Below are 70074 nucleotides of genomic sequence, written 5' to 3' on the forward strand. Positions count from 1 at the left end.
CTTATCCTTGCAAGCATCATGTCACATGTCAATTTTAATACAGATTTTCTTAAAAATAATTATTATTTCACAACTCAACTCAACTCTACTCAATAGATCTTCCCAGATTCTACCCTTTTCATATTATCACATCGAGCATGTGATTTATAATCTCGACAGTACAATTTTGTTATTTCATAGCATGCTAGAACTACAAAGCGACAAATAGAAGTTGGATTTTGTTAGAGAGAGAGATTCATGAAGATTTTAGGCTCCTCATTCTTGAATGGGGCTCAAAAATAATTAGAGTGATGATTCATAAAAACAAAAAATAAATCTTGAAAGCTGTAAACTAATTTGGAATTATACATACAAGTCTTGCTCATGCTAGTTTTGAAAAGTGAGAGATCCTGTTCGTAAATCCAATCAAGTTCCCTCAGGTGATGTGGACATGGACATGTCACCAACTGGACATGGGACTCAATGCACATGTACATGCACATGCCTGCCAAACACTGTCACATACTTGTGCCTTGTGTTTGTATTTGCATCAACTTATTTTCATACCTCATCTGTGAAATTTAATCTTTATGGATTCTTTTGAATGTTTTGTATTTAATTTACTAAAGCTTGTGAAATTTAATCTTTATGGTCCACCAATTGAAAGTTGACTTTGTTTTTTTGTTTTTTGGTTAAGGCAGCATCAGATTATAGTTGCAATAAATCATGTAGTATGATAATGCACAGGCAGTTCATTTTTTTTTTTTTTTTTTTTTTTTTTTTTCAGGCAAAATGGGTTGGTCATGGGATTTTTTATTTTATTTTTAAATATACTCTATGTATTGTATTATTATTTTTTAATATAAACCTCCATATCTTTGTAATATTGACCCTCCAACCGCAGGGTCATCAGTTTAGCATCCGTAGGTTTCATATTGTTAATTAATGCAAATGGGGCCTATGATTTGGATTAGATATTGTTGGGTAAGTAGATCTGCTCCTTTTTGGAGAGCTCCTTGCACCAAATCGCTTCGTTTTGGTGCATATATATAAAGCTCAACGAGAGTTTAAGACTTTTCGCATCTTGCTTTGAACTAGTGCTGAGTTTTAAGATGACGTTATTTGGGTGTATAAAATCCTCCAAACATGGAAGAAATCGTACCAGTGAATCTTGTATGGCCTAGGTTAATTAGTGCCATTTGTATTGAATGGCCTATCTATTGAAGTGGTAGCTTCAACTTGATATTGACAACACTAGCTCGCATCAAATTGAAATTCACTTGGATCCATGTCTAGCATATACCAATTTGCATATATATATATATATATATATATATCTGTAATTTTGTTGTTGAAATCAAACTAGCATTAGAAGACTATGCTCAAAATGACAAAAATGTTAGGTTATACAGTATTTAAATAAGTAGCACATTGCATTTAATTACATTATATAAATCACTAAACAAGATCGGATTCACCAAAATGAAAAACTTATTTTCTCCATCTACTATATAGTTATATATGTATATATATGTATACAATTTCAATTAGATATTATATAAAAATGACACAGGTTTAGCCAGAGCTGCTGATCACATGGGACGTTTTTGTAGTTGGACAGTAGTAGTCTCACATGTGGCGCCCAAACAGCTAATTGAGACCAGAGAACGTTGTTGAGACCTCATCATATGTATCTAATGCATGGTCGCTAGGGTACATTTCCATCCAACCCCATAATCTGATAGCCCCATTTGTTTTCTAGCTTTCATTTTACTGGGAAAATGACCACTGTTTTGTCCATCTATGTATTTCATTGCAAGCCTTTTGTTTCTTTCTGTCGGTGAATTAGTACTTTCCATTTCTCTCTTTAATATGGACAAATTCAGTACTATTTTATATGTGAAAATATACTTATCATAAATTTCTTTTCACAGTCTTAAGGCACATAGCAGCGTCGTCAGATATTCGGAAGGCAAGTTCTTGAGATATCGCTATCAAGTCGCATAGTGTGTGTATTATGAGACTGATATACGTACTTTAAAAAAAAATTCATTTTCATGATACGCATCTTAAAACACATGACATGTTTTCCTTTTATTATTTTAACTCCTAAAAATTTAGTTTCAATTATACTGTCAAATTCCTTGCCATATCATTCATTATATATAATATATCATGAAAATCATCATTCATGATACACATTCATAAATTTTTCCAAGATGTGTATCACTACTCTTTATATATATTTAAAAAGAACATTAACTTTGTGCTTGTAAATTTGATTTCGGTTCGAATTATTCACTTGAGGCCACTTTTTTTAAAAAAATTCAACTAATTGTCAAGCGCATATAAGACAAAAGATTGCATATGCCTTGAAGTAAATTATGGGATGTCTTAAGAGGCCCAAGTGGACACAAAAAAATAAAAATAAAAATAAAAATAAAAATAAAAAATAGAGTAAATTCGATTTTGGTGACTTATATATTGGATGTAAAACATTTTTTTTGAAAAATCTTTATAGCACTTTCAGTTATGTAGTTGACCATAAAAATCTTTTACAAAATTTTGAAGACAAAATAAACTGCAAAACTGAAATTCGAAGATCTTTATACTTTTTTTCTTTTTTATATTTCGAATTTAGACTCGAAACTCATATGACAAACAATAATCATGTGTATACATAGACAACATATAAACAAGTAAAGTGTGCATACATGCACATATACAGATGAATAATATAAATTTATATGCATATATATGTACATAACAAACTATACGTGTATAGATTGATATACATAGTGCTATATATACACTCTCACTTGTGCCATTACTACCAAACTAAATGTAGGGACAAAATAAAATGAAGTCATGCACGTTCTAACTAGCAAACAGTATGTAGGTGCCAGTTGGATACAAAATTAATATCTTTGTTCACATTTGTTCAAACTTGTATAAGTTTCTGTCATGCATTTTTTAAAGATGAATCAATTATTGGAAAGCTTAATTCAGTCTCATACGTTACAATACACACATAATGAATGTTTTTAAATAAACATTTTCAGCGAATCAAAGGGATTATAATATAACTAGAAGAACTTAATTATGTGATTTGCAATGCAATATAATATGATGAAAAGCCAAATGCAGAAGGGATGTACATATATTGTTATGCGAGGATAAAGGTTGTGCACATCTCATTTTTTTAAGACTTCGTAATGACAGGAGACTTGTCTATATATAAGTAAAAGCTACGTACATTTAATTCTTCTTAGACTTTGCAATGACGGAAGGCTTGCTCATATATAAGTTAAAGACTACATACATCTAATTCTCTTTATACGATTCCTCCCTTGAATTTATATATATATATATATATATATATATATATATATATATGAACCAAATCTGATGCATTGAAGTCAATCTGAACCAATTCTGAGAATCAAGTTCTTTAATTTTAAGGGCTAACTGAAGACTATAAAATCAAATGAAAATATTAGAAAAGTTTAATAAAGAACAAGCGATATGATTGGTTCACAATCAAAATTTGGGGCGTAACACAACAAGAGCTAGCTTTCTAGTTTATATAATTGGATCATATACAACTCAATTTTATTCAGATTTGATTATTAATTAATCAATGGGACAAACCATTTATTTGAGGAAAAATGGATTGACACTTCGACAGATCTAATCTGATTTTTCCACATGCAGATCACAGAAGAGTAATTTAGCATGCATGTACTCATGTGAGCAGGGCGTTCATACTTGGAAGGATGCAATTATGGTGTCAACAAATGAATGATCAAAAAGAACCTCAACGTGGCTTGTATGCTCCATCATATCTGATATATATATATATATATATATATATATATATATATATATATATATATATGTGAGTGGACCACCCAATTAGAATGGTTTTGGGTTCGGGTATTATTGGGTGCTTTGGGTCATGGAATAATGATTTTATCTTACATTTTTAATTAAAAATACTCATAGTATGGTTGAGGTAAGTTCTATTAATTTTGAGTTCTCTATAATTATGTGTCAATTTTATTTATTTATTATTATAGTAAAATTCGTACAACTTTGGGCGTAGTCACAATCTTTATTAATCTCGTAATATACAAAAACAGAGTGTGTATTTTTTCTTATTCTGTCAAATTAAAAAAAATAAAGGTTCCAACAAAATGCGTAATTGGTAAAATTGATTATTAAAATTTTAATTGATTGTTTTTGTCTTAAGTCAAAACCCAAAAATGTAAAAAATAAATAAATTAAAAACATCATGGTAAGTGTGTGAGAAAGAAAGTGATCTGATTTGGGCACACTGTTTTTGATAAAAAGCAACCCTCTGTCGTCACAAGGAATGGAATAGTCCAGGTCAGCAGACAACAAGTGTTCTCTGTGGGGGCAATATCTGTAATTTGGCTGGAATTGGCTGTCACTTCTTGATTCTCATCTTGTCATCAAATGATACTAAATCAAAACAATAAGGAATAATTTCCCTGACACTCCTAATAGTTTGATCAAATATTAATTTAAAATATTTTTAAAAAATAACTATCACTTAGATTTAATTTTACTTTTTCGTTATAATTTTTGTTAAAAATATATAAAAGACAATTTTACCCTTAATTTTTTTAATCTCATTTATTTCTAAATTTCATATTATGTAAAATATACCCTTTATCATTACACGTACCAACTACCACACTCGACATCAGAAACTATCTCTCTCCACCAAGCCATTGGTTCATGGGAGAGCATCATTGCCAGTATATATTTGCTATCGAATGATTTCGGGCCTTATTAATTTGCAATTGAAACTAATTGAATTCATATGCTAATTTTGATTTTGATTTGTTATAGTTGTGTATGTGTGTATATATATTTATATATAATATTTTATATTAGAGAAATGAAAAAGGAGAGAGGGTGGGAAGGAGCCACAGTGGCGGTGGTTAGCGGGCAGTGATTTGTGAACTGAAGTATTGCGTCAAAGGGACGACACAGGTTGATCCCACAGCTTCGTTGACGCGGAAATGTTGAAAATGATCTGTTTAACTCGGAGCGAACCCACTTCGAATCTCAGTTCCGAGCTCTCACCGGCACCGATGCAGACATCCTCGCAGTACACAGCGTGTTGTATGTGTATATATGCACGCATATATATATATATGTCTGTTTGTGTTGGTTATGGGTTTAGAGATGGAAGCGTCGGTTTAGGGTGAAGATGAAAAAAATAAAAAATAAAAAATAAAAATCAAATATAAATATAAAATGACAGAAATATACTTCAATTTATATGCAAAAAGATAAAAAGTAAGGCCTTTTTTTGTCCAAAAAATACGAGGACAAGCATATATATATATATATATCTATCTGAAATAATGGAATATATGAATGGGTGATTGATCATGGAACCAGACACTTGTAAATTTTTATTTTTATTTTTCTCTTTCTCTTTTTAAATTTCATTAATTTCCTTAAAAAAATAAATTTTTCTTACTTAAAATTTCACTAATTTCTTTAAAAATATATATTAATGGGTGATTTTTCTTATTTTATTTTTCTATTTTAGTTTTTAAAATTTTTCTCTTTTTAAATTTCATTAATTTCCTTATATGAATGGGTGATTTTTCTTATTTTATTTTTCTATTTTAGTTTTTAAAATTTTTCTTATTTTTCTCTTTCTCTTCTTAAATTTCATTAATTTCCTTAAAAAAAATATAGAACCGAACACTTGTATGGCGTATAATAGTCCTCAATATCAAACTGTATGATGTTGATCACTTACTTTATTTGTTCTTGTATATGGAAAAGGAAGGGTAAACATGTCATTTGAATAGTCAAACTAAAATCAAATGAGGGTAAATATGTCATTTCAATCATTAAAGAAATAATTAAATGGGTCAAACCAAAGTCAAGGGGTAAGAATGTCTTTTTACATAAAAAAAAGTGGTCTGACACACCTGTCAACTAACTTTTGAGGTGTGAGTGAAAAACGGAGCGAACGTTTGTGATGTGAATGATAGTTATTTTCGAAAGATATTTTAGATTGATATTTGGCCAAACTACTGGGGGTGCGTCAGTGAAATTATCCCAAACAATAATTGTGGAGCTTAGTATATGTATCAATCTTTATTGGTTAATAATTTATAGACTAAATTCTATCAACTTTGACTCATTGATTTCCACCGACTAATTTTCCCTAGATTAATGAGTCTAAAAAACATCTGATCCTCTTATTATGACACAAAATTGAATATCTTTTGGAGTAATAAACTTTGGAACCTTTTTGTAATTTTATAATAGAACTGAACCTTCCATTTGCCTCCTCCATAAATCACCTTCTCTGTTAGTTGCTCAAAAAAAGCATATTCTTTCTCTCTCTCTCTCTCACACACACACACACACACATTGATACAGGGGCATCCTGCCTTGACTTTAAATATCTCTCCTTGCACAACTTTCATCTGAATATCTGTTCACATTCGTTCAGTTTTAAGATCCAAAATTTAAATGAGAAAAGTATAGTATATATCTCTGTCATGGGTTTTCTTATTTTTTTCTCATATACGATGCTGTGTAAATCTTGTAATTGAATTCTAAGTCCAACCCATTGTTATTTTCCCAAAATTCTGATCTGGGTTGCCATTGATTTCTTGGTTGATTGGCTTCCTGGAAAATAAAAATGGCCCCAAATTCGGTTGTAGTCACAATTGAGGAGTCTTTATTAGAACCCAATGGTTTGAATTCACCAGTGTTTCCTGATAAACAGAAGGCTGCAAGTCCCAAGCAATTCACATGGGTTCTTCTTCTGAAAGCATACAGAGTTCTCACATTCATTCCTTGGCTTGCAATGGGGTTGTTTGGTGTGTTTGCTTCAGTTAAGAAACGCATTGCATTGTCCAACACAAGTGAAGAAGAGCCCCAAAACAAAGGGAAGTTGTATAGATTTCTAAGGGCATGTTTGGCTATATCCATTGTGGCTTTGGTTGTTGAAGTGGTTGCCCATTTCAAGAAGTGGAATTTAGATCTGATTCATCCTTGGGAGGTTCAGGGTCTTATGCAATGGTCTTACATGGCTTGGTTGTCTTTTAGAGTTGATTATGTTGCTCCCTTGCTTATGATGCTTTCTAAGTTCTGCATTGTGCTTTTCATGATTCAATCGCTCGATCGGCTCGTGCTATGTGTTGGGTGTTTTTGGATCAAGTACAAGAAGTTGAAGCCAGTGGTTGAAGGTGAAGCATATGACATTGAAGATTGTTCAACTTTCCCAATGGTTCTTGTTCAGATTCCAATGTGCAATGAAAGAGAGGTAATTCCTCTTATGCTCATTTTTCTTATCTGGTTTTGGTCGGACCACGATATATCTTGTATTAGTATGTAATTGCTTTACTGTCTTTCATTGGATCTCGATGTTCGTGCATTTCCTGTGGCCCAAACGATGAAGTTAAAGTCACTTAAAAAGTAGTGCAAAATAAGCTCTTTCAAACTTTAGTAATTAGTGATGTTTCTTTTAAGTTAGGAGATGATGAGGAAAACAAAAGTTTGAAACAACACTATTTCATGTTTTCTAGTGTTCATTGTGCAAAAAGAAAAAAGAAACCATATTTTTTGAGTCAAATTGTGCAGGGCCTATTTTGCTGTTGCTTTAGGGTAGAGTGATCTTATTTTAATAATTCTACATGGATGTCTTTATTTTTTTATTGGGCAAACTATACAATTTTTCATTGGTTTTTCTTGAATACTAGACATACTTATTTCACCATCATCTAGTTGATTCTTTTCACTCATGATTTCTTAGTTGTATGCCTGTGTTTGATAGAATTTTGCTGTGGCTTCAGGGTATATTTACTTTATTTTCAGAATAGAATTATAGATGTCCTTATTTGGTGATTGTGAAACTACACAATTTTTCATTTTTTTGGTTAAATGCTAGGCATACTTGTTTTACAATCGTCGAGTTGATCTTTTTTACTCAGGATTAATTAGGTGTGTGCTTGTGTTTGTAATCTGTGTGTCTGTAATTGATCTGATGTGAAACAATTTGATGGAATTAAGGTATATGCACAATCAATCTCTGCTGCTTGCCTGTTGGATTGGCCAAAGGACCGCCTTCTAATTCAAGTCCTAGATGATTCAGATGATGAAAATGTACAGCTTCTAATAAGAAATGAAGTCTTCTCATGGAGACAGAAAGGTGTGAACATAATCTACAGACATCGATTCATCAGAACCGGATACAAAGCTGGCAATCTTAAGTCAGCCATGGCCTGTGAATATGTCAAAGACTATGAGTTTGTTGCAATATTTGATGCAGACTTCCAACCAAGTCCTGATTTTCTTAAACATACAATGCCTCACTTTAAGGTAACGAACTCTACGCTTATGAAGAACATTACACACTTGATAATGTCTATGCCAACCTTAAGTTTCTTATGAATTGTCTCAGGGAAATCCGGAGTTAGGCCTGGTTCAGGCTCGCTGGTCCTATACAAACAAGGACGAAAATTTGCTTACAAGGCTTCAAAACATCAATCTGTGCTTCCATTTTGAGGTGGAGCAGCAAGTCAATGGCATGTTTCTCAGCTTCTTCGGGTTTAATGGAACTGCTGGTGTCTGGAGGATTAAGACTTTAGAGGAGTCCGGAGGCTGGCTTGATAGAACAACGGTAGAGGATATGGACATTGCAGTTCGAGCCCATTTGAAAGGGTGGAAATTCATCTACCTCAATGATGTCCGAGTGCTTTGTGAATTACCGGAGACATATGGAGCGTACAAGAAACAACAGCACCGCTGGCATTCAGGTCCAATGCAGCTCTTCAGATTATGCCTTCCTGCCATTATAACTTCCAAGGTTTCTGCAATGTCCCTCTCTTTTACATTAATCTTCTGAAGCTAGAAAATTTAGTACAATTGTCTAATTTTTGATTTATTTTTGTGCAGATATCGATATGGAAGAAGGCTAACCTGATATTTCTTTTCTTTCTCCTACGAAAACTGATACTACCCTTTTACTCATTTACATTATTTTGTATCATACTTCCATTAACCATGTTCATACCCGAGGCTGAATTGCCCATTTGGGTGATCTGTTATGTCCCCGTGTTCATGTCCTTTTTAAACATTCTCCCAACGCCAAAATCCTTCCCATTCTTGATGCCATACCTACTGTTTGAGAACACAATGTCGGTGACAAAGTTCAATGCCATGATATCAGGCCTATTTCAGCTCGGAAGTGCTTACGAATGGGTAGTGACAAAGAAGACCGGCAGGGCATCTGAATCTGATTTATTAGCCCTTGCTGAGAGGGAATCAAAAAGTGCAAATCAAGAGAAAATCCAGAGGAGGCTTTCTGAATCCGGTCTAGAAATGTTCGGTAAACTAAAACAAGAAGAGGTTGTTGTTCCACTTGTAAAGAAGAGAAACAGGCTCTATAGAAAGGAACTTGCACTTGCTTTTCTTCTACTCACTGCATCAGCAAGAAGCTTGTTGTCAGCACATGGAGTTCATTTCTATTTCTTGTTGTTCCAGGGATTGTCTTTCCTTGTGGTTGGCTTGGACTTGATTGGCGAGCAGATTAGCTGAGACAAGACTTAAAATTATCCCAATTCAAGCTCTATGTTTAAGCAAATTATACTGCAATCAAAGTACAGCAGTATAAACTTGAGTTGGTACAGGAGTTCATCATAGATTAGGGACATTTGGTGTTGAATTAGCCCGGTGAGAGATAACATATTAGAATTACTATTATTTTTTGTTGTACAATTACATGTATTACTTATTACCAGTGTTTCAAATAATGTACCCAATATAACAGAAGCAATTAAAAAATCTTTGTTTGAGTGTACCCTTTTAGGTTTGGTGTGGTTACAACTTGCTAACTCAAATCTTTTTAATTATATTTTCTTATATATCTTCTATATAGAGAAAAAATGATATCCAAGTTTGGGCAGAAACTAGAAAATCTTTATTCAAATGGAAATTACATCATTGATATCCCACTTGACTTTTTCAAAGGACTTCCAATTTCAGATCACCCATACTAATAGTCAAAGAGTTTGTGTTTGTCAATCGTAACTTTTACTTCTTTTCTCTCTTTTTGGATTCTATCACAAATTAATGCGAAAATTAGGGGGACTAATGAGACATGACCGCCACTGCCCCTACTTGCCAGATATAAAACAAAAAAAAAAAAAAAAAAAAAAAAAATTAAATATAAAAAAAAAAAATTGGTGTATGACTAGAAACTCTCCCAATATTCACAACAGGACACAGAAACGTCACACTTCCATTTTATACCCACAAACTCGTGCTTTTAACAGCTATATATATATATATATATATATTTGAAATACATTATGTATGACCAAATGTAACGTAGGATGCTACTTTTGGTGGCTGGCGAGGTACATCAACCCATTAGTCCATTTAAAGTGGTCAGCCCAATCACCAGCCCATTAGTCATTTAAGGTGACCAGTTCAATCAATTAGTAGCTGCTTATTGGACTGCCCATTTTTATTGTTTATTATTTCATATATCCACGCGTTGTAACATATAAAATAAAATTAATGGGGGTTCACTATCTGCTATGCAATAGTCGCCATTTTGTAAACGTAGCCACATGCTTACGTCACATAAAGTGGGAATAAGAACAGAACCAGGTTATAAATTTAGAGGGGTCACAGTGAACAAAAAAAAATTGAAAGAATTTTAAAAAATAAAAGGAAAAACACAAATAAGAAGAAAAAGGGAAAGAAAAATGATATAACTTTGAAAGAAACAAATTAGAGTATGAATGAATAAAGAAAATTTGGCTTTTTTAAAAGAAAATTAAAAAATTTTAAAGAGTAAATGAAGAGAAAAAGGGAAAATTTAAAAGAATTTTAGAAATTTAGGGAAGGCATAATATACAAATGTCTATATATATGTATAAAAAATTATATAAAATTATATAGGGCAGGCCAGGCCAAGCGCATGTCTCCTTAGACATATACTAGTTGGAGCGAGAGTGAATTCGAGAGTAGAAGTATTAGAGTAATAAAATTATTTTATAAATAGTGAAGATTTGAGCGCACGTAGAGCGTGAGAGTAACTTAACACATGGCGTATGGTGATTTACCAGAATGAATAGTAATTTCTCTGCTCGCCGTCCAACAGGGGCTCACCGTAAGGCATCCAGATGATCTAATAATGCCAAAGCATAAGAAAGATAAAGATTGTAAAAGGGAAAAAGAAATTTGAATTACCATTTATTTATTAAATGAGTGTGATTTTTAAAATCTACTTAAATGATTTTGATTTAGAAAGTCACTCCTTGTCTTGTCAAATGCAACTTACTCCACTCAAAAAGTATAAAAACAAATTCAAAAGAGATAAAAGTTGTCTACACTCTACAGTGGACTAGCCCTAGGCTTCAGAGATTTTGGGCCATTAACTACAGTATTTTAGTATGCTTTTTTTGGGGGTAAATCTATTGTCCATAGACTCCATCTTTCAAATCCCGCCAAAAAGGTGTGAACTTTTTCTATCGCTCTGATCATCATTTTACTTTCCATTCGCACTTTGAAGTAGAGACCTAAGACTCCATCAGAAAGGTAAAGTTCTTTCATCCCTTAGAACAACTGTTTCCCGATCATTCTTTGCATTCATGTGGTTCTTGGAGAAAAAAAAGAAAAAAAGAAAAGTAAATGATTGACTAATCTGAATTTTAATTTTCTTTTCAAATAATGAGATTTCCTATTGTTTCACTCTTTCTAAGAACCATAAACAGATTAGTTTGGTTTGCTGATTAGGGTTTTAGTTATTTATTTGCGAGATGGTGTTACACATATAAAATTATTTACATTCCATGTCTAATGAGAATCATTACATAAAAGAAAGCTTACACAATATGTTGATGATACAGTGATTTAATCTAATTTTTATTCTGAAGGTGGTTCGGTGAAGTGAGTTCCTGAACCAGCAATGGAGAATGAAAAGGATGCCTTTTACGTTGTCCGTAAGGGAGATGTTGTTGGCGTGTACACAAGTTTAAAAGACTGCCAAGCTGAACTTGGATCTTCTGTAATCTTTCATCACCCTCTGAATTGTTATTTGTTTATTACCTGTTAATTTCGCAATGTGATATGTATAGCAATAGAACACTCGAGTAGAGAAGACTGATTTTTCTAAGCTCATACCTATTCACAATAGTACAAGAAGACATCTCACAGCGCATGTTGTTTGTTGACGAATTAGTTCTTTTGGGTGCTTCTAAAGAAGCCTCAGAAACAAAATTTGAAGTAGGGAGAGAGACATCAGAGGCAAATGACTTAGGAATTAATAAGATTAAAGCAGATTACATGGAATGTAATTTTGTAAAGTTTGGAAAAATGACAATATCACGCTAACAGTACAACAACAAAGGATTCCTTAGAAGAATCATTTTCTATATCTAGAATCAATAATACAAAAGGATGCAAAAAAAGATGATTATGTAATTAGTAGGATTTGAACAACTTCGTATATGGATCAGAGGTAGTAGTGTTGGGCGTGGGAAAAGAAACAAGGACGACATATTCATGTACTTGAAATGAGAATCTTAAAATGAATGACAGGAATGACAAAAAGTGATAGGGTGAACAATTAGTGTGTGAGGGAGAGAGTAGGAGGACGCTTATTAGTGATAAAATAGAGAAAACAGGTTTTAGACGGGATTTTTTCAGTACTGTTTCATGTTTTATTTTCTTTTCTTTTTTTCCTTTCAATATTGATGTATATTTATTTGTTTTATGCCACCTTATTCGTATTAGCATGGGGCCCACCGACCCAGATGAAGTAATTCTGATACTGAACATATTGAAAGTGGCTTTTTTTAATCGTTGACGAACTTAATTTGTATATTAGGCATGATTTGGAACCAGAGGAAGCAGTATTTCAGTCGGAGAAGCTTTTTATTTGATTAAATGCACATGGCCATACATTTTAAGTTGAAATATATCTGGTGTTTTAAGATTGGATTATTTTCATCATTTCATGATCATGTAAACCTGGGTCAAGTTGGTTAGATGGTTCTCAGTTTGCAATGGCCTGAGTTCTACCCCTAAATTGGGCCATTATTATGTCATTGCAATATTGATGTATTTTCTCTTTGCAGTAACGAGGTCTTCCTTGATTCATTCAAAATGTCGGAGTTTTGCTTCTTTTCTTGAACTAAACTATTATTGTGATCTATGTAAATAAAGCTATTGTCATCCCCATACTATTCATTTGTTTTTTTACTGAACACATAGTTCTTCCTTTTCTTTATTTATAGGCAGGTAATCCTTCTGTAAGTGTGTTCAAAGGGTATTGCTTGCCAAAGGAAGCTGAGGAGTACCTTGTCTCACATGGGCTGAAGGGTGCAACTTATTCTATAAGCGCGACTGATGTGCAAAACTGTTTTTCTCGGCAACTTGTTGCTTGCCCGTTTCAGGTAATGTACTTGATCCTTTAACTTACAAAATTAGAGTTAGGTACTTAAGCATCTATTTGATTAATTAATTAAATCATATGGGTGTGTTCCCTTTTCATCTCACTCAAATCTGAGATAGTTTCTATGTGCCATTGCCTCCTTTCCTCAGGCATCTGTGCTGGCTTTTTATAGAGTACTGATATCTTTTTGGTTTTGCAAGGTTCTTTGCTTGAATTATTAGACTATATTGGGTATGGCATATCAATTGCTTTGTGCATGTGCAGTGTTTCCTTTGTTATTCTTCTTTGCTGTTTTTGGGAAATAAGAAACCAAGAATATTCAAGGGTGCCAGCCAAAGAGGCATAATGAGGACCATTTTACATCAATTCATATGCCAGTCATGATATTGGATATTAACTCTCTCACTTTGAGTGTGTAAAATTATTAAGCTGATCCACTTGTCCTGTTCTGCTACAGCTTAGCTAATTGAGGTGTTAACTCTATCAAGTATTATAAAGCTTCAAATATTATAATCATCATGTAATTAGGAAAATTGTTTTCGGCAACCATTTTGATTTTGTTGAAATATGCTGTTTTGTATTTGGTTTTTTTCGAGACTGTTGAGGATCCAGTGTTTCTTAGGTTCTTTCTGACACATTTACTTATTATCTTGATCATCTTCTCCCACTGGTTTGTCTAAATTCTTTGTTTTGGGCAGGATGTCGTTGGTTCAACTTCATCTGTAGCAAATACTCAGGGCAAGTGTGTCAAATTAGACAACCACGTTGAAGTTCCAGCAATTTCATCTAGTTGTGTAAGTCTGTCTTTGAGATATTAACGATTCTTCTATTGCTGCTGATAGCCCTCCTATTACTATTATTACACATCTTTGTATTTTATGTTCTAAATCTTTTGCCAGTTTGTCTCCTTTTAAGGCCATTCCATTAAGTTTTACCATGTATAGGTGCTCGTCTACACGGTTTACAAGATAAAATTAGTAACGTGTCAGCTCTTTCATCAATGTATATACATAGCAAAAAATGCATGCAGATATTTTAGGCCCAGTTATTTGATTTATTTGTCAGACCATAAATATATATTGGGAAATTAGAGTTGAAACTATTTCAAAATTTGTTTCTTTTGAACTACCTTTTATAGTTAGGGTTTGATTTGCAGACATACCTGTCTTGTTGTAGCAGCTCTGGGTGCTTCATATGAGTTAAAAGCCAAATTAAAAGTCAATTGTAAAGAAGTGACATGCCTTGCGGTTTCATTTGCAGCAGTAGTAATTGTATGGTATAAGCATGCTAACTTCATTATATTTTATGGATAAAATGGCTTAAAAACGTCTAATAAACATGAAAAGAACAACTTGCACAGTTGATAGTCACCAAAAAAAAAAAAAAATTGTAAACTGAGTCTTGGAAGGCATTACCTTAATGATGCAGGGGATGGTATGGATCCCAGTTGAGATTCAACTATGAAAAAGAAAATATTGGTATTGTTGCAAATTTTTCAAGGCCGTTGAATCAGATTACTCTTGGGATTCATTTCTGTAACTAAGAGAGTAAATTGTGTTGGCCTTGGTTCTATGAGAAAACAAGACCTGCAATTAGTTTCATTGCAATGTCTTTGTAACCATAACCATAGAAGAGATAGAAGGGAGGGGGGAGGATCACAGGATGCTGCACAACCCAAAATCTGAACATTGAATAGCTGCTTTCATCGTTGGCTATGATATGGGTTCCATCTCAAGATCACTTCGACGATGGAACTCTTCAAGCAATGATCTTATCTATGTCATTTCAGTCCTTTTGTTCTATATATGCTCTATGAAATATATATTAATGTGACAAAATGTTCTAGTTCTTTTTTTTTTTCCTCTCATGTTATGATATAGGTAAAATTATGGAGAATTTCTATAAATGCTTTGGAAGAAGTGTTGATCATATTATGAATTTTACTGCTAATCCCTTTAGCATCAATGGCGTAAGTGTTAATTAATCAATGAACAATATAACTTCATTTGGTCCAGCTATAATATAGCACAATTCTTTTGTTCTGAACATTCTAGAAGCAAATGGAAATCGACAGAGCCATTTGGCGTAAGTGAATTCAAATTGCTTTAGACATTTATCATGAGCCATGTCATGTTTCTGAGGTATTTGACATGCAAAACATCACTATTAAGAAGACTAACCATACATATTGACATATCTAAAACTAATATGCTGTACTGAAAATTCTTCTTTGTGAACTGCCAAGCATCCTTCCGAGTTCCTTCAATAATTGTTTTTTTAATTTCATGATCTTTTATTTTCATAGCTGTCCTGTAGTCTTGAGTTTGATGGTGCTTCAAAGGGAAACCCGGGATTAGCTGGTGCAGGGGCTGTGATACGTGCTGATGATGGAAGTCTGGTATGTAACCATTTGACTTATATTTTGTACTGTCGTTCACTTAATCTCTTGTAAAAGGTAGCTCTTTAATTTTGAGTTTTGATAGGTTTATCGATTGCGTGAAGGTGTGGGCATTGCAACCTGTAATGTTGCAGAATACCGAGCTGTGATTTTAGGATTGAAGTATGCTCTTAAGAAAGGATTTAAACACATTCGTGTCCAGGGCGACTCCAAACTTGTTTGTATGCAGGTTTCTCATTTTCTTTCAATAGACTTATGTTTTTTTTTTTTTTTTTTTTTAATTATTTTTTATTCATTTATTTTAAAATATATATATTCTTGTGAACTTTTTTTTTTTTTCCTAAATATTCTTGTGAACTTCATTCCTTACTAAAGCTAACTTAATTCTAATTTATTAAATTATAATTTTTTTCTTTGTCTTTTATGATAAAAAAATACCAATAAACATCTCCTTACGAAGAGATCTCGTTTGCATCTTTTTAGATATATTTATCACATTCCAAAAAAAAAAAAAAAAGAAAAACCTATTTGCCATTTTTTTTTTTCTTTCTCATAGTGGTTGTTTTGAGACATGAATATTGTCCTCAAGCTTATTGGTATGAGCTTTTACCATTACATTAAGCAATGACTCCATAGTAGATATTCTATCACGGAAGACATGAAAAACGCCCTATTTACTTCTGTAACCAGATATGCTTGTAATATTATTTTATGTCTACATGTCTGTAAATTCCTATTCTAATTGGATTGTAGTACAAATAGATTGTTCCAATAAGTTATATGGTCGGATTATAGAACTATTAATTGTCCACCACTGAACAAAATTGGTTGTTAGATTTTATTGGTTATTACAGGATTTACTAACTTTATTGCTCTGTAGTTACTACTGAGAATCAACTTCTGTTTTAATTAATGTTAGTATTAGGAGGTTCTTCTTTCGGCAAATACTTCTAAATTAGTGTTTTGTAAACCTAGAGATTTTATTAACACAGATGGTTGATCTGGCTTTTCTTTTCTTTCTATTTTTTTGGATTAGTGTGACTATAATTGTGGCTGGTTTTTTGTTTGAAACAGTGTGACCGCTGTCCACGTATGATTTTTTACACAAAGTAAAAATAGTCATTATGAAAACTACGATCTCTTGCTTAGAAAATCTTTAGCTAATTCTATTGGAAAAAGTATTTAGTTCCATCATAGTTCCAGAAAGCATTTGCCAGGCATACCTTAAGGCTCCCTCAGAGCAAGACAAGAATGGAAGTTTGACTTTGTTCAAAAATAAGCTTGAGGTTTACACACACACAGAAGAAACGTAGAGGTTTGAATAGCATATGGAATCAGCGGGGAAAAAAAAAGGGTTGACACTGTTGTGATATTGAGAATTTGAGAGTATTGTCCAATTTTTGATTGTATCACCACTCATCTAACTTCTTGGCTTTAAGTCTGGACATGATTACTTGTTGCTTCTCTCTGAGTTTTAATTTTTGCACAGTCTTACTCGATTTCATTGACTTTATCCAATGGAACAGATTCAGGGTCTGTGGAAAACCAAAAACCAGAATATGGCTGACCTGTGTAAGATAGCCAAGGAGTTCAAAGATAAGTTTATGTCCTTCCAGATCAAACATGTTGAAAGGGTACATTCAAACGATTCCTTTGTCTTCTGAAGTTTTGCTTTTATATCTAGATAATGGCATAGTGCAGTTTCATTTCTTAATGTGTGCTGAATATTATTCTGTTTCTCATGGGTTGTTTCAGCTGTAACTTGTAGAAATTTAGTACTGTTGGATGTTATTTGTATGCCTCTGATCATTTCATTAATCTCTAGATAAAAAATACATCTCTTGGGGTATCTGGCGCCTTGTCAAATGAGAAAATGAAATAGTTGTATTTTTTAAAACGTGGTACCCTAATCAAAATGTAAGAACAACCACCACCACCACCAAGCCTTTTCCCAATTACTTGGAGTCGGCTACATGAATCCCACGTTTCCATTATGCTCTAATCAAAATGTAAGAAATAACATGTAAATGTCATTCCATGACATCCAAGAATTCAGTCTCTATGTGATATGGAATAAGCTCATTTCAAATGTTACGTAAATTGTAATGGAACTATAAATGATTTTATTTAAATTGAGCTTCTGAAAACCCTTCAGAACTGATGTTTCTTATTTTAATATCTGATTTCAAGTGGTTGGACTTGAAGGTGCTTCCAAGTAGCTGCTATGATTTGCTATAGTTAAACTGATTAGGATAGTCTGCCACCATCCTAAAAAAAGAGATGGAAGTAAATGCTTATAAAGGAGCAACATAGTCATGAGTGGTTAATATTCTTTTGTGGATATGCTTTTGTTTCCCCTTCCCGATTTATCTCTTTAGAATCTTTTTGATTTTCTGTTTTTGATGTTGATATCAAATGATCCTGCTGGGACTGTGTGGCTGCTAAACTTCTACATGGTCTTTGTATTCTCAGATTAGAAACGGCTGATTTAATACTTTATGCTTCCCATGAATTAAATATTCCAAATTTTTTGCCTTCGACTGCTTTTTCTGGAGAATCTAGACTTCGTCCTACACTATTTAACATTGCAACACTTGATGCTTGTTATGTGCTTTGGCTTTATTGTTGATCTCAATACCATTATATGGGCTCATTAGTAAATTATTGGGAACAGTTAGGGTTACTAGTATTGGTACAATAAAAAAATCCATCATCTTGGTTTTGCATGTTTTAAAGCCAATTCAGTATAGGGTTTTCTCTGGGTGATGATCTTTCTGACTTTTACCTGCTCGATAAGCCATAAGCTCCATAATGGTTGAATGCCATTGGCTGAGCTTCATGATCACTTTGTATTTTGATCCAGTGGCATCTGTGATTGACTTCTATCAAGGAGACATGCTCTCGAGAGTCGAGACCATGAATAGAATCTGATGTCATCTTCTTATGCTCAGGTGGCCTCTTAGGGGTTGTGATTGGGGTTTCCTGGAACTTGTCATGAACAAATGTTACCTAATCATAATATTCAAAATCGAGTTTCAGTGCTGGATAATGCAACACGTGGTTTTAAGCTTTGTGTGGAACTATGAAGTACTCTGTTTTAGTGCTTGTAATGCTCTACTTGGACAATTCACTTTACATATTTTGTTGCTGAATCCTGTGAGAGTTCACAGCACCGGCTGGTGAGACACGGGCTTTCAGTGGGTGGGAGGGTCGAAATGGTTTCACATGGGCAAAACTATGTATTACTTTTACATGTTTTGCAACTGATAAAATTAGAAAGTTGTCATCATACTACTACTACCAGTAACATCATCAAAGTTTAATCAATTAATTGATAATGTAATTACCAACCCTTTTTTTGTCTACGTATTTACCTTTGCCTGACCTTTTTTTCATGCTGTGTTTCAAGGATTTTAACTCTGACGCTGATGCTCAAGCAAACCTTGCTATATTTCTCAAGGGTGAGGACCTTCAAGCTACTTTGAGTACTTTGCAAGATTTTATTTCAATCTAGTTTTCTTCTTTTTTTGCATTTGTAAGCCTGATAAGACTCTTATGCTCATGAAGATGGTGAGGTTCACGAGGAACATGACAAGATTCGCAGAAAAATTCAGTGTTTTTGATCCCGCCAGCTTAACCTTTTCCGGTTTGTGGAAAACCGGTGCAATGCATGTTTGTGGACTTGTTATCATTCAGACACTACCTTTTGGGGTTCTTGAAACAGGTGTCCTAAATTATGTATATATGCGCAAAATGTGTAAAGGAAAACGAAGGCATTAGAGCTAGAACTCTTGTGATGATCTATCATGATATTTTGTAGAACACTTGGTACCTTAGAAGGGTTTCTTTAGTATGGCCGTCACTGTTGCTCTATTAACCTAAAATGTTGTTTTGATTAAGGTGTCAATCATTTTATGGTTCCAATTATTGAGTAGATATCTAAACCTACAATTGAAACTTCGTAGTTTTCATTTGCATGACATGAGAGGCCATTGGTTAGTGCAATGGTAAAATGGTTTGGCTCTCATGCTTCACTGAGTAATGACCTTTTTTTTGTTCCTTACTCTAATATTTAAGGTTAGAGATATTTATTACTTAAACATTAACACACACTAATTTGCGAGCCCTTTTTATCATCTCTTGTGCTCATGCAGATTGTGATATATTTTAAGGAGAGATGGTATCTATTAGAGTCGCATACAAAACCAACAGACAATTGTAACATTATATAAATTATTATTATTATTTTTTAAAATGTTACCTGAAGTTGCAACTCACATAAAAAAAATCTAGTGTAAATTATATTGACCTTCAAAATAGGTTAAATAACGATTTTTGAGAGTTTTTAAAAATAACACAGATGCCCCTGTCTAATAAGTTCGTTTAAAAAATTAAGAATTTAATAAAATTTAATTTTGTTCTTAAAACGTAAATCACACAATTGTTCCAAATGGGTGTCATTTTTTCACTTTCACTTCCAAATTATTTTGTATGATTTAAAATTTGTCATTTTACGTTCTCGGTAACTTAGTTTAAAGATAGCTTGAATTATAAAAAAAAGTCTAGAATTATGAAGCCAAGCCAAATCAAATTGTGAGAAAATGATTTGATTTAGTTTCATTATTTACTGTTCAATTCGATTTTTATTTTATGAAACCATTAAATACGGTTTGAATCTAAAATAATTGTAAACGGGTCCAACTTGAACCGTGTGTCTTATTGAAAAAATGTGAGCGAGTGTGCCACATAGGAGATTACTCCCTACTTTTTTAACGAATATAACGCTTGTGGATAAAAGTACAAATAAAGGGCCTTTCACGATTAGTTTTACTCCCCCAGTCGATAGATTGAACATCAATGGCTACTACAACACTCTTACCATATTCAACACTCTGTTCCATTTCCAGAACCAAATCTACTACCCCATCTTCTTCTTCTTTGACCCTTCCAATTCTTCGAATTCCTCAATTTCAAAGCCCTGGAAACATTGCCAGTCGTTACCCTAATTTATCACTTGTCAACAAGTTGACAAAATCGAGAACCATTGTTAGGTCAGTAGCAGAGGAAACCCTAATTCCAGAAGATGCAGAGCAGAACACTGCTACCATAGAAGGAGAAGAAGCGCCCACCACTGCCATAGAAGGAGGAGAAGCGTCCACCACTGACCAGACCGTTTCCGTCCCGGTCTCGCCTTCCGACGTTCTCACCATGTTCTTTCAGGTACTAATACGCCGCCGACTGTGTTTGAGTGTGTGAACTTCAACTTGGAATTTTGATAATCTGTATGTCTTGCTTATGAGAAATTCTGATTATTGTGTGGGTATTGATGGTTTGAGTAGTGAACACTCTCAATTTTGCTTTATGCCCAATGAATTGTTTGTTACTTCAACAGAATCATTTATTTGTCATCAACTGGATAGTGCTACAACTTTGAATAAAATTGAAGCATCATCTTACTTTTGTCTATAATTATTGTATATGGCATTACACAAATTTTTATTGAACTATGTAATTTTTATTGAAAATGAAAAGTGATGGCCGTTAATTCTGTTAATTGGGAGGGGAGAGTAGTGAACACCTCAATCGAGCCACCGAGGAAAGAAATAATGTACATGGCTATCTAGTGAAGGCATACCTTTACAATAGAAAAAATGTAAAAGCACCATTTTCAATAGCAATGGAAAATGGAGACAAAATGGATGTTTTACTCTTCAGGACATGTATAGCATTTACTAGTTGTATTACAAGGGAAAAATGATAATGCTCACATTCTTTCACTTAACACCTCAAATCTGAGGCATTTGTGGTATCGTTGTAATAATTAAGTGATAATAACGTATTTGGTTGTTTTTTCTTTGATTCATAGTCATCTATTTGGTGATTTGAAAAAGTTTTCAAAAATACTTAATTTAGCTTTGAATCATTAAATACTCTGTACTTGAATCCTTCTGCACTTCTCCATACATTGAATTGTTTTCTTGTAGACCTCACAATCCTAATTTATTATATGATCTTGCGATTCATGAATGAAAGTTATGTGCTTTTATATCACTTACATCGTTAACTTTCTGAATATCAAGGCTGAAGGATCGATGAATGAGGCAGGTATTCCTACAGTGACCAAGGCTTTAGAGGTATCTATCTTTGCTCTTCAAATTGTCTCATGTTTTGAACCTTTCAAATGCGTAGGTATTTCCTTTCTCATTTCCTTTTTCAAAAAAAATTCTGTTAGATTTTGTGTGCAGTTTTAAGCTCACCATCTTCATGGTGAAATCTCCCAATTCTCAATACTGTACTATCATTGTTGGCTCTCCATGTTCATTTGGTTGGTCAGTTAAAAAAAAAGTTCCTTTTGCAATGTAATGAGTTACAGTTCTATCTCATTTAGGGTATCTCATTAAAATGTTTTCTTGTGTGCGAAATCCTCTTATATTGTCTGTCACATTGTATAATAATTCACTATCTTTTACTTTTTAACCTTTGCAATTGAATATTCATTTACTATTTTGCAGGAAGCAGAGGGCATTACAAATTTAAAAGTTCAAGTCCTTGAGGGTATTGCTAGTGTTGAGGTTAGTAAATGCTGCTTGTTGCGTCTTACATCTCGTATAGTGAATTTTTGGTCAATGAGAGTTGCATCTTCTGTTTTAATGACCACCTTGTGTGTGGAGTAAAAAAATTGAAGAAATTTGACAAGTATTTCAATTACAATGGTAGAAACTACAAAGTACCCCAAATACTATGCTTTGCTCTTAGACAATCCTATTGGGCAGCTCTTTTGCAATCACCAGTACTAGCATATATAAAAGACTCTGAGAATTCAATTGCCTTTTCTAACATCAGTAACTCCTAATGTAACCTCAAATTCACACTGGTCAGTAACTTTAAACTATCGCCCCACGTGACACTCAAACCACCAGCTCTACCTATAGGATCAACATCAACACCTTGGTGCAATCCCAGACTTCTTCTAATGGGATCAATTCTGTGGCTAGAATTTTTTGTTTCCAACAAAGCTACCATTAGATTATAAGCTCCAAGTTGACTTATATTTGAAACCCTTCTGTCAATGAACAACTACCTATGGAATCTAGTGGCTGCACATGTGCTGTGTGGGGGTTACATTATTGAGAGTAGTCTCTCTCTCCATGGTGTATCCCGTTTACATGGGAATTTTCAGTGCATTTTAATTGATCAAAATTTAAATTTTTTTTGGGCTAGAGATACTAATAGTCGTTCTTTTCTCATCTTTTTGTTTAGTTAACAAAACAGACGACTGTACAAGCAGCAGGGGTGGCTTCCAGTTTAGTTGAGATCATACAAGGTTCAGGCTTCAAGTTACAATCATTGAATTTGAGTTTTGAGGATGAAGAAGACATCAACTAGACAAAAAAAACAAAAAAAAGGTTTGAAACTCCTCCCAAGAATCTTGGAATCCAGGCAGATGCTGGAAAATGTATTGAGTTTACTCGGGATTGTTAGTTTTATAGGCCTCTTCTCTTGTACGATGTTGTGCAATTACTTTATCAGTGGAAGTAGTTGAAGTTCACAATTTAGATTGAGAATTGTCTAAATATGTTTGATCAAACTTTGTTTTGCAAGCTGTTCTGAAATCCAGAATGCCAACATTGTGGCTTTTGTTTCCCTGAAGTTCCACAGTATGTTCTCATTGTCATAATTTTGTTAGTGGAACATCAATTCCAACGGTGTTTACAATAATTCATTTGGAGTACGGTTTCATCCATCCAAAGTTCAAAGCTTTCGTCTGAATTCATTCAGTTTCATGTTAAAAATCAGAGGGGAAAATGCAACCATCTTACCTGATTGCATTATCTTTTCTAGTTTCAGGCCACCTCTGATATTTATTTTTAAAATTTTCAACAACTGTACCATTGAGTAATTGACCGACTTTGGACTGAAAAATTAATATCAAACCAGTTGAATAATCAGCAAGACCCTGTAAAGATGTTAGGTGATACCTCATTTAAGTATTATTAAATACATCTTTAATTACATAGCTTCATATGGATCAGCAAAACTATCTACTATTTTTTTTTTTTACCCAATTAAGTTATCTTTTATGGTTTTGTATTTTATTATTATTATTTTTTGGTTAGCCCAATGCAGAATGCCACATGTATCTGTATTACTTACCTTTTGATAACATGACAATGAATATTTTTTTAGATGACAATGAATATTTTTTAGATGACAATGAATTCCCTCGGTAGGATCTGGAATTTGGAAGTTGTTATCTGTTGAGTAAATGGCAGTGGTACCAATAAACCATGCATAAATTATGATCAAACTGTGAGGATATTTTCAGTTAAAGGTGTTTCCATGAAGATAAGTACCGCTGCTTCTTATATTACATGGATTTGGGTACAGATGTCGGGCACGGGTATGTATTCATGTATTGGACGTGTCAAATCTCTAAACAGAATAACACACGGACACGGCTAAATTTTTATTTTATTTTATTTTATTTTCTAGAGTAAAGTAATATTTTCATCTAATATAATGTTCAATATAGACATTTAACTCATTTTAAAATAATAATATTATGTAATTGAATGAATGTGTATGTTTTTTTTTAAGTATATGTCTAATCAAAAGTGTATGACACATAACCCATACCCAATCCATATACGAGGGATACGTGTCTGACATGTGTATTACACTACTTTTGAAGAGTCCATGTAATAGAGGTTGCTTCTATACTAAAATAAACTCATTCTTTTGGTTTTTTTTCCTTGCTTGTTTATGAATTATGCACAAGATGAATATTACATGGTAAAATAACAAAGAGGCTGATTATTTTGAAATTCCTTTAATTAAGAGAACTTACTTTATAGGCTAATATGAGAGTGTTCAAGTGTGTAGCAGATTTTGATGACTTAGTTGGTTCCAAAGATGTGAAAATAAAATCCAGTATTCTGAAAAATCAATTCGAAATTTCCAAATACAGCTGCTCTTGGTTGATATTGAAGGAGCTAACTTATGTATGATCAAGTTGACCAAAAAAAAAAAAAAGATTAGTGAGACAACCATGAAATCTTGCACCGATTTACGTTGTTAGAAATAAAAAAATATTATCCAATAGTCAATAAACAAGAATGAAATATATTATTTTAGGAGACAAAATTATTGAGCCCAGTGAGTTCCACCCTTAAAATTAGATTTGTAGCTGCTGCTTGTGTGGGGAAGGCTGAAACAGACAGTTCTAATTTCTACTTTTTATGTGGGGAAGGCTGAAGCAGACAAAACTAATAGCACTAATGTTGGCTTGTTACATAGCATATTGCTTCTATATATATATCTCAGCTCATTGATGTCTCATTCATCACTTAGACAACTTCTTCACCAGCCTTTGTTTCTTCCCTGCCATAGTAACAATGGCCATGAAAGCTATTCTCCTTCTGTTAGCTTATCTGCTTTTAGCCGCCGCCACCACTACCACAACGGTATGTGAAATCACTAATATTTAAGACAACATACATATGCATGATTAGGCCTCAGTCCGGATGGTATGATCTTTCCTCATCAGAGGGGAGGTTGATAGTTTTGAGTCCCGCGAGGGACATATTGAGTGTATGGGTGTGTGTTTGCTTTAACTTCCCAAAAACCAATCAATTTGCCCTCCTCTCTCATAACACACATGCACACATTTCCTAGTCTCTTTTTCTCTTGATCTTTCATAATGTTTTGAATAATCATCAATATAGATTAGGTTTTTTATAGGTGTCATTTGTCCTAGAAGATATTGATTTGAAGCTAATTCAAAACTAAAATGGTCTTATTAACAAGGCAGACATTCTAGTCGTTTGTTGCTACATTTATAATTATTCTTGCATAGAATTGAGAAGCTTTATTACGTGACTCTGCATTAAGTTCTATGATCATTTCATCAAATGTGACTCAAAGTCTCAAAGCAAGCAATTTATTTGATAAAATGCTGCATTTTATTTTATTTATAATTTGTAGTGTCTCTTGCCAAAGTTCCATCAGAACATTTTGTTCTCTCTTTGGTAGTTCAAATGAATCAACTGCAATCAAACAATCACTAACTTTGGATTTGGTGATTTTTGTAGGATGCTACCAACGCTCCATCCCATGCCCCTGTGAAGGCTCCTGCTCATGCCCCTGTGACAGCTCCCGCGCATGCCCCTGTGAAGGCTCCTGCTCATTCCCCTGTGAAGGCTCCCGCGCATGCCCCTGTGAAGGCTCCTGCTCATGCCCCTGTGACAGCTCCCGCGCATGCCCCTGTGAAGGCTCCCGCTCATTCCCCTGTGAAGGCTCCCGCGCATGCCCCTGTGAAAGCTCCCGCGCATGCCCCTGTGAAGGCTCCTGCCCATTCACCTAAAAAGTCCCATGCCCATCCGCCTAGAAAGTCCCATGCTCACCCCCCACCCCCACCACCTAAAAAGTCCCATGCCCATCCACCTAGAAAGTCCCATGCTCACCCCCCACCCCCACCAAAGGCTCCAGCTCATCCCCCAGTGGCGCCACCGGCTCCCAAACATGGTACTAAACCTAGAAAATCAACAGATAATTCATTGTTGATTGCTAATACATTTTGATAGGATGTATTATAATGTGATGGATGTGTGTTGCAATGCAGGTTGTGTCCCATTGTGTTCAGAGTACTGCGACTCGCACCCTAGCAAGAGATCATGCATGAGAGTATGCACTGCTTGCTGTGACAAGTGCAAATGTGTACCAGCTGGAACTAACAAGTGCACCAATTGGGATCATGTGATGTATCATGGTAAAATGGTCAACTGCCCATAAAATGGCAAAATTCCTTTGGTTTCTCGATAATGTACTTATTATTATTATTTTTTTTCCTGTCTTGGCTCTATAATGTTCAACACATGTTATTTCATCTTCTTTCTTTCAGTCTCTGTGTTTGTTTAATTGTGTAATAAACCCTATGATGGGATTTATGTAATAAAGCTTTTATGGATCCTCTATGAATAAGCAGTTATTACTCTGGTGAAATTTCTATCATTTTTCTGTCGAGTTGCATTCTAACAATGACCAATAGTCCCTACTCTAATTTTCTAACAAAATGCACAAAAAGTAAGATTCAAAAAAAAAAAGTGTAACAAGCATTATCATTATCTGCTTTTCGAATTTCACCAAGTTCTGTGAATCCATTCAATTTCAATGTGAAGTGCAATCCATTCAAGATTGTAAGTTTTAGGAACTAAAGATGCGTTCCAACTACTTGGCTGGCTGGTGAAGACTGTGGAGTTCACACCATAGACTTCGCCTCAATTTTATGTCCTTGTCGAATTTGTCCTCCTACCATGCTATTTAATTTTTTTTTTTTTTTTTTTTCCTGGATTGATCAATGTATAACAATAAATATTATGTAGTTAAATAATAAAGTGTTATGCAATGGTGAATAAATTAAAATAAAATTTATTACTTCAGCATTCAAAACCATTTAATCCAGTGAGTTTGAACCTTAAAATCCAATTCATAACTGTTGCAAGTGTTTGATATTAGTGTCTTTATTTGGGGAGCTGAAACAGACAATCTAATAGCACTAGTGTCAGCTTGTAACAGTACACATTTCTTCCATATATATCTTAGCTCAACAAAACTCTTCACCAATCTTTGGTTCTTCGCTTCCAGATTAGCAATGGCTATCAAATCTATTATCTTTTTGTTAGCCCATATGCTTTTCTTCATTGCAATGGTATGTGACATGACACACACACACACAAGACACCACAGCCAACCTGAGTCTAACTAATCTATATTACTTGGGCAAAGGCTCATCCTCATTCCCCAAGTAATGCTCCTGCATATTCACCGGCAAAGACTCGTACTCTTTCCCCAGGTAAGGCTCCCGCTCATCCTCCAGCGAAGGCTCATCCCCATGCTCCAGAAAATGCTCCTGCTTATTCCCTCCAGAGGCTCTTAACACATGGTGTACCAAATCTATGCAACGAAACTTGGAACAGAAAAGTAAAAAAAAAGCATATTTGCTTCAATTATAATTAGTGACAGGGTCTATTGTACTCAATCCTGTTACTTCTTATTTGTTAATTTATTTATTTTTTATGTTCGTTAAATCATGTAATGGTTTCACAAGCCTTTATATAACCATAACGAGCTCTTACTATTATTACTTGTGAATTTTTTTGTTTAGTTTCTGATATCATAATCATGCTTTATCATGAGAGTTGGCATTCTAATATGGATGATGATCTATAGTCTTCTGCTTTCAGTTTCACAATTTCAACAATATAAAGTTCACTCAGTTATTTACAGTCCATACAATCAAATTTCCTGTAACAGTTTCCAAAAATATATTATGGTGATACAAATAAACATAAAAACAAGAACGCGTTGGTAAACGTACAGTATTTAAAAGATCTACCTTTTACCTCATCTGACCCTTTTGAAAATCTTCATTATCTTGCATTGATTCATTTTCTTGCATTGATATGTTTTATGACACAGCACACAGCTGCAATGGCACAAGCACAAGTATGTGCACGTGCATGCACACACATACTCATTGTTTTCGCAAATACTGTAGTTATTTTTATGATTTGTTCTTTGGCTTATTGTTTTGGATGGTTGCTACTCAGTACTACGTTAAAAAGCTGAAGGCACACATGTTACACACACAGGGTAACAAGTTATTTAATTTTAATCCAATATAGTATGGGAATCTATACAATATAAAATAGCTGGTGTGTAACCAAGTTGGGCTAAAGCCAGCAGTGCCACATGCTCAGTCAGATTTCAGACTACACCAATACCTAATATCTCACCAATAGTTGAAGGTGGCAATCGTTTTGACCACAACCAGCTGGATGTGACTGCTATCTTCACTACTCACACCTATATATATATATATATATATATTACTACACTTCCATGCTGCTTAAATCAACACCAATTAAGTAGCTTTCTGCACTTGGTGGCTACTTTTGTTCCTACAATGGCTTTTAAAGCTATGCTCTTCCTGTTGGCCTCTTTCCTGTTAGTTTCTGAACTTAGGGTATGTTCCTCTCTCAACCTTCTTTCGTTCCTTCATAAAGAATGACCTTAGTTGGGAACCAATGGAAAAATAGTCACTATGATTAAAACCTATTTTCTCATTGGGTTCCACTACCATGTGAGATGTGTTTTTGACCTAATTGTTGTTCATCAATGTTTCCTCAACTTTGCTAACATTTTTTTTTTTGCTCTTGTAGGTTTCATCTAATGGTGAAGAATTCTTAATGGAGGTAATGCCAGGACAAGAAGTCAAGAAAATATATTTTTCCTCCTTTTATCTGATAAGATCTGATTGAACAATTGTATTAATTAGAATGAAAAATATCACAATCAACACTGCAACACACTACATTGACAATACTACATGCTACATTACAAATGTAACAATGATGTAACATTCATCCACATATTTACATTCAAGATGCAACGCTTATATAACATATTATATCGTGGTACAATACTGCATCACTATTCAATCGAGAATTCAATACCTTTACGTAGTTATTTCGTGATCATTTTAGAGTTCTTGTTTTGTTGATTTAACATATGCAGGACTACTTACCAACAAAAAGACCACCACGAGTACCACCTGTGATCCAGATCCATGCTAAAGTCCCAGTATCTACTCCAACTCATAGCCCGCTAAAGGCACCGCCTCCAGTTCATGTCCCAATTAAAGCACCACCTGCTGCTCCTCCAGTTAAGCCACCAGTTTCTGCCCCTCCGGTGAAACCACCGGTTTCTGCACCTAAGCCCCCACCAATTAAAACAAGAATAGGTAGCTTATACATTTTCCTACAACACAGAAATGTTTGAAACTAACTTTTAGCAGCCAATCTAAATATTCAATATTATGACAATGTGTTTTGGTGGTTTGTGTCCAGATTGCATTCCCCCATGTACAGAAAGGTGTAAGAACCAATCAAGGAAGGGACTGTGCTTGAGGGCATGTATGACATGCTGTGATCGATGCAAATGTGTTCCACCAGGAACATATGGTAACAGAGAGAAGTGTGGCAAGTGCTACACTGATATGACCACCCGCGGTGACAAACCTAAGTGCCCATGATACGAGTTTGTTACTACTTTTCTTAGTGAGTATGAAATTGAGGCTTGTTACATTGGCTAAATGTGTAATAAATTTGATAATGGGAACAAAATATAATGGTTCTTCAGTGACCACTACCAACTGCAACAATATATGACAAAGTAGACTTACAGCCAGGACTCATATTCTACATTCTGTCTTAACCCTTTTGCAAAAAAAAAAAAAAAAATTGCATTTAATAAATTTTTTAGTTGTTTTTCCCCAAATACTACATAAATTATGGAAGAAAGTCTTTTAGTTTATTACCCCAGTAAGCAAGCAGATTGAAGGTAATTGGACTTGCAACTTCTTCGAACTTTTCTGTTTTTTCCCCAGTGATCCTTTATAGAGGCTCCATGTTGCACCAGGTTTGCTATCGCTCTATGAAAAGTGATTCACACAGCCAATGCATCTAATTTCATGGAATTCAACATCCAATAAGTCCTAATATTTTAGCGAAGTCTACCGAAATTTGTATGTGTGTGGTTCATTTTGATCACAAGTACGATTATTCTAGTATCAAGATTAAGACTACATGCCATTGTTCATTGGGTTCATGGAAATTAATTTCATAATGAGATATTAAAATCCCAACTTATATTGGGATTCCTCATATTCAACTTTGGTGACACTTGTATTACAAACCTAATGATGACAATTAGGCACCTTCGCATCAAAATATCTGCAGCCCAATGGTCGTCACCAGAACAGGAAATTAGTTTCCATTCAGTATGCACATATTTCCATGCTTAATGCATGTTCACCCAAGGCTGTTTTAAATCTCTACCGATGCTCAAATTATGACTCACAGAACCTGGAAAATTAGGTAAACCAGGTACTAAGTTTGTGCTGTGTATGCATCTTCTATGCAGCTTGACACCACCACTCCATCCCAAGATAAAAATCATGAGAGGAAAAACTCAAAAAATATAATTTAAACCCATCAAAATAATGGCATTCTTTCAATACAAACTTATCAAAGCTGAAGCATGTTGAAGCTGAATTTGTAATGTTTAACATTTTGTGTCCTTTTTGAGATGTCCAACTTTTCTACAATAATCATCAATAAATGTAACAAAATATAAGAGTCTATCATCAATAATGCACCACCAAGTCTTTTAATTTTCATGGGACCACAAACATTAGAGTGTATCAAATCTAGCACTCTAGATTTTCTTAATAGAGTTATTTGAAATGTAACTCTGTGTTGTTTTCCAGCCAAGTAATGCACACAAGTTTTCAAAGGCATACCTTCCATATCTGGAAGAAGCCGCTTCTTGGCTAGAATGTCAACTCCCTTCTGACCCGTGTCCAAGCCTCAAATGCCATAACTAAGCAGAGCAATCATTCTCCACTGCATTCACCAAATCTCTATTGAGCTTCACCTGCATGACATAAAGCGTAGAACTCTTCTTTCCATCAAAACTTGAAAGTTTAAAACTCTTATTTCCATCAATACTCAAGTTAATGACAGTTTAAAGTGTAGGAAAGATGTAGTGACTCTTCTTTCCATCAAAACTTTAAAGTTTAGAACTCTTATTTCCATCAACACTCAAGTTAATGACAGTTTAAAGTGTAGGAAAGATGTAGTGACTCTTCTTTCCATCAAAACTTTAAAGTTTAGAACTCTTATTTCCATCAACACTCAAGTTAATGACAGTTTAAAGTGTAGGAAGGATGTAGTGATTGGTGTCTATACCAGGTCATTGACAGTTTAGTTTTTGTACACAAAACCTAGAGGAAGATATGTAAGTTTTAGGAACTAAATGTGTTCAACTTCCAACTATTTCGCCGCTGAACCCGGTAGAGTTCATACCACAAACTTGGGCTCGCTGAACCCGGTAGAGTTCATACCTCAAAATTGGGCTCAATTATATATTCTTGTCAAATTCGTCCTCCTACTAAGCTACTTTTATATCTTAACTAAAAATGTTTGGGGGGGGGGGGGGGTGGTGTGTTTGCTAGAACTTTTACTTCTATACATAAAATAGCTATATATGTATATCTATATTTCTTTCTGGAATTATCATGTATAACAAGAAATGACACTTGATAAAATAAAAAAGGGTTGGTAAAACAATTTATTTATTCAATGTTTAACGTCTTCCAGACATATCATCCAAGTCAATATATAGGATGATGTTCCTGTCGATCAGCATCATCATAATTTCAGAATTTCTGCCAAAAAACTGACCATTTTGAAAATGTTTTAATTTCGAAAGAGCATCAATTAAAATATAGGCTAATATGGCAATATGACACACTGATTTTAATCAGCTTTTTTTAATTTTATTTTTACATGAAGATAAAATTGACTTTTTTGCAGAATCTATTCAAAATTTCCAAATCAATTGGTTGATACTAAAGGAAATATTTTATCTAAAATCAAGGGAAACGGTTGAATAGAGAAGGTTGAAAAAGAAAAGTGAGGAAAACATGAATTCTTAGATTATTCACAGACACAAAGACATGAATTCTTGCATTTAAAGGTCAGTAGGGCAGTGTTTTAAGTGTGAAAGATTTTAATGATGACACATTGATTTTAATCAGCTTCATAGACATGAAGAATAAATTTACTGTTCTGCAACATCAATTTGAAATTTCAAAATCAATAACATATATTTGTTGATTGTGAAGGACTACTTCAGTTATCTGTGATCAAGTGGACCATCCAATTAAATCGAGGAGGTAAAAAATACAAGTGAGAAAACTGTGAAATCTTGCACTGATTCACATTGTTACAGATAGAAAACTCTCTGCAACGGTCAATAAATTAAAGTAATATTTATTAATTCAGTATACAAATTCATTTAATATAGTGAGTTTGAACCTTAAAAATTCAATTTATAACTGTTGCTTGTGTTTGATATTGTCTTTATTTAGGAAAGCTGAAACAGAGAATCTAATAGCAGTACTAATGGCATTTTGTAACAGTACCAATTGCTTCTATATATACCTCAGTTCATTGCTGTCTAATCTATCAGCCAACACAACTCTTCATCAATCTTTGGTTCTTTCCTTCCAGATTAGCAATGGCGATGAAAGCTGTTATCGTTTTGTTAGCCAATATGCTTTTCGTCATAACAGCGGTATATGATATGCCACAGACACACACACACACACAAGATGCACACAAGACACCACAACTGATAAAATTTGCAGCCTGTTCAATGTCTAGGACCTAAGTCTAATCCATACACAAATATCTTCTTCAAATCACAAATTATTGTTCCTTCCCCTCTCTACATTATACATGCATACTTTTTCCTAGTCTTTCTTTCCCTTGATTTTTCCTAATTTATTTGTTTCTCATTAATATAGTTTTGCCTTTGTAGGTTTCAGCTGTGGAAGAGGAAATTGACCCACAGGTAATTCAAAACAAACACTCCTGCCTTAATGGTTGTTTATATGTTTATACTTTGGCTTATTATTTGAAAGGTAGACAGGGCTTTGTTACTTTTATCACTGCATTGACACTTTAATTTGTACAGAGTATATTACAATGTTTATGGATCAAAATCAAGACTTTATTAGGAAATGAAAATGAGTCAGTTCACTAATTTTCAAGCATAGAATTTTTTTGCCAATAAATTTTATCATTTTTCAAACTAGTTAGTGTAACCAAGCAATTATTTTGATAAAATATTGCATTCAGTCTCATGCCAAAGTCCCATAAGACTGATGTAATCAAGCAATAGAATTGATCTAATTTTTTAATTTGTTGATCTTTGTAGCATGCCTATGACCCTTTCCCAGTCAAGGCTCCATCTCATGCCCCAGTAAAAGTTCCTGCCCATTCCCTGGCAAAGGCTGATCATCCTTATGCCCCAGGTAAGGCTCCAACCCATCCCTCCACAAAGGCTTGGCCTCATGCCCCAAGTAAGGCTCCTGCTCATCCCCATGCTCCAGGACAGGCTCCTGCCCATTCCCCAAAGGCTCATTCCCATCCCCCTCACGCCCATTCCCCAAAGGCTCATTCTCATCTCCCTCATGCCCATTCCCTAGCAAAGGCTCATCCTCGTTCCCCAAGTAAGGCTCCTGCCCATCCCCCGGTAAAGGCCTCTACTCATGCCCCAAGTAAGGCTCCTGCTCTTTCCCCAGCGAAGGTTTATCCTCGTTCCCCAAGTAACGCTCCTGCCTATTCACCGGCAAAGACTCATCCTCATTCCCCAAGTAATGCTCCCGCCTATTCACCAGCAAAGGCTCACACTCTTGCCCCAAGTAAGGCTCCTGCTCATCCTCCAGCAATGACTAATCCACGTGCTCCAGGAAATGCTCCTGCTTATTACCCGTGGCCCTTAAACATGATAGTAAAACTATTCAATTAACCTTAGAAAAGAAAAATAAAAAAAGTAAATTTGCTTCAATTATAATTAGTGACAGGGTCTATTGTACTCAATCCTGTTACTTCATATTTGTTAATTTATTTATTTTTTATGTTGGTTAAATCATGTAATAAGCACTGAGATTGAATGAAAAAAATGTATTCATAAGCCTACATGTAACCATAACGAGCTCTTATTATTACTAGTGAATATTTTTGTTCAGTTTCTAATATCATAATCATGCTTTATCATGAGAGTAGGCATTCTAATATGGACGATGATCTGTAGTCTCTGCTTTCAGTTTCAAATAAAGTGTGAGAAAGACAAGACACAAATTGAAGAGTGTAAGAAATTGCACAGTTTCAACAATATAAAGTACACTGAGCTATTTACAGTCCGTATTGTATCAATGTTTGGACTAGAGCTAAGTTGGAGCATTCTTTTGGGTTCAATATACTGATTTGGCATCTAAATCATGCCATTGGCACTTCATTATACTAACTCACAATCAAATGTGCTGAAAATGTTTTCCTAATAATATTTTATGGTGAAACAAACAAACATAAAAGAACAAGAAAGTGTTAGTAAATAGTATTTAAAAGATTTACCTTTTACCTCATCAAAACACATCATGACATCAACCATTTTAATAGGAAGTTAGACTGGCACTACATTATACAAACTCACAATCAAATGTGCTGAAAATGTTTTCCTAATAATATTTTATGGTGAAACAAACAAAACATAAAAGAACAAGAAAGTGTTAGTAAATAGTATTTACAAGATTTACCTTTTACCTCATCAAAACACATCATGACATCAACCATTTTAATAGGAAGTTAGTCCGGTTGATCGGACGTATCAATATTTCTGAATTATTACCAAATAGGCATACCCTTTTGAAAATCTTTCCATTTTTAAGGAGCTTCACCTTATAGCCTAATGTAGCAAACTGATGTTTAACTGGTGGCAATTTTACAAATTTTTTGGCAAGTAAGTGGTGGCAAATTTTGATAAAATCTGCCACCACTTGCTGTACTGCAAATGTTAATTCACTTGGATCAGTTTAATGAGTTTCGTGGACATGAGATGAAATTGACTGTATTGCAAATTTAATTCAAATTCTCCAATTCATCCTAATCATGGTTGATAGTGAAGGAACTACTACTGTGTTATGATCACTTGAATCAGCTAAATCAAAAAGGTAAAAACACACTTGTGGAAATTCCACATAATCTTGCATTGATTCATTTTGTTAGAAGCGCAAACCTCGAGACAAGAGGCACTATCCTAATAAGCACACAAGCTTTCTGGACTAACGTGTTTGTGCTCCCCAAAGCTGTGATTACAAAAATAAATAGAATTTGCATGGTCGGACAGAAATGAAGAACAATGGAGCTAAGTTTGCAAGGAGCAAGAAGTGGATTAGATCTTCCTAATCTGGAAAGGCTAAACAGATTTTCAGTACTCAAACATCTATGGAATGCAGTAACAGAGAACAAAAACAGTTCATGGGCTTTAGGGGTATCCACATACCTGATCAGAGGAAAAAGCATCTGGCAAATCAAAACTCTTCAAAAATGTTCCTGGTGTTGGTGGAAACTTCTCCAACTTGGCCCCTTTTTCCAACTCTTCATCAAGAAATCAATTGGAAATGGTGAATCCATGGCTTCGACCTTCCCCAGTTCCATTACAAGCTAACTGTAATGCCTGGACTTCATCATCAAACTGGAAATTTTCCCTCAAACACACCCTCAATCACGAGTGTAGATATTGTCCGCTTTGCACACTCTCCAGTACTCACTGTTTTACTCAAAACGTGTCTATAGATTTAGGGGATGTCACACCCTTCAATACCACTCTCGTCCTCAACCCTCAGGCGACTGATCACACATTGTATGGAACTCAATCTCCATCCTCAACAAAAATTTATCCCTGGCTCACGGTTCAGAATCGTCTTCCAAGTCTTGATCAGAAGAGCCAAGACACTGCTCTCTATGCCTTGAACCTCTTGAAACCCTAGATCAACTTTTCTTCTCTTGCCCCTTTCTCTTCCCCCAATTTGGAACTTCATTCAATCGGTGTGTAGTTTTCACACCGGACATCATAGTTAGCTTGAACTTAGCCAATGGGCATCTCATCACTAGAAAATAAAAAAATTGCTCCAACTCCATCAACAAATTGGGTTTATCAGCAACAGTTTATCACCTCTGGATCGAACGACTTGCTAGGGTCCTTAAGGGTTCTTCTTCTACTACACAAAACTCTGTTCTGAACAGAACCATGGACTCCATTAGAAGAAAGCTACTCACTGTATCTACGTCTGCCTCAATGTCAACAAGGGTTTCTAGCCGTTACCAATGGGCTTCTGAAACTGATGTGGTAACAGGTTACTGTGCTTGCCGTCACAACGGCTATATGAACAACCTGTTAAATGGGCCCAAGGAGACTGGGCCTAGTTTACGCATTTGAACTCCCAAATATTTGGGCTTTATTCTACACCTTACGTATGCTTGTCTCAGTGTTGTTAATTCATTCTTTATACGCTCGTTGAAATTATTCCTCTCTTTTAAAAAAAAAAAAAAAATTTATTTTTAAACAATTTGCTTAAATTTCAGGAAAAACAAAAAACAAAAACGAAAACGTCATTCAATGGTAAAACGAAAATAAAATAAAATAAAACCTAAAATGAGTAAACTAAACAAATTTTCTAGGAGTCTTTTGATGTCGTAGGTAACAAAGAGAAGTGCTACACTGATATGACCACCTGTGGTGGCAAGCTGAAGTGCCCATGATCTCAAGTTGGTTACTACTTTTTTCAGTGAGACAGAAATTAAGGCTTATTACATTGGCTAAATATGTAACAAATTTGATTCTGAGAACAAAATAAATGATTCTTCTTTGACCATTACCAAACTGCAATTATTAATGACAAAGCAAACTTTTATTACTTCAGCATACAAGACCATTTAATCCAGTAAGTTTGAAACTTAAAATCCAATTCATAACTGTTGCATGCGTTTGATATTAGTGTCTTTATTTGGGGAGCTGAAACAGACAATTGGCAACTTTTAACAGTACACATTGCTTCTATATATACCTCAGTTCACTGCTGTCTAATCTATTACCCAAACACAACTAGTCACCAATCCTTGGTTCTTTACTTCCAGATTAGCAATGGCTATCAAAGCTATTATCTTTTTGTTAGCCCACATGCTTTTCATCATTGCAATGGTATGTGATAGACACACACACACACACACACACACACACACACAAAAGACACACCACAATGGATCGACTTTGCTGCCTATTGAATGTGTAGGATCTGAGTCTAATCTATACACAAATGCCTTCTTCAACCGAAAAAAAAAAAAATTGATTTCTCCTCCTCTCTCTCTATCTCCACAACACATGCATACTTTTTTCTAATCTCTTTTCCCTTAATTTTTTCTGATGTATTTGTAACTCATCATTAAACTAGTTTTGCTTTTGTAGGTGACAGCTGTGAAAGAGGAAATTGACTCACTGGTAATTCAAAACAATACTACTTTTGCGTTCAGTAATATGTACAGAACTCCCATGCCAAAGTCCCATGAGACCCTATGTTTTCATTGGTACAATGACTTATAATCAAGCAATCGAATGGATCTAATTTTGAATTTGTTGATTTTCATAGGATGCCCATGCCACATTCCCTGTCAAGGCTCCATCCAATGCCAATGTAAAGGCTCCTATTCATGCCCCGGTAAAAGCTCCTGCCAATCTACCAGGAAGGTCCCATATCCATCCCCCAGAGAAGGCTCCTGCCCATTCCCCAACAAAGGCTGATCATCCTCATGCCCCAGTTAAGGCTCCTGCCCATTCCCCGGCAAAGGCTCATTCCCACTCCCCTCATGCCCATTCCCCGGCAATGGCTCATTCCCGTCCTCCTCATGCCCATTCCCCAGCAAAGACTCATTCTCACCCCCCTCATGCCCATTCCCCAAAGACTCATTCCCATCCTCCTCATGCCCATTCCCCGGCAGGGGCTCATTCCCATCCTCCTCATGCCCATTCCCCAGCAAAGACTCATTCTCACCCCCCTCATGCCCATTCCCCAAAGACTCATTCCCATCCTCCTCATGCCCATTCCCCGAAGGCTCATTCCCATCCCCCTCATGCCCCAGGTAAGGTTCCTGCCAATCCCCCAGTAAAGGCTTGTCCTCATGCCCCAAGTAAGGCTCCTACTCTTCCCAATGGTCCAGAAAAGGCTCCTGCTCATTCCCCAGCATAGGCTCGTCCTCAATCCCCCAAGTAAGGCTCCTGCTCATTCCCCAGCAAAGGCTCATCCTCAATCCCCAAGTAAGGCTCCTTCCTATTCCCCGTCAAAGGCTCATACTATTGCACCAATTATGGTTCCTACTCATCCCCATGCTCCAGCTCATTCCCCATACACCAATGAAGGCCGAAGCTCCAGTCCCACCAGTGGCTATTAAGCATGTTACATTCTGACAGGGTCTATTGTACTCAATCCTTCCACTTCATATTCGTTGATTTATTTATTTTTTATGTTGGTTAAATCATGTAATATGCTCTGAGATGGGGTGATAATAAGGGATTTCGTAAGCCTCTATGCAATCATAATGAGCTCTTATTATTAGTGGTGAATATTTTTGTTTAGCTTCAAATATCACAATCATGATGGCATTCTAATATGGATGATAATCTATAGTCCCTGATTTCAATTTCCAATGAAGTGCGAACAAGATAAGATACAAATTGAAAAGTGTAAGAAATTTTACAGTTTTTTATCAATATGAAGTTCATTGAGCTATTTACCTGAGGAGGAAAAAAAAAAAAAAAAAAAACAGTTCACTCCACATCCATTAGTTAAATTGAGATGTAAACCATCATAATTGACCTCAATAACGAAAACACAAATATAAAATAATCAATAAGAACCTGTGACAACTTCAGATGATGCATTTTTCTACTCTCCCCCCCCCCCCCCCCCCCCCCGCGCCCGGTGAAAGGAATAAGAATTACGAGGATATCTGTACTATTGCTCAAGTCTTATTGCATGCCTATCAAATTCAATAATATCCAAACAATCCAAATGACTTTATGGACAATCAAACCTGCACTTGAACAAAGTTTTGTGGTACAGGCAGTCCTCTTAAACAGCTCGAACAAAAGAAAAACTCACAGAGAACGCAAATTAGTCCATATAGTTTTAATGTTACGACTAGTGCTAACGTTTAAGAGGTGGCAGATTTTTAAATGACTTATTTTGGCAATGGCATACGCTGAGATAAAATTGACTGTAATGCAAAATTTAAGTCAAATTCAGCCACTCATCCTTACCTTGGTTGACAGTGAAGGAACTACTATGTTATAATCACTTGGATCAACTGAAGAAAGAAGGTCAAAAAGTATTGTGAAAAATCCGCATAATCTTGCATTTGATTCATTTGTTAGAAACACAAACGTTGTCAAATGTTCAAAAAAACTAAAATGAGATTGAGATTTGTTACTTCAATTGATAAAACAATTGAGGCGAGTGAGTTAGAACAATAAAATAAGATTTATAACTGCGGCTTGTGTTTGATATTGCCTTATTTTGGGGACGAAGATGAACAGACAATCTAACAGCACTAGAGCCATCTTCTAACTCTGCACATTGCTTGTTGCTGTCTAATTTATCACTCGAAACAACTCACACACACACACACACAAACACACATGCCAGCCATAATGTGTTTGGAACTCATCAATGTATTCTGCTATGAGAAGACCGACTCACAGGTAAGTCAAATTGAGCTATACTATATGTGAGAACAAGGCAATTAGTTTAATTGAGCAACTATATTAAGGACCGACACTTTTGAAAGAATACAACTTTTTTTGGCAAATGGTTATTTATATGATTTAAACTTTGGCTTATTATTTTGGAGGATTGCTACCGACTATGTTAAAAAGCTGAGGGCACGCATGTTAAGTATTTTAACTGATTGTGCACCAAGTTTTATCATTTTGTGAAGTGAGACTTTAATGATGACCAATAGTCTCTGTTTTAATTTTGTAATAAAATGTCTAAAAGCTAAGATAGTAAAAGGAAAGTATAATAAAATAATTCAGAACAGAGAACAAGAAATCTGAGATGTTACTGATATGATTATTGACTTTGATGGTAATAATGGCTTCATACAAATACATAGGGTACGTAACAAACTATTTAATTTTAATCCTATATAGTATGGGCATCTATATTAAATAAATTTGCTGGTCTGTAACCAAGTTGGGCCAAAGCCAGTAGTGCCACATGCTCTTTCACCATGAGGATAAGATATTGTCATCTGGTTGCTGCTTTTATTACTCAAAAAGAAAAAAAAAAAAAAAAAAGAAAAGAAAAAAAAAATTTGTTAAATATAAGTGATGCTATGTCAACTAAATCAAATTAATAAATGTTAAATATAACATACTGGAAAATGTTGATACAAAGATGTAACAGGAGAGTCAATCAATCTTAAACATAAGTGATTCAGCCAGTATGAAATTTTGACTTGTGTTGATTTTCTCGGATGCAGATTGGAACCATAAATTTTTATTAATGTAGTAGAGACACGAGCATGCATTCGCATTAAATGCATATACTATTAGATTGAATATAGGATAAGGATCAGAAGTGACTCAAATTTGAGAGATTTTTTGCCTCACCAAACATGTTTCACTGAACTAAAGTTTACTTCTTAGGAGTTAATGCAGTACTATTATCTAAAGAAAGCAATGCAGTTCTTTCTCCATCCTGCTGCAGGGACAAAATCCCAATTTTCGATTTCTGTCCAATTATTTAAATCTCAATCCCAAAAGAACTCTATCAAATTGCATTTATACCTGCAAAATGCAAAGATGCGCGTACTCTGAGATCCGTAAATGAATTGGTGATGAAAGCCTTTTCTTTTTTTTTTTCTATTAAAAAAAAAAAAATGATTCTCTTATTTCTGAAGTTGCTATGAAGCATCAGTTTGTACTTTAATAGTAAGTAACATATAGTGCAAACACTAATGCCTAGTTAACTCAGTGAATCTAACAGTACTGAATAGTTTGAATAAGGTTATAATAACACGTGATATCACATGTAAATAGTTGGATGAAGGAAGAATCCCACTGGCACTGTTTAAAACTTAATTTATTTTCAGTCCAAGACTCTAGCTAGGCCAGTATTAATCTAGCATCTATTACTAAGCCTCTTTGATACAAAATTAATGTACATTAGTCGGTCAAATCATGCCTAATCACATAAATAGTGTCTGGATGTAGCCTGTCTAAGGTATCATTTTTAATAAAGAGAGCCAATGTCAATATACATGTCCAGAAAGATGAAACACACATCAAACTTGCTTAAATCTAAATAGAAAGTACCTATTTGCATGTAACATGTAGTAATATCATAATACTAATAGAGAGAGGCTCATGTAAATTACAAAAACACCCCTATTCGAAGGCAATTTCCTCCCATCCAGATTTTTACTTCTGCTCAAATCGACCAGCAAGCAAGCCAGGAAGGCCAGAAGATAAGTGATGAAGCATCCATGAAAATTTGTGTCGGTTCGAATTTCTAAAAACTTCATGTGCCATTTAGTATATTATTATAACACACACTCTGAGGTGAGAATAGATATATTAGTTTAGCAGACACAATGCTTGAGGCATGTGGGTTGAAGCTCCAGTACTCAGATTTCGAACTTCTCCCAATATCTAATGTCGCACCGCTACTTGAAGCTGGCAATTGTTTTGACCAAAACCAGCTGGAAGTGATTGCTGTCTTCACTACTCAAACCTATATATATTACCACACTCCCATGCTGCTTATATCAACACCAATTAAGTAGCTTTCTGCACTTAGTAGCTACTTTTGTTCCTACAATGGCTTTTAAAGCTATGCTCTTCCTGTTGGCCTCTTTCCTTTTAGTTACTGCTAGGGTATGTTACTCTCTCAATCTTCTTTCTTTCCTTGATAAATAATGACCTTAGTTGGGAAACCAACGATTAAAACCTATTTTCTCATTGTTTTCCACAACTATGTGAGATTGTGTTTTTTTCCCTTGTTGTTCCTCAATGTTACCTCAAATTTGCTAACATCTTTTGCTCTTGTAGGTTTCGTCAAAAGAGGAAGAAGAATTCCTAATGGAGGTAATGTCAAGACAATAATGCCGGGCTTGTTTTAATGTTTTTGTTTGTGCTTTTTAAGGACTTCCAAATATGCTGTCATGTTTGTGCATTGTCACATTGTGCATGTTTTGAAGAAACAGGGCTGTTCAATCAGGTTCTATATGATTGTAAAGGAAATGATTACATTCATAGTATCAGTCAAGACTTAAGGGTGGCTCGGGTTTTAAGATCTTAGGATGACAAGTCAAGAACATGTATTTTTCTTTTGATGTGATGAATTTTGATTGAGCAACTGTATTAACGAACATGAACCATCTCATAATATGCTCTAGGCTGCTTATGCTAAAGTCCCAGTACCTGCTCCAGCTCATATTCCGGTAAAGGCACCACCTCCTGCTCATGTCCCAATTAAAGCACCACCTGCTTCTCCTCCAGTCAAGGCACCAGCTCCTCCAGTTAAGCCCCCGGTTTCTTCTCCTCCAGTCAAGGAACCAGCTCCTCCAGTTAAGCCCCCGGTTTCTTCCCCTCCAGTTAAGCCGCCACCAAAAACAACAGCAGGTAGCATATTTTTCCCTACTGCACATAGATGTTTGAAACTAACTTCCAGTAGCCAACCTAAATTTTAAATTTTTTAACAATGTGTTTGGTGGTTTGGGTCCAGATTGCATCCCCTTATGTAAAGAAAGGTGCGGTGCACATTCAAGGAAGAGACGATGCTTGAGGGCATGTGTGACGTGCTGTGATCGATGCAAATGTGTTCCACCAGGAACATATGGTAACAGAGAGAAGTGCGGCAAGTGCTACACGGATATGACCACCACCGGTGGCAAACTGAAGTGCCCATGATATCGAGTTTGCTACTACTTTTTTTTCAGTGAGACGGGAAATTAAGGCTTGTTACATTGGCTAAATATGTAATAAATTTGATAATGAGAACAAAATAAATGGTTCTTCAGTGACCATTACCAACTGCAACAATTAATGACAAAGTAGACTTGTAGCAAAGTCTCATATTCTATATTTTGTAATTCGACTTTCACAAGATCATTTCATTTTTAATAATATTATTAGTTTTTTTCCCCAAATACTACTTGTAACGACCCTAGCTGATGCCAAAATTTAAAAAAAATTCGGCATAACCTCCCCTAAAAATGGGCCTTCAACAACCTGTCCCAATACACAAAACACATAAAATCATCTAGCATCCCATTCATCCGTTCATTATACCTTAACATAGTTCCTTTCATGGTGGAACATTCACACACCAATTAATCTAAATTATCACAATTACAGTCCCAAAATACAAGATTAATATTTAAAGTCCATGTCTTACAACGTTACATGATACAATTGCATGGAAACATATACCATAATTCCACTAGTTTCATTTACATAAAACAAAAGATAAGTTCGTTCTTAAGTTACAAAGTCATGAATACTAACTTAGTTACATTTCCACAATTACGAATATACATAGAACGGTCAAAATATAAAATAGCAAACAACCTTCTAACAACTTTCAAGCTTGAGGTGGATTATCGTCCACCAGTTCATTTCCAAAACCTGAAAAAAATAATATAAATAGTAGGGTGAGCATAAAGCTCAGCAGGTGACACTTAAGACACACATCTTGTGTCCTTGTGAATCCAAACAAAGCATAGGCCAATGGGAAATGGGAATCATACAATGTCGAGAAATAATACAGCATAACGATTCAATGTCAAGTATATCCAATGCAATGGTATGAGATGCAATGCATGCTAGTGTCGCTCCCCATTTTCATAATCCAAAACATTATTTCCAAACTGTTAATACAGCCCGCCCTTTGGTAGCCCCGCCGCGACACGAGAGGAGGATTGGCTAGTGTCCCTGACCCTTGGTAACCCCGCGGCGTCATTATGGGGCCCAGCTAGCTCAACCACGCTAGGGCGACTCCCTAATCCCCTCTAGGCTATATTAACCTCCGGCCCGTTGGTAACTCCGCAGCGACCGAGTTTCGCATAAAACCATTTCATCAAAAACACTTCCCTGAAATTCCCCATATTTATTTCAAAAACAATTTCTCCCATTTCATGCAAACCCAATGGTATGTGTATGTATATATGTTCCATACATTCAATGTCATGGCATTTAAAATTCTACACCATAAAATTAAACATTCAACATGTTCAATATCTCCCAAGTAATTATTAACACATTAAGATATAACAAAATACATTTAAGCATGCTTTACCCATAAAACAACTCACATTCAAATACATGAATTTCTCTAGACAACATTTAAAATAATCATTGATACAATTAACTTCTAATTAAGCATGCTTGGCACAACAAATGATTATAACTCACAATAGAACAAGAAGGTAGTGGATTAAGGTGTCCCTACCTCAAATTTGCACAAAACCCTTAAAACGGGTCTTGAATTTCAAACTCTAAGAAGGGCACCAAATCTGGAATTGTTCGTATGGATGCGTAGAGCTCGTCGTGGGCTTCGTTTTGCCTCAAATGGCACCTAAATCCGCCAAGTAATGACGAATAAATCTTGCCTCAAAGATTGGGTTGAAAAAGAAAAGAAAATGAAATAGAAAATTGAGAGAGAGATAGATACGGGGAGAGAGAAAGAATGAGAGACCAAAAATGGTCTCTAGCCACTTAAGGCTTAGTGGTGGGACCCACCAAAAATTCTTTTCTTTTCTCTTTTTCTTTTTGTTTTAAACCACACCACACACACAAATATATACACATATGCACATATATATATTGACATAGACATTACATTCTCCCCAACTTTCAAAAGATTTCGTCCCCGCAATCAAGCCATACCTGGAGAAGAAAACAACTCTGGATACTTGGAGCGAACCTCCTGTTCGAGCTCCCAAGTAGCCTCCTCGACTCCGTGGTGTCTCCAAAGGACTTTCACCATTGGTATCGTCTTGTTCCTCAACACATTTTGTTGTGTGTTAAGAATCTAAACTGGTCCTTCCTCGTAGGAAACATCCTCATCAATGTCTACATCAACCCAACTCAAAATGTGAGATGGATCTGGCTCGTACTTCCGTAACATCGATACATGGAAAACATTGTGGACCCTATCCAACTATGGTGGCAAAGCAAGTCTGTAGGCAACCTCTCCTACAAGGTCCAAAATCTCAAATGGTCCAATGAATCGTGGAGACAATTTGCCACTTTTCCCGAATCTCATCAATCCCTTCCGTGGAGAAACCCGAAGAAAAACGTGGTCTTCCACCTCAAAGGATAACGACCGTCTCCGCTTATCCGCATAACTCTTCTGTCGGCTATGAGCTGTAAGTAACCTCTGTCTTATCAACTTAATCTTCTCAGTAGTCTCGAGTACAATGTCAGGTCCTAAGGCGGCTGTCTCGCCTACCTCAGTCCAACAAACAGGAGACCTACAAGGTCTACCATACAACACCTCAAATGGAGCTATCTGAATGCTCGCCTGATAACTGTTGTTGTAGGCAAATTCAATAAGTGAAAGATGATCCTCCCAACTACCACCTAAGTCAAGCACACATGCCCGAAGCATATCCTCCAAAATCTGGATAGTACGCTCCGACTGACCGTCAGTCTGTGGATGGAATGCCGTACTCAGGTGCAACGCTGAGCCAAACGCTGCTTGAAGTCCTTCCCAAAACTTCGAAGTGAACTTATCATCCCTATCTGAAACAATGGTTACTGGAACTCCATGCAACCTTACAATCTCCTTCACATAAAGAACACCAAGCTTCTCTGCATCATCTGTTGCCTTAATAGGCAAAAAGTGAGCCGTCTTGGTCAATCTGTCAATGATGACCCATACGGACGCATTGCCCCTTCGTGACCTTGGAAGACCTGTCACAAAATCCATAGCAATATGCTCCCATTTCCATTGCGCTACAGGTAATGGTTGCAACAAACCGGCTTGTCTCTGATGCTCGGTCTTCACCTGCAGACAGGTAAGGCATCTAGCCACAAACTGTGCAATATCTTTTTTCATCCCGTTCTACCAATACTGACGTCTCAAATTTTGATACATCTTGGTACCACCTGGATGAACTGCAAAGCGGGAAGTGTGAAACTCCCGTAAAACGTCCTCATGACAAACAGTAGGAACCACCAACAAAACCCTGAACCGTAGACCCCCATCTGTATACAAAGCCCAATCTTTCACTGTCTCACCACTGGAGATCAAAGCGTGAATGGCATCTAAATCCGGGTCCTGTCTATGTGACTCAATCACTCGTACAACAAGAGTAGGCTGAGCCATAAGACTAAACAAGAATGCTGGCTCGCTGTCAACATCATCATCAAAACAATACAATCCCATCTCTGCCAAATCCTTAAGCATCTTCCACTTCCGAATAACCAGACAGGCCAAAGTTCCACGAGATTTTCGGCTTAAGGCATCTGCTACCACATTTGCCTTACCCGGATGATACTGCAAGTCAAAATTATAATCTTCCAAGAATTCAACCCATCTTCTCTGTCTATTGTTCAAGTCCTTTTGGGAGAAAAGGTACTTGAGACTTTTATGATCCGAGTACACCTCAAATCTTTTACCATACAAGTAGTGTCTCCAACACTTCAAAGCAAACACAACTGCCGCCAACTCCAAATCATGAGTAGGGTAGTTGTACTCGTGAGTCTTTAACTGTCGAGACCCATAAGCCACTATTCTACCATCCTGCATCAACACACACCCTAAACCATCACGTGAAGCATCACAATAGATCACATAACATAAGCCACGCTCAGGTATCACCAACACTAGAGCCGTAGTCAATCTTGTCTTCAATTCCTGGAAAGATGACTCACAGGCTTCATTCCATGCAAACTTAATCCCTTTCCGGGTTAAACAGGTCATAGACGCTGCCAAACGGGAGAAATCTTTTATAAATCTCTGGTAGTAACCCGTTAAACCAAGAAAACTATGGATCTCAAACACATTCTTGGGTTGCTCCCAATTCAAAACAGCTTTAATCTTTGATGGATCAACTGATACTCTGCCTTCTGAAACAACATGTCCCAAAAACTTCACCTCTTGTAGCCAAAACTCACATTTCTCATATTTGGCATACAACCGGTGCTCCCGCAAAATCTGTAAAACAATACTTAAATGGATCTCGTGTTCCTCCGAGATCGTGAATACACAAGAATGTTATTCACGAAAACTACCACAAACTGGTCCAAGTAATCGTGAAAGACGCGGTTCATTAAGTCCATGAATGCCGCTGGAGCATTAGTCAAGCCAAAAGGCATAACAAGGAACTCATAGTGTCCATACCGTGTACGGAATGCTGTCTTCGGGATATCCTCATCCCTAACCCGCAACTGATTATAGCCAGACCTCAAGTCAATCTTGGAGAAACAACTGGCTCCCCTCAACTAATCAAATAAATCATCTATCCTTGGCAAATGATACTTGTTCTTGATGGTGGCGCGATTCAACTTCCGATAATAGATGCACAACCTCAAAGAACTATCTTTCTTCTTAGCAAACAAGACCGGTGCGCCCCATAGTGACACACTCGGTCAGATGAGACCTTTCATCCTCAAATCATCAAGCTGTCTTTTTAATTCCTCCAATTCAACTGGTGCCATACGATATGGTGCCATAGAAATCAGCGCGGTACCTGGCATTAACTCAATAGAGAACTACACTTCTCGGTGTGGAGGCAACTCTGTCAAATCCTCCGGAAACACATCCAGAAAATCACGAACAACTGCAGGATAATATTTTTCCACAACATCATCCTCTTCGGTTATAAGGGTAGCCAAAAAGTAATCACCATGACCCCGTCCACGAATTCCATAAAACGATGAAATGTGGGAATCACTCCGATCTCCCACGAAAAATAAACAGTCTCCCTCGGGAGTACAAACTATAACCCTTTCTCTGAAACAGTCGATCGTGGCATGAAAAGAAGCTAACCAATCCATCCCGAGAATGACATCAAAGCTAGTCATTTCTAGGAGGATAAGGTCAAACACAAAAGTCCGCCCGGTTATCACAATGGAACAGTCCCTCACAACTCGGCTCAAAGACACTGAAACTCCAATTAGCGTATCAACACATAACGCCCGATCCATAAAATTGACCTCTAACCCCGATGCAAGTGCAAATGATGATGAAATGAAAGAATGAGATGCACCAGAATCAAACAAAACACGGGCCCAAGAATGAAACACTGGAAATATACCTCGGAGAACTGAAGATCTAGGAGATGCATCAGTCGATGATGCAAGGGCAAAGACACGCCCCTGCGGTGCCTGTGCCTGTGAACTACTAATCTGAACACCAGACTGTTGTGCCGACTCGGTAGGAGTATCCCTCCTAGCTGGTTGTGAACCCTGAGAAGACAAGGCAGGCTATGGTGGTGACGGCGGTGGTCTGAAACCTGATTGAACTGTAGCTGACTGTAACGGCCTCTGCCGTGACCCTCTGCCACTAGTGGTGCCTGCTCCCTGACTCGGACAGTCCATAATCAAATAGCCCTGCTGGCCACACCCATAACAAGCCTTCAGAGCTGAAGAAACTGAAGTCAATCTCATAGGACAACTGGACTTGTAATGCCCAGGCTGCTGACATTGAAAGCAAACAATTGCATTCCTATCAGACCCAGCTGGCAACGGAGTGGTAGGAGCAGATCGTGCAGACTGCTGTCCCTGAAACTGAGATGGACCGCCCCTGTTCTTTTTCCAAGAAGATCCTTCTGAAGATGGCCCTGCACCCCTCTTTTGCTTCAACTGCTCTCTTCTTGCATCCTTCTCTTTATTATCAGCTTCCAGCATCAAAGCCCTTTCCACTGCTTCAGAGTAAACCTTAATGAACTGTGCTGTGATTAACGGCCTCATCCGATCATTAAGACCAGAAACAAACTTCTGAGTCTTGTTAACTTCATCTCTCACCATTTCTGGAGCAAAGCGAGAAAGTGAAGTGAACTTGTTTTCATATTTTGCCACTGACATGCTCCTTTGGATAAGGTTATGAAATTGGTCTTGTAACTCCCATCTTTTGGAAAGCGGAAAGTACTTTTCATAAAACAATTCCTTAAACTTGTCCCAACTCATCTCTTCCACTTTGTATCGGCTCGTAACCGACTTCCACCATAATTTAGCATCCTTAGCAAATTTATAAGTAGCTAGGATGATCTTCAAATGATCCTCTGTCACATCCATAAAAGTCAATTGAGTTTCAACTTGCTCCATGTAGTCATCCGCTATCATTGGATCTGCACCGCCCTCAAACATAACCGGCATCAGCTGAGAAAACCCCTTAATAATCTTAAGACGCTTCTGAGCTGGCGTCTCCTCAACTTGAACTGTAGGTTGTGGTACCGACTGCAACTGAGCAGCAATCGTTGCCCTCACGACATTTTGTAACAAACGATTAAACTCTAGTGCCACAGAACCTTCACCCACTTCTACGAGTGCTTCAACATTATCCCTCCTTGTGGGGACAGTTCTCGGGGGAATCAAGTCCCTAAAAAGTGTGTCCTCATCATTTAGCTCCTCCGGATTAGAGCTAGAGCTCTGGCCAACATTACCCCTAGTCGGTCTAGGGCCAACTTCCATGATTTCCTCACGCCGTGACATCATTCTATAAAACAAAGGAAACAATTCAATAACGATAACACTAAGGTCCAACCGTGAACAACCCAACGCAAAAACATACTGTACAAACATTTAGCATATAATACTATGCAATGAACACATTAACGTAAGCATATAAACATATAAGCACGTAAGCAAGTAAGCAGTTAAGCATGCTTTTTCACATAGCAAAACACTTTTCCAAACAAGGAAATAACAATGCAAATGACTTCCCAGACAACCCTAGGCAAGCCTCTACCCGTCATCCTAATGGTATTCGAACCATCGCTCTGATACTAAATTTGTAACGACCCTAGCTGATGCCAAAATTTAAAAAAAATTCGGCATAACCTCCCCTAAAAATGGGCCTTCAACAACCTGTCCCAATACACAAAACACATAAAATCATCTAGCATCTCATTCATCCGTTCATTATACCTTAACATAGTTCATTTCATGGTGGAACATCCACACACCAATTAATCTAAATTATCACAATTACAGTCCCAAAATACAAGATTAATATTTAAAGTCCCTGTCTTACAACGTTACATGATACAATTGCATGAAAACATATACCATAATTCCACTAGTTTCATTTACATCAAACAAAAGATAAGTTTGTTCTTAAGTTACAAGGCCATGAATACTAACTTAGTTACATTTCCACAACTACGAATATACATAGAATGGTCAAAATACAAAATAGCAAACAACCTTCTAACAACTTTCAAGCTTGAGGTGGATTGTCGTCCACCAGTTCATTTCCAAAACCTGAAAAAAATAATATAAATAGTAGGGTGAGCATAAAGCTCAGCAGGTGACACTTAAGACACACATCTTGTGTCCTTGTGAATCCAAACAAAGCATAGGCCAATGGGAAATGGGGATCATACAATGTCGAGAAATAATACAGCATAACGATTCAATGTCAAGTATATCCAATGCAATGGTATGAGATGCAATGCATGCTAGTGTCGCTCCCCATTTTCATAATCCAAAACATCATTTCCAAACAGCCCGCCCTTTGGTAGCCCCACCGCGACACGAGAGGAGGATTGGCTAGTGTCCCTGACCCTTAGTAACCCCGCGGCGTCATTATAGGGCCCAGCTAGCTCAACCTTGCTAGGGCGACTCCCTAGTCCCCTCTAGGCTATATTAACCTCCGGCTCGTTGGTAACCCCTCAGCGACCGGGTTTTGCATAAAACCATTTCATCAAAAACACTTTCCTAAAATTCCCCATATTTATTTCAAAAACAATTTCTCCCATTTCATGCAAACCCAATGGTATGTGCATGTATATATGTTCCATACATTCAATGTCATGACATTTAAAATTCTACACCATAAAATTAAATATTCAACATGTTCAACATCTCCCAAGTAATTATTAACACATTAAGATATAACAAAATACATTTAAGCATGCTTTACACATAAAACAACTCACATTCAAATAGATGAATTTCTCTAGACAACATTTAAAATAATCATTGATACAATTAACTTCTAATTAAGCATGCTTGGTACAACAAATGATTATAACTCACAATGGAACAAGAAGGTAATGGATTAAGGTGTCCCTACCTCAAATTTGCACAAAACCCTTAAAATGGGTCTTGAATTTCGAACTCCAAGAAGGGCACCAAATCTGGAATTGTTCATATGGATGCGTAGAGCTCGTCGTGGGCTTCGTTTTGCCTCAAACGGCACCTAAATCCGCCAAGTAACGAAGAATAAATCTTGCCTCAAAGATTGGGTTGAACAAGAAAAGAAAATGAAATAGAAAATTGAGAGAGAGATAGATACGGGGAGAAAGAAAGAATGAGAGACCAAAAATGGTCTCTAGCCACTTAAGGCTTAGTGGTGGGACCCACCAAAAATTCTTTTCTTTTCTCTTTTTCTTTTTGTTTTAAACCACACCACACACACATAAATATATACACATATGCACATATATATATTGACATAGACATTACACTACTTACTTCATGGAAAGCAACCAGATTGAAGAAGGTCAAGTGCCTAACACAGTCAGGACATATATAATGTCTTGGAACTCAAAATCTAATAAGTCCCCAATAGTTTAATGAAGTCTAGCAAAATGAGCCTGATTCATGAGTTTCTGTTGTCCAATTGAAATAATTTATTTTCAAAACAGTTGCACAAGGTTTTGGCTGTTTGGAGAACATAATTGAAATAAAACACACTTGAGAGGATAAATCTGAGCTGATTTTCGATAAAACTGGACATGTAACGCGACACGTCCAGATTCTTCATGTTTGACGCAGATGTAGCAGAATTGCATCGCAGTGGCACAAGCCTCGTGCATTAGGCTAGCCCTTTTTATTGATGTGGCAAAATTGCATTAGGAATTTAGTGAACCATCATATAAAGAGACTAGTGCAGGCAATGTCCTTTGACTAGCAAAGAGAAGCACATCCACATGATAAGGTTGAAAATGCTACAGATGGGATCAATAAAAATTCTTCAACCATTTGTCTTCCTTGGTGGATTTTGATCAAAGGACTACTACTAAATCAGTGGAATATCAATCTGCAAACAACCCACAAAGAACATGGTTAAAAAGGAAATATTGGTTCTCTAATTGCAACACTAGTTTTTTTTTGGAGATAATTGGTTTTTCATTTCCTGCCAATTTACTTAAAATTTAAAAATCCAGTGAAGGAAAATAGATGGAAACAATAATAAAAGAAAAAATCTGTCACAGTACATGTTGAGCTGACAAAAATGGTTGACTATATAGAATTGACATATACTAGATTATAAGAAAGAAACAAAAATATCCTACATTAATTGGCCATTGGTATTGCCACCATGCCAGCAATTCACGTTGTTACAAATTGTCAGCTCATGTCATCTGATCTCTTTGTGCAAATGTCTCTAGCTCTAGATTATATGGTAAGAACATCCAAAAGACAAGAACATAAAACAAGCAACAAAAGTCATATTCCTACCTTGTAGACAGCACATCAGAGCTAGGGGATTTCTATATATAGTGAGTGAAGCATAAGCCATAATGCTATAACTTTGTTAACTATATATCCAACTGCTTTGAGCAAGAAAACACAAGGCATGGCTTTCCAAAAGACCGCAGTTGTTTTCACCATTTAGCTCACTGTCATGGCGATGGCAATCAATGCACTAGCAACATCAGCCCCAGCCCCTGCCCCAACTGATGACGCTCCAAAACTTGATTCGATTCAGACAATGCTGAGTGAAGCATAAGCCATAATGCTATAACTTTGTTAACTATATATCCAACTGCTTTGAGCAAGAAAACACAAGGCATGGCTTTCCAAAAGACCGCAGTTGTTTTCACCATTTAGCTCACTGTCATGGCGATGGCAATCAATGCACTAGCAACATCAGCCCCAGCCCCTGCCCCAACTGATGACGCTCCAAAACTTGATTCGATTCAGACAATGCTGATTGGATTTGTTGGCGTTGCCATTTCGTTCTTTGTCCTGAATTAAAGCTGGCTTGAGCCTCCTGTTTTGCTCAATTTTCGTCATTTTGATGTGCTAAAATATGTTCTGTGTTGAAGTTCTCGTCTCTGGATGGTACTGAGAGTCTGAGACTGCAGTGTTGGTATTAGTCATGTGTTCTGTTGTCTTGTGTAGTAGTAAACTCTCTTCGTCTGAAGCATTTGTTTCCATCTTTTTCTTTTTTACATCAATAAAATTAAACCCTTCATAATCATGAACATGTGACATGCTGCAAAATTATTTATTTTATGGAATCTGAGTCATATAAGCAATTCTCCATGTTTGGTAGCAATTCTAAAACATTGATTTATTTTGTTTTAGTAATTTGAGACAAGTTGTGTAATGACCTGGTCATTTTTTTTTCCTTTTTTTTCGGTAATTTCTTTTTTCGTCTTTTTCTCTATTTCGTCATTTTCTCGTTTATCATTTTTCCTTGCATAACCTCACATTTTGTGCTCAGATTTGATTCCGACTTTGCATACATCCATAATAATTGAATTCCAAGATAACTGTATTTTCACTTTTTTAGAAAAGCATGATAGATAATTACTTTTCTTGGACAAGGTATGGATGCATAATTTCTTGGAAATATTCTTGACTTTTTGGGGTTTTGGTGTAATTATGCAAAGTAATTATTTTTCGGCTTAGGGATCATTTTGCAAATTAATTTGAAAGATATTTTGAAAAGGGATCTTTTTGCATTTTCCAAAAAGTGTGACAAATGTCACATTCTCATGGTGTCACTTGTTGACAATTTGGTGGAACCACTTGGATATTTAGTTTGATGACACATGGAGGGTGGAGATTCACCCACTTGTTGGTCTAGGATAAGTGCACTTATTGGCTTGGATGGTTAACAAGTGTAGGCTTAGGATTAAGCCTAGGAAGGAGTCATGGATTGGTAACAAATGTAGGCACCAAATAGAGTCTTGCATTGTGTATGTATGAGAGGTAATGTAAGAACACCTAGTGAGTGGAGGAATACTAGATCCTCTACCCACCACTTTTCATTTTATCTCATCTTCATTCCCTTTGTTCTCATCCGAACCTAACCTCCGTTGAAGGAAAAGCTTAGCTTAGGGCTTTTGACTTCATTTTGGCCTTTTTCCACTCACCATAGACTCTTAAGCTTGGAATACTTTTGCTTCCTCTTACTCTCCTCTACAAAACCCTAGTTTGATTTTTCATTCTAAGCTTGGCTGCTTTGGATTATAGAGATTCAATTCTTTTTTGAGGTATGGGGTGTTCTAGTTTATTATCCAAGTGAATTAATTATTCTTGTAAAGATGTATAAGTTGTATGCATGTCTTTTATTAATTTGAGAAATTAATGATTAAGTGTAGCTTGCATATAACTCACTTTAGACTTGATATATGGCATGGTCATGACTTGATCTTTGTTGTATATTTATTTGTGATGATTTAAATGAGTTTTCAAATCTAGATATTTAATAAATTTAATTTGATTTAAATTCTACTTAATTGTACCTTGCTAATATTTCATTTTTGACTTGATATATGACATGGCCATGACTTAATCCTTATTATATATTAACTTGGAATCATTTGAATAACTCTTGAAATCTAGAGAAATTAATTAATTAGTTTAATTAATTTCTATTTTATTATTCTAATGATTTAGTCATGTATTTCATGGAGCTTTTGTGTTTTTATCATATATCATGACTTGTTACTCAACTTGTTGGTTTTGGAAACTTGGAATATCATCAAGAACTTGATATGGCTAGGATTTGGTTCTAGTACGGGAGATAGAGAGCTCCCTACACTATATTGCACACTAAGGGAAGGTACCCATGGGTTAATAGCCCTAAAGTGATCCCAAGAGTAAAGTTTTAATTTGGGCGATATCTAAGTATCCACTTTAGTTTGATTTCGCACTTTAAATACCAAGTTAATAACCTTGAGAGTCAGAACGATCGACCTTGAGATTCAGAATGACCGACCATGTAGGTCAGAACGACCGACCATGTAGGTCAGACTGACCGACCCTTCCTTACTGACTTGCGCATTTGACCGTCTCTGTAAGGTTGTGGTATCTTTTAATCGGAGGATGCCTCCTTATTCTATTTTTATATCTTTTTCGTCCAGACTCCGAATCAGGTGATTCTTGGGTCCAACCTTGTTCATTTTCGTTGTCTTTCCAATGGTGTGCGCGGTGGCATCCATTTTAGTTTGAAATGACCATTTTACTCCTTTTGTTTCCGCATTTCGGATTCATTATCGGGTTAACTTTCGGGTCATCACTGACGTACCGGATTTATAAAACTTGGGCCGTCACAGGTTGAAATTGGTGTGGCAACTGAAAGTCACCATATGCATCTACTATTTATTTTTAAAAGGGTTAAAGTAAATTTATTAAGTGGTGAAATCTAAATTAGACTTCTGTTAAAAAAAAAAAAAATTTAAAATACAATTTGAGTAATTTTAAGAAATTTCAAGCTGAAACTAAAACAAATACTAATACTATATTCTTTTAACCAAGTAAAGACCATATCTTCTCTGAACCGGCAAAAGTAGATTAGCTTCCAAGAGCAAATAGGGTCAAACCTTTAAAATTTTAACAAATTATATCATATTCTCTCTCTCTTAGAAAGTTGTGTGGCACGCAACACTGCTTAGTTCTATGTATCAGAGCTTCATACTAATGGAATTTCTTTAGAATTTTGTCAATCATACATACAATTGTGGTTGGATTCTGTGGTGTATCAGTACAAGAATAAAATATACATCTTCTGAATTCGGAGGTTTCTGAATGGAAAATACGTGAATAGGGTGTACGTGATAAGTTCTCTCATGTACACCTCCTTCCTTAGACATTTTTTGAATTCAGAAGATATATAATTACTCTTAATATAATCTTACTAACCAAGATTTCAAGCTCAAGAGCCAGAAACAGATTTGGTATAATTGGGTCTCTCAGAGGCATCTAGAACCTATCCAAAGAGGCTATTTGCTTTTTTTTGTCTACTTAAAGCAAGCCCATTATTAAAATGACATGCAGGTCCCTCCTGATTTTGTGCAAAACTGCAAATTAATGTAACGACCCTAAAAAAGATACCAATTATAAAAAAAAAAAATCGGCATGACCTCTGCTAAAAAGGGTCTGCGCAACAACCTACTGAAATGCATGAAAAAAAAATAAAAAATAAAATAAAATAAAAACAATGGCCTCTCTTGGACCTTCAAAACTAATCTAACATGTCCCAACACACAATGCAAATAATATAAAATATTTCCGAAACAACAACATCAACAACCTCTTCAAAGTAGCCCATCATCATCATCCCATTCATCCAGGACAAGGAATACCTGTCTTATACATAGACCCATGCTCACATACTAGAATTTTACTCCAATTACATCAATTTACAATTCATGAAGCAAAATTACAATAATAAGAGCTCATAAGTCTCCATACAAAATACAATATGCTAGGTTTTACAAAAATAGTGAGGCCCAGATACAAAATAACAAAATAATCTTCTAATCCATACTAAACCTGTGGTGGAACGTCATCCGCCACTTCTTTCCCATGTCCTGAAAAATGTTAAATAATAGGATGAGCATAAAGCTCAGTAGGTGGTGCCTAAGACACACCTCTTGTGACCCCATGAATCCAAACAATGAATAGAAAAATAGAGAAGCGGAATCATGCCATACTGAGATAAACATAGCAACAAAATCGACAACCCAAATCATAACTAAATTATGCCGTGCAATGGGATGCGATGTCATGCATATCACTCCCCATTTTTTTTTTTTCAAACCATTTCTGCCATCATTCCCAAACTGTTAATGTAACCCGTCCCATGGCAGCTCCATGGTGGCACGAGAGAAGGATTGGCTAACTGTCCCTGACCACAAGGCAAGCTCCAATGTGTCATTTGGGGCCCACTTAACTCAACCACGCTAGGGTAGTCTCCCTAATTCTCTCTAGGTCACATTAACGCCACGTACCCATAGGCAATCTCTTAGGCGACCGGGTTTTTCGCAAATTTTCCATCAAAACATTTTCCAAAATATTTTCTTTTATTTCTTTCAAAAACAATTTTTCCATTTCAAATCAAAATTTTCCCCTTTTTATGCCTAATGTCATCCATGAACATCACATACTTTTCCAATGTAATGACAATAAAAGATTTTATATTACACAATTCAACATACTTTCACATAGCAATTTCTAGCAAATTAATAAGCACCAAAGACATGGAATTTAACACATTAAGGATGTTTTTCTCACACAACAATAATAATACACATAATTATAATTTTCATATACAATAATTGAATCATATTAGAGAAATTCATCACAATTATAACATGCTAAACAACAAAACATGGAGAATAATTCACTAAAATCTAAGAAGTTATGGATTAAACACCCCTACCTCAATTTTGTAGAAAACCTCAATCGGTTCAAATTTTTAAAATTCTTAGAGTGGCCAAAAACTGAAATTGTTTACATTGATGTGTAAATCTCAACGAGCTTTCCGTTTTGTCGCAAACGGTACCTAAAAATTCCAAGTGGTTAGAGATTAATCAAGAGTTGAAGTTTGTATAGAAAAAGAAAAAAGAAAAATGGGAGAAGAATGAGAGAGAGAGCAAACTGACATGAGGGAAAAAAGAGAAGAAAATGAGGTCTGTAAAGTGAACCTTGGTCATTCTGATGACTAAAGGTGTATGTGGGTCCCACCACTTTTAATTAACTTTTTCTTTTATTTTCTTCCTAATTTTCCACCACAAAATTATATACATGCAAACAACCATATAAAACCCACATAAACACATTAAATAAAGTATATGAGATGTAAATGGATCTAACTAAAATTCCCGTATGCAACAATTCTAGTAGCGGGTCCCACATGGGATCATTCGGCCCGAAAAACGGAAAAATGCAAAAATGACAACTCTTGCATTTTAAAGAGTCCTGAACTCAATGAAATGCCTCAAATAACTCTCTGACACTCCCAGCATACCCCACGATGTCCAGCACGTAACACATGAAAAGAAGAAAATGCCATTGTGAAAACATTAAATTCCAAAAAAATGAAGAATGATAAAAATAAAAAATATTACAATCTACCCTCCTTAAAAGATTTTGTCTTCGAAATCTACCCTCCTTAAAGAAGGAGGCCCACAGCCACATTCCTTCCCGATAAACACCTCACCAAACAGCAGAGCTAAGAACTCAATAATCTTATTGCCTTTGACACCTGATGCCAATAGGCAATCACACACTATCGTCAGAAAAACCCAATGCTCACCACCCTATGAGGGTACTCACAACATCACTCACAATATCATACACAAAACCCGCTGGATTCTACGCTCGACTTAAAACCAACACTGGTCCCCTTTACACCGCTACACAAGGCTTCGGAGCCCGAAAAAAAAATGGTCACAAGACCCCTAAACATGACAACATCCTAACTCAGCCCATCCTTTAAAGGACACACAAAATCCCAAACAAGGAACCCCGCCCATTACACAATTAGGCTTAAACTTAGATCTACACCTCTCAGTCAGACCAACACTTACCATCTAACACACGGTTACACCACTACATAATCATACAACGACCACCAACCACATCACTCAACAATCATTACACTTAATAACCTCAAGATAGCTAAATAATGAATCTCTCAACAACTATACAATCATTAGTCACCAAAACAATAAAAATAAATTATCATGCACCTAGGTCACAAACCTTCAAAGCAAGAGCTTCAATAATCAATGATCGTACCACAAACCCCTTTATTGGACACTTGGTGCTACCTAACACAACTCATCACCCGAGATCAACCACCGGAATTCACACTATCACACCAATATAACGCTCAAAACCATACTCTCACTGTTCCTGACAAACTAAAACAATTATGGACCTTTGACCCAACATCGTGCTGAAGATGAACTGACTCAGGAGAAATGGTTGGCCAGGCCATTCTCATCATCGATCCAATCTCAACACAGACATCATTCTTGTCCTCAGGTCTAAACCTCAAACACAACCCTACACAATCCACAAAATAACCACGAGATCCACTCTCTAATCAATCCATCGCTCTACATAACCTCAACAACTATACAGTCACATATCAACATGCTAAAAGCAACACGATAATCATTCCTCGATCACACAATCATAACAAGCTAAAAGCAACACGACACCAAACGTCACAATCATCGACCAGCACTAAAGATCCCTAATTTCCTTATAACATCCACACCAAGTAAACAACTCATAACATTACTCGATTCAATTCCCACCCCGTCACAACACACAATGCGACTATCTTATGCTTGAAACCTCAAAACCAAGGTCAATCATTCCTACAGTTCTTCAATGGAATCCCATAATCACGTTCTAGCTGCAAAACATTCAAATAATACCAACACTTGTCCTTAAGACACTGCTAGAATCAATCACCTCTAAAAACATCCAAATATATGAGTCACATCACATCACCTAATTATCCTCAAGCTGCGATTCACGACACATTTCCTAGCCATCACCGCTAGTACTAAACATCGGAAACACAACCCCTATTCGACAACCCGTGCCTCACATCCTACCAGTCAAAACCACTCTCAAAACAAATACTAAAAAAAGCACAGACTCCACCTCCCTCCGTGGGAGTGAGTCGACCCCTTCAATCAGGACCTCAATCAATGAACTCTAATAGCGTAACAAACCGCTCACAAATTTGTCCGCCCACGGACGTGTACAACTCCTAGATGGAGAACAAGTCTCATGACGAACGACGTCCTTGCCAAGACTAAAACAAATGGAAAGGGTAATGAACCCCGCTTTCACAAGAGACTGACAACTCACACCTGAATGCACCCGACACCTTGTCACACGCTACTCATCAATCGTGCAACCGTGGACACCCAATCTCACCTGAGATGAAATGAACTTTTTACACACAAGGAGAAGAACCAACTGGAAACACATACGGGACTACGAACATAATTCTAGGCGACCTTACCACTTATGGACTGTCAAACACAAACACGGAACCTTACATACGCTACATCGTGATACTTATGCCAACTCAAACCAACCAGATAAGAGCATTAATGCTCACGACACTCGATCACTAGAAACAATTATAGCACTTTGGACACCACGTTCCGTCCTATCTGGAAACCGTCACTCCCAAATGATAACCTTAAAGCCATAAAATAACACTTTACCACCCATTCCACCTTTACCCTTCAAATGACATCAGTCACAACAGTCCACTGACTCCTTAAAAGAAAAAAAGGTGCCTATCTGGCAACACCGCTCTCACTGGTTTTAAAAACTAAGCCATCCACAATTGTCTCAACTAGTGCACAATCCCATCACCTACCTGATAGCATACAATAACACTTACAATCCTAATCTATCCTCAGATTATACCTAAAATTATTATGCTCATCAATGCTAAACATAACGCTATAACGCCTCTACTGCCACTCATTCGAAATAACGGTTCAAACCTATCATTCCACCAGACCATTAAGCCACAACTAAGCGATTCTTCTTCAAACATCCTTTAGGTAACATCATTAAAACAATAAATAACCATTCCTCTCGATACTCCCCCCACAACAACCACTACTTACCACTAAGAAAGAACCTCCATACGGCAATGCCATGCCGACAAATCCTCAAAATAAAATGGGCACAATCTTAGAATGCTCAACACCCAACAGTCTCCTCAAAACCACCAACTATGTAATCAATCATTAATACTTAACCAACTACTTAAACCACTCTTTCTAAGGTGATCTACATGCCTAAATAATAAAACTTCATGTCCTAAATTCAACATTATTATTTCTCCTCATTCCTGTTCCAACATTATTGCCATTACCATCATTATCCCCATTACCCGTTAGACCGAACACTTACAAAAAAAAAATACCAATAAAATGCTAGAAATAAATGCAATTACATACCTTTGACTACATGGGGTCCCTCTGGTGACTCAACAAGAGAAACAACCGGACTGACTATACAACCCTGAATTTTTCACTCCTGTGACTCTCCAAGCTGAACACCAATCTATGATACTGAAGGTCGAGTCGATCTTTGCCCTTAACCTACCCCACAAACTGGAGTTCCACCTCTCTTGGGACAATCCTTCTTCCTATAATCAGGCTGACCACATATAAAACAAACTCCAGAACTAGGCTGACTCCAAGGGCACTCTGCTTTCAAATGACATGTCTGTTTGCACCTATAGCAAGCCCTCTCAACCTTAGGGGATGTCTCCAGCGATGAGGTAATAACAATGGGAGAATGAGAAGAATCACCCTTTAACATCTTTCGTACATGACTCTCGGACAACATCTCCACCTCCTTAGCTTGACTCTATAAGCCCCTATCTCCCTGTTTGTCCATAACCTCTGTTCTTTCCGACTGTACCATCAACCTCTGAGTCTCTATGACTACTGCACGTACAAAGTTTGTCATGAACCAAATTCTTAACCAAAAAGTCCCAATCAAAGAGCTCGTCCTACTCCCCACCATCATCTGCTTCTTTACGTCTCTTCGGAGGTATGACTTTAAAAATGGCCAAAAAAGAGTCAAATACAACACAATCATGTGACCTTGACTCAAAGCTTTGAACACTCACATAACTCGAAACTGAGATACAACACTTAAGAGCACACCAAACAACTCACCCCATAAAACTGTACCCTTCCCAAGTGTGTACACATATCACAAAATCGTATACAATGCCGCATACTAACCAGTTCTAAGTATACACGACGTACGACACCATCATCATAACTTAAGCCTATAATGGGTGATCAAGTCATAATTTCTTAACATGGAAACACATAACAAATAAACATGCTTTCACTTAACATATACGCTTCATTTACATATACCGACATCTAAACACGTAAGTACATAGCAAATAGGCATGCCTTCAAAACTGTAAACATATAAACATGTGATCACATAAGCAAATAAACAAGTAAGTAAAAAAGTAGGCATGCTTCCCAAACATTTAAACACTTTAACACGTAACACATAATCATACAATTCAACTTCCCCATGCAATCCCAAGTAGGCCTCTACCCGTCATCCTAATGATATTCAAACCATTACTCTGATACCAACTTTGTAACGATCCTAAAAAAGATACTAATTATAAAAAAAAATTCGGCATGACCTCTGCTAAAAAGGGTCTGCAACAACCTGTTGAAATGCAAAAAAAAAACAATGGCCTCTCTTGGACCTTTACACTAATCTAACATGTCCCAACACACAATGCAAATAATATAAAACATTCACAAAGCAACAACATCAACAACCTCCTCAAAGTAGCCTATCATCATCATCCCATTCATCCAAGACAAAGAGTACCTATCTTATACATAGACCCATGCTCACATACTAGAATTTTACTCCAATTACATTAACTTACAATCCATAAAGCAAAATTACAATTACAAGAGCTCATAAGTTTCCGTATAGAATACAATATACTGGGTTTTACAAAAATAGTGAGGCCTAGATACAAAATAACAAAATAATCTTCTAATCCATACTAAACCTGTGGTGGAACGTCATCCGCCACTTCTTTCCCATGTCCTGAAAAATGTTAAATAATAGGGTGAGCATAAAGCTCAGTAGGTGGTGCCTAAGACACACCTCTTATGACCCCGTGAATCCAAACAATGAATAGAAAAATAGAGAAGCGGAATCATGCCATACTGAGGTAAACATAGCTATTTTTCATTTGCTTTTTGCCGACGATACCATTTTGTTTTGTCAAGCCATTCCATCGCAAGCAGAGTCGTTGAAGGACATTCTCACAAAATATGGTCTATTAACAGGCCAATTGGTCAACTTTGACAAATCTAGCCTTTTCTTTAGTTCTGACACACCCTTAAACACAAGAGACAATCTTAGAAGGAGATTGGGAATTTGAAATGTCGATTGGATCAATAGTTATCTGGGCCTCCCTTCAATTATTGGGAAATCTAAAACTGATACTTTTAATTACTTGAAAGAAAAGGTCTCTACAAAAGCTAAATCTCTTAAAGGGGAATATATGTCTAAAGCAGGGCGTGAAACTCTCCTGAAATCGGTCTTCTCTGCTCTCCCTAATTGTTCTATGCAGTGCTTTAAGATTCCTCTCTCAACTCTGGATTTTCTGAAAAGTAAGATGAAGATCGAAATTTTGGTGGGGAGGCAAGATCGAATCCAATAAGATTCATTGGGTCAGTTGGCAGAAATTATGTGAGCATAAAAAAGAGGGTAGATTGGGATTTCGTGACCTAGAAGCTTTTAATGTTGCATTGCTTGCGAAATTGGCTTGGCGACTTGAAGTGGGTGACGATTCCATGCTTTTTAAGATCTTCAAAGAGAGATATTTTCGCAATTGTAATTTTATCAACTCTCCATGTAATGCTGGTTGTTCATGGTTATGGAGAAGTTTGGCAGCTACAAAAGAAGTGATTAAGAAGGGTATGAAATGGCGGATTGGAAATGGTAAATCAGTTAATGTGTGGAAAGATCTTCGTTACCAGGGAAAAAGAATTTTAACGTGTCTTCCCTCCCATCTGGTAATGATATTCAATTGGTGGGAGATCTTATGGACGGACACACTAGACGTTGGAAGCGAGATTCGGTTTTAAATTCATTCACCCCTCTTGATGGTGAAAGAATTCTCCAAATTCCCATCTCTTTTGAAGATGCTCAGGACACAAAGATTTGGGGATTAACTGCTGATGGAAAATTTTTAGTTAAAAGTGCTTATTTTTTAGCCTTAGATGTGTTGAAAATATCAAATTCTTTTGCACCACCAGGGGAGGGTTGTAGCTATTCATCTCAGTTGGAAAAAAATTGGAAAGAGATTTGGCGTTTGTAAACTACTAGGAAGGTGCAATTCTTTATATGGCAATGTATCCACGAAAAAATTGCCGTTAATTACAACTTGAAAAAAAGAAAAATTAAAACAGAGGTTATGTGTAAGATATGTGGGATAGCAAAGGAAACAGTGGACCATCTTTTGTGTTACTGCAATTTTGCTCAAAGGGTATGGAAATTAAGCCCTTTTGCGGTTGGATTTTTCAAAGTCCAATTCGACAATTTGGCAGATGAGATGGCTTGCCTTGGTTGAACTATGGAAGAATGATAATTTGTTATATGGAATGCGCAAGTCTAGCAGCATACATTTGCTGGCATTTGTGGAAAAACAGAAACAACTTCATTTCTCGTCCAAAATGGTGGATCCTCAAACTCTGGTTGAAAAGGCCGTTTTTGGCTAATATGAATTTTCTGAAGTCCAGAGACAAAATAAATTATTATCCATTGCTCCTCATCATGCTCCGCTTCAAAGTCCTCAGTGGAGTTTTCCTCCTAATGATTTTGTTAAAGTTAATGTTGATGCAACTTTCAGTTCTTCTTCAAAATCATGTGGGGGTGGCTATGTTGCTAGAAATCATGAAGGGCATGTTCTTAGTTTGGGCTCTTGGCTATTTCAAGATGTTTCTTCACTAGTGGTAGCTGAAGGTCTTTCACTCTGAGCGACAATACAAGTTTGTTTACAATGGGGCTGGCCTAAAATTATTTTTGAAGGGGATTGGCAAACAATTATGAAGTTGTGGTCATCAGAAGAAGCTTTGGCCACGATTGTTCGCGATATCAAGGTTCTTCTTCAGCATAGAGAAGATTTTTCATTGAATTGGGTTCCACGACATTGTAATAGGGTGGCTCATGAAATATGTAGATGGTCTTTTCTTTCCAATTTTTATGAGCCTGTATGGTCCTTGGTTCCTGCTTATGTTGGAGAAGCTTTGCTAGGGGATTTGTGTTGATTTTTCTATTTCTTTGTTCTGGTTGCCTTGAAAAAAAAAAAAAAAAAAAAAAAAAAAAAAAAAAAAAAGACTTTACGAGATCATTTCATAAAATTTAACTCATAATGTATAAAGTCATATGACGCAAGGATAACGAATGAGATAGGGACCAAATAAATTTAGTCACTAATACCTACCAAAACGACGTCACAGGCGCCATTGCAAGAACCGCGGGAGTGTGATTTCTTTTCCCACCAAACAATTAATGACCAACCTTATAATGAGGGGTGCTAATCACAGTCGCATTCACGACTGTGGAATCTTAGTCGCTAGTTTAGTAGTTGACGTGTGTATTTTCTTTCTCAATAATTAATTACTATTTTTATGTTAACTTCTTTTTGGGTCTCTCATTATATATAATTACTATACTAGCCTCCTAACTAAGAAATCAGTAAAAAAGTACTATAATCTGGTTCTCTCTCTAAAATTATTTGATTTTTTCAGATTCCTATTCTTTGTTTGAAAAAAGTATAATTTAGCAACGAAATAATTTTGTCAGTAAAATTTTCGTCACAAAAGGTCACTTTTGTTACATATCTTCTCTCTTATTTTTATCAATTTAAATTTATATTAGATGCTATGGAGGTAAAGGAAACACTTAGGCACACATAATCTTGAACCATCAATGACATCTTCATTTCTCACCATCTATCTTATACCAATATAATATTGCACTTGAGAGGCTCAAGATAAGCACTACACTAAAAAAACAAAAAAAGGTAGATGAAGAGAAAAGGACATTTACATTTTTTTTATTTTTTTTATTTTTTCTGCTTAAACAAATCTAATATTAAATGACACAAAGGTCCCTCCAGATTTTGTACAAAACTGCAAATTAATGTGTATAAATTTTTATTTATTTATTTTTTATTACATTTCTTGTTGTTTAAAATTTTTCCAACATAAAATTTAATGTCCATACTTGTGGAAAATTTTGGACCCAGGTCTAGAATATAACCTTTACTGGTCTTCCTCTTGCTTGTAAACAACTGTGTTCACTCCAGCTTTGATGATAACCTTTGAAAATAGCAATTGACTAACAAAAACCCTAGAAAAAATTGGTGAAAAAGCAATTCACTCTCATACTTCAGTCCAAAAGTCATGGTCATCCTAGTCATGCATGGGAATCTTCCCTATAATTTAAATATGTTCTGCATTGGACTCACTATTCCAATTCTTTTCCTTTACTTAAATTTAGGGACAAAGATGTCACAAGCATCAAAATTTAAAATTAATGAATCTGTCTGGACTTGATCATTGCATAGAAATTACTCTGTAATAAGTTCAGATTTAAAATTATGGATGGAACATAAGGCATCACACCCACCAAAAACAGTGACAATGTTATTGTGCTAATATTTTATCATGTAGAGCATCAACTCTAGAATATGGCATGGTTTTTTCAAGTATTTATTTTTTCTGGGAAAAAAGAAAGAAAAAAAAAAAAATCGTTTAGTAGCTGATGATATTTATTAAATTACTAATTTGAATCAAGTTGAAATTAGTGTGTGGCAACTTTGTTTATTAAGTGGTGAAGGTGTAAATTAAATTAGACTTTAGTGAAAAAGAAATTGATCAAGTCTGTCTCACACTAGTATAAGTGATGGGCCATCCTTGTCATTGCGGAGCTTTCCAGTAGGCAGTAATGAAAATTACATTTGTGAAGCTTCCCAGCAGGCACTAATGAAAATTTAATCCTCATTGAATGACTAAATCAAAGTCTTTCTCTTTTCTTTTTTTTTTTTTTTATTCTTGGTGGGCCCAATCAATTTATTCTTTACCTAAATTACAAGAAAAATGAAACTCAATTCTCTTTTTACTGTCCACTTGTCTATTTCTTGTTGCTGAGTTCTGAAGCAGACCTAACCAAACAGAGAAGATGAATCAATTTTCCTTGTGTGTGGCAATCTCATACTCCCTTTTATTTTGGTTTATAACTAAGTTATGAAAATTTACTAAACAAGACTAATTATCATTTTTTTTTTTTTTTTTTTTTTTTTTTTTTTTGTTGCAGCTTCAGCAGTGGAATAGAATTTGCAAATGTGGTGGTGAGCTCAGATCTGTTCCAACAATCATGGATAAAAAATTTGGAGCTTGATAGGGACAACAATCAAAGTGATCCAAACTTACCTCCCTCTGTTAAATACAGTGTTTATACACATCCATTCCTTGGTACTATTTTGGTTTTTGGCTCTTCACCTACCTGTACTGTACAACATCTTGAAAGAGAAGGCAGAGAACTAATTTCATCAGAAACTCTTAGAAGAGAGGCTTTTCCTTGCTTTGATTTTCTCAGAACCAAAAGCAACCAAGCCTTCTCCATTCACAAAGCTGCAATTTCCCTTTTTCGATCTCGCTACGATGATCTCTTTCACCTGAAAAACCAGCTGGTAACACTTCTCAACTTCTCTCTGTTATGTTAGTTATGGCAGTTGTGATAATTGGACAATTTGAGAAAGAATAGATCATGAAATGTTGTTAATGTGGTCAAACTGAAAGGAAACCCCAATTTCTGGTTATCCAAACAAGTCATACTTGGCAGTTGACCTTACAGTAGGACACCAGTACAGTAACTAACTTCCAAGGTTTTAAATGAATGCATAATCAGTTACCCAATGAATGCTTTCATCAAATTCTATAAAACTATGCAGTTAATAGATGTTTGCAGCTCATTTCAGTTCTTGCATAAACAATAGTGTGTGTGAGAGAGAGAGAGAGATTCTGATCACAGGTATGACTCAAAAATGAATGCATAATCAATTACCCTTTGGAAGATTTCATCAAATTCTTCAAAACAATGGTTTGTGTGTGTGTTTCACAAGTATGATGATTATTTTAGCATCAAGATTAAGACTACATATCATTTCTCTGGGTTCATGGAATATTAGTTTCATAATGAGCAAATCCAAACCCCAACGGATATTGGGATTCACTGTAGCCTCATAGTCAACATTGGTGACACTCGTACCACAAAACAAATGATGACAATTAGACACTTTTGCATTGAAATAGTTGCAGCCCAATGGGTGTCACCAAAACAGAAACTCAATTTGCATTTAGGAAACATTTGTTTCATGTTCACCGTTCAAATCAGATTGATAGAACCTGGAAAATTAGGAATGCCAGATACTAATTTTGAGGTATGTTTGCATCTTTTCTGCAGCTTGACGTTACCACTCCGATAATTATCACAGGACACTCTATAGGGGGATCCATTGCCTCCCTCTTCACCTTATGGCTGCTTGAAAGCATTTCTCCAAAGGGGAAGGCCATCAAGCGCCCCCTTTGCATCACTTTTGGATCACCCCTTGTTGGGGACTATGGCTTCCAACAAGCTATACTCGAACGCCCAACTTGGACTTCTTGTTTTCTGCATGTAGCCTCCAACTGTGATCCGATCCCCAAACTTTTTGTCTCAACTTCCCAAAATGGAGGTTACCAGCCATTTGGTACATTTCTCTTGTGTTCTGAATCCGGCTGTGCCTGTTTTGAGGAACCTGAATCAGTTTCGGAATTGCTAGTGGCAATGAGGTCGGATGGTGTTGGAAATCAAGATCCTAACAACTATACTAGGATTTTGGAATGCCTCAAATCGAAGGCAATCTGTAAGGGGAGTTCAGGTCTGACTGGCATGTCAAGTACTCTTCGCGGAGGAATTATCACACAACTAGAAGCAATTGGTATTAAGACCTCACAGGTAATTCTATCCTATTTCTATTTGATTCATTCTCTTTGGATATCATCAAAATAATGGCATTCTCTCATGTTGAAGCAGAATTTGTTATGTTTAAACTTTTTGTGTCCTTTCTGATATCTCTAACACCTCATTTTTCCAAATAGCAGCCGCAATGGGCAGCTAGTGACATCAACGCTCCCATAACAAAAATTGAAGAAAGAACAAAGAATCTTATAATTCAGAAGAGATCTGCTTTTGATCCCAACAAAAAACTAAATGACAGGAAAATAGACATGGCGTACCTTGAATGGTACAAGAAGGTCAGCACGGGTAATAGAGGCTACTACGATAGTTACAAGAACGTGTTGGACCAAAGCCGGGGAACTATTGTGATGCACCACAGAAGACTCACCCTTTACTGGAAGACTATGGTTGAAGAGGCAGATAAGTTGCCCCAGAAGGAGGGAGCATCCTTTCGTACTCGGTGGCTCTATGCAGGAACAGCCTATAGAAGGATGGTTGAACCACTTGACATAGCTGATTACTATAGGAAAGGTAAAAGGGACTACAAAACTCAAGGAAGATCTGAACATTATGTCTTCTTGGAGAAGTGGCTTAATGATGCCCCTCGAAACAGTGCAAGTGTGAGAACTGCAGCTTCCAGTCTTACTGATGATTCTTGCTTTTGGGCACATGTTGAGGAGGCTATGATTTCATGCAAATTGCTGCAGGCTAGAGAAACCAGTGAGGCAGATAAGGAATCCTCGAAGGTGAAGTTGATTGAGTTTGATCGCTACGCGATGAATTTGATAAACAATTTTGAGGTATCCACTGAGGTTTTCTTGGAGCAGAGCAGTTTCATGAGATGGTGGAGGGAATATGAGGTGATAATGGGAACTTCATATAATTCAGAACTCATTGATTTCATAAGGAGTGGCAGATATAAACAATATGTTTAGTGTTG

General features: G+C 36.2%; 8 protein-coding genes and 1 long non-coding RNA gene across 13 annotated transcripts in view; 7 read left to right on the forward strand and 2 right to left on the reverse strand.

Moving 5' to 3' along the window:
• The first annotated feature begins 6347 nt into the window (after window positions 1-6347).
• LOC132315808 (xyloglucan glycosyltransferase 4-like) lies at window positions 6348-9844 on the forward strand. Its single transcript, XM_059814218.1, has 4 exons — window positions 6348-7309; window positions 8056-8364; window positions 8447-8851; window positions 8941-9844. The coding sequence occupies exons 1-4, from the start codon at window positions 6683-6685 to the stop codon at window positions 9580-9582; spliced, it is 1983 nt and encodes a 660-aa protein (XP_059670201.1). The 5' UTR covers window positions 6348-6682; the 3' UTR covers window positions 9583-9844.
• Window positions 9845-11374: 1530 nt separating this feature from the next.
• Window positions 11375-19787, forward strand: LOC132315809 (uncharacterized). Of its 2 annotated transcripts, none has more exons than XM_059814219.1 (9): window positions 11375-11592; window positions 11931-12061; window positions 13293-13451; window positions 14149-14244; window positions 15756-15848; window positions 15934-16077; window positions 17375-17482; window positions 19258-19309; window positions 19416-19787. In XM_059814219.1, exons 2-9 carry the CDS (start codon window positions 11963-11965, stop codon window positions 19469-19471), a joined length of 807 nt encoding a protein of 268 aa, XP_059670202.1. In that variant the 5' UTR covers window positions 11375-11592; window positions 11931-11962; the 3' UTR covers window positions 19472-19787. The 2 variants fall into 2 exon arrangements, with proteins under 2 accessions (XP_059670202.1, XP_059670203.1); XM_059814220.1 differs by lacking the exon at window positions 11375-11592 and adding an exon at window positions 11615-11681.
• Window positions 19788-20640: 853 nt separating this feature from the next.
• LOC132315810 (uncharacterized) lies at window positions 20641-23492 on the forward strand. The gene is made up of 4 exons (XM_059814221.1): window positions 20641-21068; window positions 21929-21982; window positions 22361-22420; window positions 23109-23492. The coding sequence occupies exons 1-4, from the start codon at window positions 20706-20708 to the stop codon at window positions 23232-23234; spliced, it is 603 nt and encodes a 200-aa protein (XP_059670204.1). The 5' UTR covers window positions 20641-20705; the 3' UTR covers window positions 23235-23492.
• Window positions 23493-28759: 5267 nt separating this feature from the next.
• LOC132315811 (gibberellin-regulated protein 14) lies at window positions 28760-30080 on the forward strand. Its single transcript, XM_059814222.1, has 4 exons — window positions 28760-28872; window positions 29069-29101; window positions 29424-29649; window positions 29756-30080. Exons 1-4 carry the CDS (start codon window positions 28813-28815, stop codon window positions 29938-29940), a joined length of 504 nt encoding a protein of 167 aa, XP_059670205.1. The 5' UTR covers window positions 28760-28812; the 3' UTR covers window positions 29941-30080.
• Window positions 29537-37041, reverse strand: LOC132315812 (uncharacterized). Of its 2 annotated transcripts, XR_009483853.1 has the most exons (4): window positions 35820-37041; window positions 32915-34255; window positions 31210-31343; window positions 29537-29666 (listed from the first exon to the last, which is right to left on the reverse strand). It is a non-coding gene; the product is annotated as an uncharacterized LOC132315812 (long non-coding RNA). The 2 variants fall into 2 exon arrangements; XR_009483852.1 differs by lacking the exon at window positions 32915-34255 and having other exon boundaries at window positions 35820-36683.
• Window positions 37042-37460: 419 nt separating this feature from the next.
• Window positions 37461-38559, forward strand: LOC132267606 (early nodulin-like protein 1). The gene is made up of 3 exons (XM_059768745.1): window positions 37461-37517; window positions 37782-37814; window positions 37963-38559. The coding sequence occupies exons 1-3, from the start codon at window positions 37461-37463 to the stop codon at window positions 38557-38559; spliced, it is 687 nt and encodes a 228-aa protein (XP_059624728.1).
• Window positions 38560-42191: 3632 nt separating this feature from the next.
• Window positions 42192-43283, forward strand: LOC132267609 (gibberellin-regulated protein 14-like). Its single transcript, XM_059768746.1, has 5 exons — window positions 42192-42248; window positions 42423-42458; window positions 42517-42591; window positions 42770-42995; window positions 43099-43283. Exons 1-5 carry the CDS (start codon window positions 42192-42194, stop codon window positions 43281-43283), a joined length of 579 nt encoding a protein of 192 aa, XP_059624729.1.
• A 1722-nt stretch (window positions 43284-45005) lies between these two features.
• Window positions 45006-51934, reverse strand: LOC132315814 (uncharacterized). 2 transcript variants are annotated; one of them, XM_059814223.1, is made up of 2 exons: window positions 51619-51934; window positions 45006-50037 (listed from the first exon to the last, which is right to left on the reverse strand). In XM_059814223.1, the coding sequence occupies exon 2, from the start codon at window positions 50034-50036 to the stop codon at window positions 48807-48809; it is 1230 nt and encodes a 409-aa protein (XP_059670206.1). In that variant the 5' UTR covers window position 50037; window positions 51619-51934; the 3' UTR covers window positions 45006-48806. The 2 variants fall into 2 exon arrangements, 1 of the variants encoding a protein (XP_059670206.1); XR_009483854.1 differs by lacking the exon at window positions 45006-50037 and adding an exon at window positions 50542-50804.
• A 15307-nt stretch (window positions 51935-67241) lies between these two features.
• The window catches only part of LOC132315815 (senescence-associated carboxylesterase 101-like), a 2974-nt gene continuing 141 nt past the window's right edge, over window positions 67242-70074 (forward strand). The window contains exons 1-4 of one of the 2 annotated variants that reach the window (XM_059814224.1): window positions 67242-67330; window positions 67449-67824; window positions 68598-69131; window positions 69275-70074. The exon at window positions 69275-70074 is cut by the window's right edge and continues 141 nt beyond it. In XM_059814224.1, coding sequence (XP_059670207.1) covers window positions 67314-67330; window positions 67449-67824; window positions 68598-69131; window positions 69275-70069 — 1722 coding nt within the window. In that variant the 5' untranslated portion in view covers window positions 67242-67313 and the 3' untranslated portion in view covers window positions 70070-70074. The remainder of the gene's footprint in view (window positions 67331-67448; window positions 67825-68597; window positions 69132-69274) is intronic. The other variant, XM_059814225.1, reaches the window with a different exon arrangement.

Source organism: Cornus florida, unplaced genomic scaffold (assembly GCF_030987335.1).
Source record: "Cornus florida cultivar Cherokee Brave unplaced genomic scaffold, ASM3098733v1 CherokeeBrave_3.0.0_Hap2_Chr07, whole genome shotgun sequence".
Lineage (NCBI taxonomy): Eukaryota > Viridiplantae > Streptophyta > Magnoliopsida > Cornales > Cornaceae > Cornus > Cornus florida.

What these genes read in the sequence shown, in the direction of transcription:
- LOC132315808 (XM_059814218.1), top strand. Translation starts at nt 6,683, where the DNA reads ATGGCCCCAAATTCGGTTGTAGTCACAATTGAGGAGTCTTTATTAGAA. An exon ending in ATACAATGCCTCACTTTAAG is followed by an intron (nt 8,365 to 8,446) that starts GTAACGAACTCT and finishes GAATTGTCTCAG; the next exon opens with GGAAATCCGGAGTTAGGCCT. An exon ending in CTGCCATTATAACTTCCAAG is followed by an intron (nt 8,852 to 8,940) that starts GTTTCTGCAATG and finishes ATTTTTGTGCAG; the next exon opens with ATATCGATATGGAAGAAGGC.
- LOC132315809 (XM_059814219.1), top strand. Translation starts at nt 11,963, where the DNA reads ATGGAGAATGAAAAGGATGCCTTTTACGTTGTCCGTAAGGGAGATGTT. An exon ending in AGATCAAACATGTTGAAAGG is followed by an intron (nt 17,483 to 19,257) that starts GTACATTCAAAC and finishes CTGTGTTTCAAG; the next exon opens with GATTTTAACTCTGACGCTGA. An exon ending in CCTTGCTATATTTCTCAAGG is followed by an intron (nt 19,310 to 19,415) that starts GTGAGGACCTTC and finishes ATGCTCATGAAG; the next exon opens with ATGGTGAGGTTCACGAGGAA.
- LOC132315810 (XM_059814221.1), top strand. Translation starts at nt 20,706, where the DNA reads ATGGCTACTACAACACTCTTACCATATTCAACACTCTGTTCCATTTCC. An exon ending in CAGTGACCAAGGCTTTAGAG is followed by an intron (nt 21,983 to 22,360) that starts GTATCTATCTTT and finishes ACTATTTTGCAG; the next exon opens with GAAGCAGAGGGCATTACAAA. An exon ending in AGGGTATTGCTAGTGTTGAG is followed by an intron (nt 22,421 to 23,108) that starts GTTAGTAAATGC and finishes CTTTTTGTTTAG; the next exon opens with TTAACAAAACAGACGACTGT.
- LOC132315811 (XM_059814222.1), top strand. Translation starts at nt 28,813, where the DNA reads ATGGCTTTTAAAGCTATGCTCTTCCTGTTGGCCTCTTTCCTGTTAGTT. An exon ending in GTGAAGAATTCTTAATGGAG is followed by an intron (nt 29,102 to 29,423) that starts GTAATGCCAGGA and finishes TAACATATGCAG; the next exon opens with GACTACTTACCAACAAAAAG. An exon ending in ACCAATTAAAACAAGAATAG is followed by an intron (nt 29,650 to 29,755) that starts GTAGCTTATACA and finishes GTTTGTGTCCAG; the next exon opens with ATTGCATTCCCCCATGTACA.
- LOC132267606 (XM_059768745.1), top strand. Translation starts at nt 37,461, where the DNA reads ATGGCTATCAAAGCTATTATCTTTTTGTTAGCCCACATGCTTTTCATC. An exon ending in TGCTTTTCATCATTGCAATG is followed by an intron (nt 37,518 to 37,781) that starts GTATGTGATAGA and finishes TTGCTTTTGTAG; the next exon opens with GTGACAGCTGTGAAAGAGGA. An exon ending in AAGAGGAAATTGACTCACTG is followed by an intron (nt 37,815 to 37,962) that starts GTAATTCAAAAC and finishes TGATTTTCATAG; the next exon opens with GATGCCCATGCCACATTCCC.
- LOC132267609 (XM_059768746.1), top strand. Translation starts at nt 42,192, where the DNA reads ATGGCTTTTAAAGCTATGCTCTTCCTGTTGGCCTCTTTCCTTTTAGTT. An exon ending in AAACAGGGCTGTTCAATCAG is followed by an intron (nt 42,592 to 42,769) that starts GTTCTATATGAT and finishes AATATGCTCTAG; the next exon opens with GCTGCTTATGCTAAAGTCCC. An exon ending in GCCACCAAAAACAACAGCAG is followed by an intron (nt 42,996 to 43,098) that starts GTAGCATATTTT and finishes GTTTGGGTCCAG; the next exon opens with ATTGCATCCCCTTATGTAAA.
- LOC132315814 (XM_059814223.1), bottom strand. Translation starts at nt 50,036, where the DNA reads ATGATGTCACGGCGTGAGGAAATCATGGAAGTTGGCCCTAGACCGACT.